At 38.0% G+C, this 51,169-nt stretch overlaps 1 protein-coding gene and 1 pseudogene across 1 annotated transcript; one reads left to right on the top strand and one right to left on the bottom strand.

Annotated features, from left to right (window-relative positions):
• Positions 1–34,693: 34,693 nt before the first annotated feature.
• On the top strand, positions 34,694–40,326 carry LOC116137312 (annotated as a pseudogene).
• An 837-nt stretch (positions 40,327–41,163) lies between these two features.
• Positions 41,164–43,208, bottom strand: LOC116137238 (S-adenosylmethionine synthase). Its single transcript, XM_031422922.1, has 2 exons — positions 43,158–43,208; positions 41,164–42,717 (listed from the first exon to the last, which is right to left on the bottom strand). The coding sequence occupies exon 2, from the start codon at positions 42,702–42,704 to the stop codon at positions 41,523–41,525; it is 1,182 nt and encodes a 393-aa protein (XP_031278782.1). The 5' UTR covers positions 42,705–42,717; positions 43,158–43,208; the 3' UTR covers positions 41,164–41,522.
• Positions 43,209–51,169: the final 7,961 nt, after the last annotated feature.

The following is a 51,169-nucleotide window of genomic DNA, read 5'->3' as shown; positions in this document are numbered from 1 at the left end:
CTTTGAGGTACGTTGTTATTGTTTCCTCTTTGCCCCTAATCTAGTTGGCTTTTGTTGTTTGTCGAATGTTTGCCCTGAAAATTGGATGAAAACAGAAGAAGTTCAGTTCTGCCGTGCTTCGCCGGGGCGAAGAAGAAGCTTCGCCGCGGCGAAGATGTGTTAAATCAAGGGAACTCCCTGGACAGTTTCGCCGCGGCGACAGATGTTTCTTCGCCGCGGCGACGGGCCGATAAAAGTTAATTGAATTTTAGATATTTTCTTCCTTAAGGACATTTTGACTTTTCTACCCCTAATTAGCAGGAAAGTGGGGAGTTAATTGTAAGGATATTTCATGGAGAATAGGTGAGATAGGGGTGAGTTTGTAAAGAATCAAAGGATATGGATGGAATTCCCAAATTAGAACAAGGCAAATGGGAATGAGGGTTTAATATTCATTAAAAGAATTAGAATCAAAGAACACTTCATTTTCTTCTTCTCAAAAACGTGACTCTTCATTCTTCTCCTCTCAACTTCTCCTTTCTTTTGAACAAGGTTTCCAAGGGATTTTTGAAGAGTTTTTGGGTAGAAAGCACCTAAGGCTTCCTAAGATTTGAGGAGATATCAAGCTAAACAAGTGAAAGGAAGAGTTTGTGAAGTCTCTCCTTAACAAGTAAGTAAAACCCAACCCAATTGATTTATGAATTTTCTTGATTAGGGTTTTGATAGAAAGATGTATGTATGTGATGTGCATGTAGTATAGCATTTATGAAGGATTAAATAGAGATTTCTATGCTTTGTGATTGTTTATCATTGCAAATTGAGAATTTGTTGTTGGTTTGCAAGGTATTGAGATGGAATTTAAGGGGTATTATGTCTCCCTTTTTAGAAGTGTTTTCTATGGCAGGTTTTGTGACCTTGTGAAGGGTTTTTCCCCATTTTGGATGGTTAAGAAAAAGTTTAGAATCAGGCTATGATAGATTTTGTAGTGCACATGAGTTGTTTGATGAAATGCCTAATAGAGGTTTGAGTGTGAGAAATGAACCTTAATTCTTGCACATGGCATGTTGGCATCTCATAAGTGCATTGGTGAAGATGAACCATCCATAGGCACTAGTTGTACATGGAAAAGTGATCTAAGAAAGTGTAAGGAAATGGGTTATGCAATTACCCTATGAGTAAGAGCTTAGTGGGTAAAATTACTCTAAGAGTAGAGAGCATTGAAAATGCTACAATAGAATGAATTAGAAGAGGTATAGTGGTTGGATGATGCTTTTGATCATCCCCGACCGTTATGGGAATCGGATTGATGCTTGGTGATCATCCTCCGAATAGCCCTTAGAGTATGGGTCATGCTTGTGATCGTCACCCGATGAGTAGTAAGATGGGTAGATGCTTTGTGACCGCTACCCGTTAGTGATAGATAAGTAGGTTGATGCTTTGTGATCATCATCCAATATTTAGTAGAAACGGTTGATGCTTTGTGACCATCACCCGATAGTGACTGAGACGGGTAATGCTTGGTGATCGTTACCCAAAATTCATGAGGACACGGTAGGCGCTAGGTGATCTCCCCCGATAGTTGTAAGACCCGAGTGGTGCTTTGTGATCCTCACTCGTTAGTCACTAAAACGGGTTTGGTACTGTGTGAATTCCACCCGATACCATAGAGAGTGAGATGGTGCTGTGGACCGCCATCCGCCGTACCTCCGGTAGATGAGGCCACGATGTTATTAAAAAGAAATAGAATCAGAGATAGCATAAGGAAAGAATTAAGAGTTATCATACGGGGACGACAGATAGAGAGTTTTACTTACTGAGCATTATTTTGTGCTCACCCCGTATTTTCCTTTGTGGATCAGGTTCTAGATGATGTTGCGGTCGGAGGGGCGTCGGCAAGCAATGAGGAATAGCTACACTGTTCCCTGTTTTGTCTTTTAAAATACATTTTTTGCAAACAGTACTCTTTTATGTATAAAAGACACATGTTTGTAATGAAAAGAAAACTTTGGGCCCAACTTTTCTATTGTTATTATGCTGCTTGTACAGTTTTCAGTAGGTGTTACATGATGCACTCACCATGCTTCCCAAATGACTTTAGCCCCTTGGTCTTGGGTTCGAGTGGTGAGGAGGCGAAATAATCCTAGGGGGGGGACAGTACTTTGTGATAGCGGGCCGGCTGTGTGTCTGGTCTGGGTCAGCTGTAGGCTGTCCTAAGCCCAAGCTGTGTGTGCAGGGGTTGCTACATAAAAAGCGCCTTTTATGTAACGGCCCCAGCCGCTACTTGCTTTGGTCCGCCACGGGTTCCACAGCTCCCTACACGTGGCAGATATCTCTCCCCCCCCTTAAGGAATTTCTTTCGGCCTTCCCCATGGCTTGAACCCATTCCCCAAGGGGCTATAGCAAATGAGCATCACCATGAGTACCATCAGGCAGCTGGCCTATGGTACTCGTGGATTGCTCATTTGCCTATAGCCCTTGGGAATGGGATCGAACCACGGGGGAGGCGAAAGAAATCCTTAGGGGGGGACAGTTTCAGATGAGTGGGCGAGGGCCGCCGGGGCTGTGTGCCGAATCCGGTCCCCACAATAAAAGGCGCCTTTTTATTTGGGACCCGGATTCAGCACACAGCCCCGGCGACCCCACTCATCTGAAACTGTCCCCCCCTTAAGGGATTTCTTTCGCCTCCCCCGTGGTTCGATCCCATTCCCCAAGGGGCTATAGGCAAATGAGCAATACCACGAGTACCATCAGGCTAGCTGGCCTGATGGTACTCGTGGTATTGCTCATTTGCCTATAGCCCCTTGGGGAATGGGATCGAACCACGGGGGAGGAGAAAGAAATCCCTTAAGGGGGGGGACAGTTTCAGATGAGTGGGGCCGCCGGGGCTGTGTGCCGAATCCGGGTCCCCACAAAAACACCTTGATGGGATCTAAGAATTATGTTACTTGGGCAAGGGATTTCTGTCATGCTCTCATCACAAAGGATAAGGAGAGTTTTATTGACGATACCACCACCCAACCACCCATTGATGACCACCTCCACCACCATTGGAATAGATGTAATATGCTCGTTGTGCTTGGATCGGCAATTGCATCTCATCAAAGGTGGCAGCAGGCTTGCCACCCACTGATCTAGCAAGTGAAGTTTGGGCATACATCAAATAGATGTATGGAAAAATAGATCTCGCCCAAACCTTCACTCTCCAGCGAAGTCTCTCGAAAATGACACAAAATAAGATGTTGATTACGACCTATTTCAACGAATTGAGTTCAATTTGGAACACATTGGATGCTACTGAAGAAACCTTCCTTGGGCCGCTTGAAACTCTCCAGCAATATCGCTAGATCTGAGACCAAGAATGTGTGAGCAAATTCTTACTCGACCTCAATGATGGCTACTTGTCGTTTCATACCCAAATGCTTACCTCCAACCGACCACCATCTCTTCACCAGACTTTCCAGTTAGCCGTCCAAGAGGAAAAGCCAACGGTAGGTTACTGATGTTTCCTGGCGTAAAGACACCTTAGCACTCACCGGTGCTGGCACTCAAGCATCACAGCCGTCGCAGAACATCTCCACCGAGGTGGCTCTCCAACGGCTAGGGTTACAAATGGTGGAAGGAAATCTTTTATATGCGAAGATGGGCGGCCGAGATTCAATCACATTATCCAATGGTCCACATTCAGTCCAAGAGTCAACCAATCAACCAATGCCAATAGGCTAAGTTTGATTTCTTCTTTAAATACTTATGTTTGATTTCTTCTTTAAATACTTATGCAAGCCCAAATTCATCATATGGCTTAAATGGGCTTGGGTCTTCCTCCAATGGATCAAATGGTTACCATGGGCCTGGATCTTCCAGACAAGACAAGCCCAAATTTTATTGTGACTATTGCAAACACCGAAATCACAATCGGGATCACTGTTGGAAGCTTCATGGGCACCCCCACGAAGGACAAAAACGGTAATCCCTCAATACATCAAGTGTCTAACAATTCTTCAAGAGATACTGTCTTAGCACCTTTGATCAGCCAAGAGCAATACACTCAACTTCTACAAATGCTAAACAACACCCCTCAAACATCAAAATCCTCCTACGTAGGTACATCTTATTGTCTTAATCTTATCACAAATGATGCTTGGATAATTGATTCAGGAGCTAGTGACCACATAATTTGAAATCCAAAATTTTTTCGTACACATACCATAAATACCACTAGCATGCCAAATGGCAACATTGCCCCTGCCATGCACATATGCACTATTTATTTTACCGACTTTTTGTTACTTAAAAATGTACTATGTGTCCCAACAATTCATTATAATCTTATTTCTGTGTCTAAACTCTGTTAGGGTAATAACTATCGTTTACATTTTCTACCTACAAAATGTGAATTTCAGGACCCTTCGACTTGGAAACTGATGGGCTTGGGTAGGATCAATAACGGTCTTTATATTAGACTCCTGATATCTCTTCTATTGTTTTTTCTGATTGTATTACACCCAATAAAATTTTTTGTAATAAAAATATTAATAAAAGTTCTCTTGTTTTACATCAAAGACTAGGTCGCAGTGCTTCCATTCCACAGCCAAAATGTCCAATTTTCCCTCTAGCCAAACAATCCCAAAACACATTTCCCATTATCACCACTACAACTGTAACACCCACATCAAGATATGTAGCTTTATTTATGCCCTAATACCCTTAGTTGAATTTTGTTAAAGTTATCTTTTACAAGTGTTATGTAAATTCCTTAAATTTTTATTAGGGGTAAAATGGTCTTTTCACTCATAATTAGTTGAAAAAGTGGGGAGTGAAAAGAAGTAGAATAACATGGAGAAGTTAATAAAAATGAAGGCAATTTTGTAATTGACTAAGGGACATAGATGGAATTTTTAGAANTTTTTTTTTTTTTTTTTATTTTTTTTTTTTTTTTTTTTTTTTTTTTTTTTTCTTTTTTTTTTGGGTTTGGCATTACAGTAATTGTGGCAATTGGTTATTTACATTCAAGTTAGTTTCTATGTTGTCTTAGAATGTTCTTTTGGATTTGGTCTTTGGGAATAATTACTTTTCAAAACATTTTAAGTGGATAATATCAACAGAAGAATAGAATCACATGAATAGCAAGACAATCAGATAGAGTGGCAAAATGTAACTGTGTAAGCCCTAGCTTTGGCTCAACTTTTTCTATGCAAAGATAGAGCTTGTTGATTATATTGGGAGTCTTGTGGTTGTGGGTGTGAAGATATGAATATTGCTAATTAGGAAAACTAATATTTGTCATTATGCCAAATATTATGTTATTATTACATAGCAAATTTCATGCTAATCAGATCCCTAATTCTGTAAGATTACAGCATTAAGGCATGACATATGTTTGCCTTTTACAGATTCTTATACTTGTATAAATAGACCCTTTGTATAGAACATTATACATAATACAAAATACAAAAAATTATACTGCTTCTTTTACCTCTCTGTTCTTCTCCTTCTTCTTTACTGCTTCTTCTTCTTTAGCTTTTGACACGGTATTAGAGCAGTCCTTTTAAGCTTCCGCAACTTCCAAAACCTCTCTTTACTATCCCTGAAAAATCAAACAGAAACCCTAGTTATTTTCTTTGCAAAATAGATGGCAAACAATCAAACACAACCTCCACCAAACTAGACAGGCCCAACACCAACAAACTCCATCGTGGGCCAAACAAGCTCTATCCCACCAAACCACACAGGCTCAAACCCAACATAAACTCACCACTTTCAACACCAAACCACACAGGCCTAACCCCAATGGGCCCTAACCCAATCCAAAATCAAATAGCACCAAACCCACTTGGCCCAAACCCACTGCCCAACTCCTTCCCATACCCGTTTGGTTATATAGGTCCCCAACCAAGTCAAGATTCCCAATTGGGTTCAAATCCCTACCTGAATCAAATTCCCTACAACTTTCACATGTATCCAGCCGCCGCCTTCAACCAGGCGGTATCCTGTACGCGTCGACATCCTGTATGCGCTGGCATCCGATGGTCCTGATGTCATTCTCATCAAAAACTGTAACGCCCCGCTTGAGGTACGTTGTTATTGTTTCCTCTTTTGCCCTTAATCTAGTTGGCTTTTGTTGTTTGTCGAATGTTTGCCCTGAAAATTGGAGTGAGCGAGACAGAAAGTTCAGTCTGCCGTGCTTCGCCGGGGCGAAGAAGAGCTTCGCCGGGGGCTGGCGGACGAAATGTGAAATCAAGGGGGAACTCCTGACAGTTTCGCCCGGCTGACAGATGTTTCTTCGCCGCGGCGCGCGGCCGAATAAAAGGTTAATTGAATTTTAGATATTTTCTTCCTTAAGGACATTTTGACTTTTCTACCCCTAATTAGCAGGAAAAGTGGGAGTTTTTGTAGGATATTTCATGGAGAATAGTTGAGATAGGGGTGAGTTTGTAAAAGAATCAAAGGATATGGATGGAATTCCCAATTAGAACAAGGGCAAAATGGAATGAGGGTTTAATATTTCATTAAAAGGAATTAGAATCAAAGAACCCTTCATTTTCTTCTTCTCAAAACGTGACTCTTCATTCTTCTCCTCTCAACTTCTCCTTTCTTTTGAACAGGTTTTCCAAGGGATTTTTGAAGGATTTTGGGGTAGAAAAGCAACCTAAGCTTCCTAAGATTTGAGGAGATATCAAGCTAAACAAGTGAAAGGAAGAGTTTGTGAAGTCTCTCCTTAACAAGTAAGTAAAACCCAACCCAAGTTGAGATTTATGATTTTCTTGATTAGGGTTTTGATAGAAATGATGTATGTATGTGATGTGCAGGTAGTATAGCATGTATGAAGGATTAATAGAATTTCTATGCTTTGTGATTGTTTATACCTTGCCAATTTGAGAAATGGGTTGTTGGTTTGGCAAGGTATTTGAGATGGAATTTTAAGGGGTATTATGTCTCCCCTTTTTAGAAGTGTTTTCTATGGCAGGTTTTGTGACCTTGTGAAGGGGTTTTTCCCCCATTTTGGATGGTTAAGAAAGTTTTAGAATCATGGCTATGATAGAGTTTTGTAGTGCACATGATTTTTTGATGAAATGCCTAATAGAGGTTTGAGTGTGAAAATGAACCTTAATTCTTGCAACATTGCATGTTGGCATCTCATAATGCATTGGTGAAGATGAACCATCCATAGCACTAGTTGTACATGGAAAAGTGATCTAGAAAGTGTAAGGAAATGGGTTATGCAATTACCCTATGAGTAGAAGCTTAGTGGGTAAAATTACCTAAGAGTAGAGAGCATTGAAAATGCTACAATAGAATGATTAGAAGAGTAGTATATTGGGATGATGCTTTGTGCATCAACCCGACCGTTATGGGAATCGGATTGATGCTTGGTGATCATCCTCCGAATAGCCCTTAGAGTGATGGTCTCTGCTTTGTGATCGTCACCCGATGAGTAGTAGAGATGGGTAGATGCTTTGTGACCGCTACCCGGTTAGTGATAGATAAGTAGGTTGATGCTTTGTGATCATCATCCAAATTTTAGTAGAAACGGGTTGATGCTTTGTGACCATCACCCGATAGTGACTAGAGACGGGTAAATGCTTGTGATCGTTACCAAAATTCATGAGGAACGTGTAGGCCTAGGTGATCTCCACCCGATAGTTAGTAAGAACCGAGTGGTGCTTTGTGATCCTCACTGTTAGTCACTAGTAAAAAACGGGTTGGTACTGTGTGATCCACCCCCGATAGCCATAGAGAGTGAGATGGTGCTGTGTGAACGCCATCCGGCCGTACCTCCGTAAGATGAGGCCACGATGTTATTAGAAACAGAAATAGAATCAGAGATAGCATAGGAAAGAATTAAGAGTTTTCATACGGACAGACAGATGAGAGTTTTACTTACTGAGCATTATTTGTGCTCACCCCGTTATTTTCCTTTGTGGATGCAGGTTCTAATGATGTTGCGTTCGGAGGGGCGTCGGCAAGCAATGAGGAATAGCTACACTGTTTCCCCCCTGTTTTGTCTTTTAAAATACATTTTTTGCAAACAGTACTCTTTATGTATAAAAGACACATGTTTTGTAATGAAAAGAAAACTTTGGCCCGACTTTTCTATTGTTATTATGCATGCATTGTACAGTTTTCAGTAGTGTGTTACATTTTTGGTATCAGAGCAAGTTTTGGGATGGACAGTGTGCTATTCTCATCGCCACGACGTCCTATAACCGCCCGTGTGAGTAATTCTTTCCCTTATAGTAATTGTCTCTTGAGTTCATTAGTTTGATCATTTTGTAGATAGGCGTAGTTATCGAAATCGCGGTAAAGGTGTGGTGAATGAAGGAGAACCTTCTAACCCTCCAGAGTCTACGCCCCCTCCCTTGGATGAAGCTAGAATCCGGGGAATTATACACAAGTTATGGCAAACCTCAGGGGAGAGTTGTACCTCCCGTCAGACACCCGCCAGTTACGCCTGTCTGAAAGAGGGCAAACAGTACCTCCCCCAGTACCGAACAGAGTGGAACCGATCTACGGTCTTTCTACTCAGCATCAACCCTCAGAGTTTAGGGGTACTACAACCCCAGTAATAGCAGAAGAGTGGCTTGGGTCAGTAGAGCGAGCCACAGGTTTTATTCCTATGACAGACCGGAGAAGATCCGGTATGCGAGTTTCTTGTTTCGGGGTGATGCCCGAATTTGGTGGGAATTAATGGAAGAAACTCATGACAAGACAGTGATGACGTGGGGAGAGTTTAGTGCAAGAGTTTGAGCTGAGTATAGAAAAGAGGGACCAAGTTCATGAGAAGGTCCAAGAATTTATCAGTCTACAGCAAGGGTCAAGCGCTGTGAAAGAGTACTCAGTAAAGTTCAACGCTCTTGCAAGGTTTGCACCGGGAAGTCAGTACTCCGGCCTTGAGAAGGGATAGTTTGTGCATGGATTGAAGCCGAGATAGCCCGGATATTATGACAACTCCAACCCTCCTCGGATTACAGTGGGGCCTTGAGGCGGGCAATGAAGGCGGAGATTTTTGAGAATAAAATCTTCCCCGTAGGATCCTCGACAGGGGACCAAAGGAGCTACCCTCTACTCCCCAGAGAGAGAAGCATGAGGGTGTAAGAGGCAAAGAAATGAGAACCAGAAGAAGAAGTTTCCGTATAAACAGAATAAAAAGTGGAAGAATAAACGACCTCGGACAGAGGGTTTCCTCCTTGCCCTAAATGTGGGAAGAATCACCCGGGAGAGTGTCTGAGGGCAGAGAGTGTGCATAGTTCCGACAACAGGGCACATATGAGAGATTGTAAGCTCCTCTTCCACCAACCACCCAGGGTTCAGGAGGTACTACTTGCGAATGCCAGAGTTTTACTGTGGCACAGGTGAAGCAGAGGCCAGTCCATCGCCGTTACTGGTCATTATTATTTCATGCATTCCCTTATATGCTTTAATTGATTCAGGTGCTACCCATGTCGTTTATATCTTATGGGATGCTTGAGAGATTAGGTTTGAAACCTACTAGAACGACACAACCCATAAGATAGAATTACCCGATGGGGTTAGTGTTGTGACTCAAGAGATTTTGTTAAGAGATCCTTAGTGATCCAGGGTAGAGAGTTAATCGTTGACTTAATAGTCTTCGATATGCCCGATTTTGATTGTATTTTGGGTATGGACTTCCTAGGAAGATATGGAGTAGAGATTGACTGTCGAAAAGAAAGCGAGGTTTAACCTCGATTGTGAGATAGTTTAGTTTTGAGAAGGCCAACAGTTAAGCATGCTGATTAGTAGTGTGAAAGCCAGGAGATGTTGAGAAGGGTGTGTTCGGATATATTGCCCATGTACTGCAGAGTGTGATGTTCCACATTAGAGATTCAGAGGGTGCCAGTAGTTCGAGACTTTCTAGATGTTTTTCAGATGAGTTACCCGGTTTTGCCTCCATAGAGGGAGGTAGAATTTAGTATCGAACTAGCACCAGAACAGCACCCTATCCAAAGCCCCTTATCGAATGCCCCAGCTGGCTCCAAGAACTAAAGAAGCAACTCCAAGAGCTTTTAGATAAAGGCTTCATCCGACCGAGTCATTCTCCTTGGGAGCTCCAATCCTTTGTGAAAAAAGGATGGATCACTAAGGATGTGTATTGATTATAGGAGCTGAATAAGTTCAGTGAGAATAAGTATCCGCTAACCCGGATAGATGACCTTTTTGATCAGTTGAAAGGAGCCAGCAGTGTTCTCCAAATTGATTTGAGTCCGGGTATCATCAGGTACGAGTGGTTGAGCAAGATGTGGCTAAGACTGCCTTTCGTACAGATATGGGCATTATGAATTTGTATGAGGCCTTTTGGTTTGACTAATGCCCCACAGTTTTTATGGACCTGATGAAAGGTATTTCATGAGTATTTGGATCATTCATTGTTGTCTTCATCGACACATTCTGATTTACTCAAAGTCTAGAGAAGAACATGAGAAACACTTGAGATTAGTATTACAACGGCTGAGAGAAAAGAAGTTGTGTGCTAAATTTTCCAAGTGTGAGTTTTGGCTGAACCAAGTGATATTCCTGGGTCACCGTATCAAAGGAAGGGATTTCGGTAGATCCGAGTAAAGTGCAGGCAATCCTGGAATGGCAGAAGCCGAGAACAGTGAAAGAAATCAGGAGTTTCCTAGGCTTAGCAGGCTACTATCGCGATTTGTAGCGGGGATTCGCCCAGTTGGCTAAACCGTTGACACTCTTACTAAACAAAGACTCCTTTTGTTTGGTCAACAGCATGTGAAGAAAGCTTTTCAAGAGTTGAAAAAGAGGTTAACATCAGCTCCTGTACTAGTGTTACCACGGAGGGTGTAGTTATGACATTTATACAGACGCCTCTTTGCAGGGACTTGGTGCTGTGTTATGCAGTTGGGTAGGGTTATAGCTTATGCTTCTCGACAATTGAAAGAGTACGAGACCAGATACCCTACGCATGACTTAGAATTGGCAGCCGTGGTCTTTGCCTTAAAGATTTGGAGGCATTACCTTTAGGTGTGAAGAGTAATATCTACACCGATCATAAAGTTCAAAGTACTTCTTCACCCAAAAGGAGTTGAATATGAGCAGAAGGTGGTTAGAGCTGGTCAAGGATTATGATTGTGAGATCAATAATCAACAGGGAAAGCCAATTAGTAGCCGATGCCTTGAGTATAAAAGCCCATGTTTTCCGGCTTACTAGACAGAAAGAGTTGATAGAAGAATTGTCTAAGGACAGATTGAGGGGGTTCCGGGAAGAATTGCCAGCCTGTGGTACATCCTCTTTACTAGAGATTAGAGAAAACAAATGGCTGATGAGGTGTCAAAAATAGTTCAGCAAGTGCATGAGGGCAAGACATCAGATTCTTTGTGAGAGATGGGTACCTCTATTTTAGAAATCGGTTGTGTATACCTACAATTGAGGAGTTAAAACAGGAAATTCTTATGGAGGCTCATGACACACCGTACAACCGCTCATCCGGGAGCAACCAGATGTATCAGGATATTAAGAAAGGCTTTTGGTGGTCGGGTATAGAAGCCATTGCAGAGTTTTGGGCTAAATGTCTAACTTGCCAGCAGGTGAAAGCAAACACCACGCCGTCAGGGTTGCTTCAACCATTGAGTATTCCGGAGTGGAAATGGAGAGCTTTCAATGGATTTTATCACGGGTCTTCCCAGTGCAAAGGGTGTAATGCATATGGGTGATTGGGATAGATTAACCAAGTCATCCCATTTTCCCAGTAAAGGAAAGTACCACTACAGATCAATTGGCTCAGATTTACCTCAAGGAGATAGTCAGATTGCATGGTGTGCCCAAGACTATATGTCAGATAGATTCCAGATTTGTTTCAGCCTTCTGGACAAGTTTACAGAGGATTTGGGTACCCTTTTAGCATTCAGTACTGCCTATCATCCTCAGACAGATGGCCAAACTGAGAGAACAAATCAGGTGCTTGAGATATGTTGAAGCCTGTTGCATGGATTATAGAGTATCCTGGCATGAATGTTACCCTTAGTGGAGTTGCCTACAATAACAGTTATCAGTCTACATTAGAATGGCCCTTACGAGGCTTTGTATGGTAGACGTGAGGTCTCCGCTTCATTGGGATGAAGTAGGCAAAGAAATGAGTTGAGTATTGCTCTTGGGCCAGAGATGACTCAGAAACTAGTTGAAGATGTGAATTAATCAGAAATAGAATGAAGCACGCCAAGATCGACAGAAGAGTTATGCCGACTTGAAAGGAAGAGGTAGAATTCCAAGTGGGCGACAAAGTATTTCTGAAAGTTCCCCCTACAAGCGAGTAATGCGCTCCGGAAGCAAGGGAAGTTACGACACGAGTATGTAGGTCCCTTTGAGATCTTACAACGAGTAGGAAAGGTGGCTTATAGATTAGCACTACCACCTAGTATGGACAGGGTGCATGATGTCTTCCATGTTCGATGCTAACGGAAGTATGTAAGGATCCCCTCCACATCCTGAGCATAGAACGTTGAAGTAACAGAGAACTAGTATATGAAGAACGTCCAGTACAGATTTTAGATCGAGGGTTAAAAGAACTTCGGAACAAGAGTGTTCCGCTAGTGAAGGTTCTTTGGAGGAATCACAAAGTGGAAAGGCCACTTGGGAAGTAAACGAGACATGCAAATCCGCTTCCCAGAGTTATTTGCAATGAATTTCGGGACGAAATTCTTTTAAGGGGGGAGAATTGTAACGCCCCGCTTTGAGGTACGTTGTTTATTGTTTCCTCTTTTGCCCCTAATCTAGTTGGCTTTTGTTGTTTTGTCGAATGTTTGCCCTGAAAATTGGATGAAAACAGAAGAAGTTCTTCTGCCGTGCTTCGCCGGGGCGAAGAAGAAGCTTCGCCGCGGCGAAGATGTGTTAAATCAAGGGAACTCCCTGGACGTTTCGCCGCGGCGACAGATGTTTTCTTCGCCCGCGGCGACGGGCCGATAAAAGGTTAATTGAATTTTAGATATTTCTTCCTTAAGGACATTTTGACTTTTCTACCCCTAATTAGCAGAAAAGTGGGGAGTTAATTGTAAGGATATTTCATGGAGAATAGTTGAGATAGGGGTGAGTTTGTAAGAATCAAGGATATGGATGGAATTCCCAAATTAGAACAGGCAAATGGGAATGAGGGTGTTAATATTTCATTAAAAGAATTAGAATCAAAGAACCCTTCATTTTCTTCTTCTCAAAAACGTGACTCTTCATTCTTCTCCTCTCAACTTCTCCTTTCTTTTGAACAAGGTTTTCCAAGATTTTTGAAGAGTTTTTGGGGTAGAAAGCACCTAAGGCTTCCTAAGATTTGAGGAGATATCAAGCTAAACAAGTGAAAAGGAAGAGTTTGTGAAGTCTCTCCTTACAGTAGTAAAACCCAACCCAATTGAGTTTATGAATTTTCTTGATTAGGGTTTTGATAGAAATGATGTATGTATGTGATGTGCATGTAGTATGCATTTATGAGGATTAAATAGAGATTTCTATGCTTTGTGATTGTTTATCATTGCAAATTTGAGAATTGTGTTTTGGTTTGGCAAGGTATTGAGATGAATTTAAGGGGTATTATGTCTCCCCTTTTTAGAAGTGTTTTTCTATGGCAGTTTTGTGACCTTGTGAAGGGTTTTTCTCCCATTTTGGATGGTTAAGAAAAGTTTAGAATCAGGCTATGATAGAGTTTTGTAGTGCACATGAGTTGTTTGATGAAATGCCTAATAGAGGGTTTGAGTGTGAGAAATGAACCTTATTCTTGCACATGCGATGTGGCATCTCATAAGTGCATTGGTGAAGATGAACCATCCATAGGCACTAGTTGTACATGGAAAAGTGATCTAAGAAAGTGTAAGGAAATGGGTTTTGCAATTACCCTATAGTAGAGAGCTTAGTGGGTAAAATTACTCTAAGAGTAGAGAGCATTGAAATGCTACAATAGAATGAATTAGAAGAGTAGTATAGTTGGTGATGATGCTTTTGGATCATCCCCGACCGTTATGGGAATCGGATTGATGCTTGGTGATCATCCTCCGAATAGCCCTTAGAGTATGGGTCTATGCTTGTGATCGTCACCCGATGAGTAGTATAGATGGGTAGATGCTTTGTGACCGCTACCCGTGTTAGTGATAGATAAGTAGGTTGATGCTTTGTGATCATCATCCAATATTTAGTAGAAACGGGTTGATGCTTTGTGACCATCACCCGATAGTGACTGAGACGGGTAATGCTTGGTGATCGTTACCCAAATTCATGAGGACCGGTAGGCGCTAGGTGATCTCCCCCGATAGTTGTAAGAACCCGAGTGGTGCTTTGTGACCTCACTCGTTAGTCCTAAAACGGGTTGGTACTGTGTGAATTCCACCCGATATCCTATAGAGGTGAGATGGTGCTGGTGGACGCCATCCGCCGTACCTCCGGTAGATGAGGCCCGATGTTATTAAAACAGAAATAGAATCAGAGATAGCATAAGGAAAGAATTAAGAGTTATCATACGGGGACGACAGATAGAGAGTTTTACTTACTGAGCATTATTTTGTGCTCACCCCGTTATTTTCCTTTGTGGATGCAGGTTCTAGATGATGTTGCGGTCGGAAGGGGCGTCGGCAAGCAATGAGGAATAGCTACACTGTTCCCCTGTTTTGTCTTTTAAAATACATTTTTTGCAAACAGTACTCTTTATGTATAAAAGACACATGTTTTGTAATGAAAAAAACTTTGGGCCCACTTTTCTATTGTTATTATGCTCATGCATTGTACAGTTTTCAGTAGGTGTTACATGATGGCACTCACCATGCTTCCCAATGACTTTAGCCCCTTGGTCTTGGGTTCGAGTGGTGAGGAGGCGAAATAATCCTTAAGGGGGGGGCAGTACTTTGTGATAGCGGGCCGGCTGTGTGTCTGGTCTGGGTCAGCTGTATGGCTGCCTAAGCCCAAGCTGTGTGCAGGGGTTGCTACAATAAAAAGGCGCCTTTTATGTAACGGCCCAGCCGCTACTCTGTTGGGTCCGGCCACGGGTTCACACAGCTCCCTACACGTGGCAGATATCTCTCCCCCCCTTAGGAGATTTCTTTCGCCTTCCCCATGGCTTGAACCCATTCCCCAAGGGGCTATAGCAAATGAGCATCACCATGAGTACCATCAGGCCAGCTGGCCTATGTACTCGTGGTATTGCTCATTGCCTATAGCCCTTGGGGAATGGGATCGAACCACGGGGGAGGCGAAAGAAATCCTTAGGGGGGGGACAGTTTCAGATGAGTGCTGGGGCCGCCGGGGCGTGTGCCGAATCCGGGTCCCCACAATAAAAGGCGCCTTTTTATTGTGGGGACCCGGATTCGGCACACAGCCCCGGCGCCCACTCATCTGAAACTGTCCCCCCCCCCCCTTAAGGATTTCTTTCGCCCCCGTGGTTCGATCCCTTCCCCAGGGGCTATAGGCAAATGAGCATACCACGAGTACCATCAGCTAGCTGGCCTGATGGTACTCGTGGTATTGCTCATTGCCTATAGCCCCTTGGGGAATGGATCGAACCACGGGGAGGAGAAAGAAATCCCTAAGGGGGGGACAGTTTCAGATGAGTGGGGCCGCCGGGCTGTTGTCCGAATCCGGTCCCCACAAAAACACCTTGATGGGATCTAAGAATTATGTTACTTGGGCAAGGATTTCTGTCATGCTCCTCACACAAGGATAAGAGAGTTTTATTGAGGATACCACACCACCCACCACCCATTGATGACACCTCCACCACCATTGGAATAGATGTAATATGCTCGTTGTGCTTGATCGGCAATTGCATCTCATCAAAGGTCAGCAGCTTGCCACCCACTGATCTAGCAATGAAGTTTGGGCATACATCAAATAGATGTATGGAAAAATGATCTCGCCAAACCTTCACTCTCCACGAAGTCTCTCGAAAATGACACAAAATAAGATGTTGATTACGACCTATTTCAACGAATTGAGTTCAATTTGAACACATTGGATGCTACTGAAGAAACCTTCCTTGGGCCGCTTGAAACTCTCAACAATATCGCTAGATCTGAGACCAAGAATGTGTGAGCAAATCTTACTCGACCTCAATGATGGCTACTTGTCGTTTCATACCCAAATGCTTACCTCCAACCGACCACCTCTCTTCACCAACTTTCAGTTAGCCGTCCAAGAGGAAAAGCCAACGGTAGGTTTACTGATGTTTCCTGGCGTAGACACCTTAGCACTCACCCGGTGCTGGCACTCAAGCATCACCCGCCTTCGCAGAACATCTCCCACCGAGGTGGCTCTCCAACGGCTAGGGTTACAAATGTGGAGAGAAATCTTTTATATGCGAAGATGGGCGGCCGAGATCAATCACATTATCCAATGGTCCAATTCAGTCCAAGAGTCAACTAGTCCAATAGGCTAAGTTTGATTTCTTCTTTAAATACTTATGTTGATTTCTTTCTTTAAATACTTATGCAAGCCCAAATTCATCATATGGCTTAAATGGGTGGGCTTGGTCTTCCTCCAATATCAATGGTTACCATGGGCCGGGATCTTCCACAAGACAACCCAAATTTTATTGTGACTATTGCAACACCGAAATCACAATCGGGATCACTGTTGGAAGCTCAGGGCACCCCCACGAAGGACAAAAACGGTATCCCTCAAACATCAAGTGTCTAAACAATTCTTCAAGAGATACTGTTATGCAGCACTTTGATCAGCCAAGAGCAATACACTCAACTTCTACAAATGCTAACAACACCCCTCAAACATCAAAACCTCCTACGTAGGTACATCTTATTGTCTTAATCTTATCACAAATGATGCTTGGATAATTGATTCAGGAGCTAGTGACCACATATTTGAAATCCAAATTTTTTTCTCACTAACAATAAATACCACTAGCATGCAATGGCACACATTGCCCCTGCCAGCACATATGCACTATTTATTTACCGACTTTTTGTTACTTAAAAATGTACTATGTGTCCCAACAATTCATTATAATCTTTTTCTGTGTCTAAACTCTGTTAGGGTAATAACTTCGTTTACATTTTCTACCTACAAAATGTGAATTTCGGACCCTTCGACTTGGAAACTGATGGGCTTGGGTAGGATCAATAACGTCTTTATATTAGACCCTATATCTCTTCTATTGTTTTTTCTGATTGTATTACACCCAATAAATTTTTGTAATAAAAATTAATAAAGTTCTCTTGTTTTACATCAAAGACTAGGTCGCAGTGCTTCCATTCCACAGCCAAATGTCAATTTTCCCTCTAGCCAAACAATCCCAAAACACATTTCCCATTATCACCACTACAACTGTACCACCCACATCAGATATGTAGCTTTATTATGCCCTAATACCTTAGTTGAATTTTGTTAAAGTTATCTTGAACAAGTTGTGAAGAAAATTCCTTAACCTTCATTAGGGTAAAATGGTCTTTTCACTCATATTAGTTGAAAAGTGGGGAGTGAAAGAAGTAGAATACATGGAGAGTTAATAAAAATGAAGGCAATTTGTAATTGACTAAGGACATAATGGAATTTTAGAAAGTGCAAGGGTAAAATGGGAGATATTAATATATATATATATATATATATATATATAATAATTATATATATTATATATTAGTAATAAGAGTTCAAGAAGAGAAAACCTAGACCTCTACCCATAGTTCACGCCAACCTTCACCGTAAATTCTCTCAACTTCTCACTCAATTTTCAAGGAAATTCATAGGATTTTAGTTCAATTTTGATAGATTTTCAATCCTAAGCACCAAGGTAAGATTCTTGCACCAAGATGTGGCGATTAAATTTTAAAGTTTTGAATTCCTTATGGTTTTATATGCTTAGGGTTTAAAAGGAAAGGAATTCTACCAAAGAGAGATTATAGTGTTGGAGTGCTCAAATTCAAGGTAAGTAAATCCACTTTAGCTTTGATGGATAAATACTTTGTAGAGAACTTTTTATATGTTGTATGTGTGTTTGGATATGAGAAATTATGGATTGAAAATTGAGGTTGTTTGATATGTGAATTTCTGCTATGAGAAAAGTAATTTTTATGTGATGAGAAGTAATTTATTAGTATGTGTGAGATTGATTTATTAGTATGTGATGAGAATTGATTTATTTTGTATGTGTTGAATTGATGGGATTTTGTGAAAATGAAAAATGTGGATGTAGAAAGGTGGAGGGATAAATTCGGCTAGGTTGATTGTTGGCTTTAGGGATTTTGTTTGCTCCAATTTTGGTGACTTGAGAGATATGTGAGTGTAACCAATTTAGGTTGTAGGTATGTAAGGGTTTGATGAAATGTCAAAGAAAGTGCCATATACTGAGTATGTTGGATTATTATCTTGTTATGGAAATGTTTGTTGTAGAGAATATTAGTTTCATAAGATATCTTAAATATGCCATATGCCTCATACATTTGAGCATTTGTATTTAGAAAGAATAGCAAAGAATGAACATATTTACATGCACATATACATGTATGAGAACATTAAAGAATAAAGAGAAAGAAAGAAAAGCAATTAAATGCAGAATTATTGTTTTAAGAAATATAATTAAAGAGCAATTCAAATCTGAAATTTTACTTAAAGAAATATAAAAAGATAAGAGAACAGAAGAGAAGGTTGTTGCGATGGGGAGCCCGTGAGTGACATAGAAGAATAACCCCGCATGCACGCCGCCTTTAGTGAGCGGCCTCAAAATAAGAAAGAAGAATTTGTATAGTCCGTAAGAAGTGCATATGGATGAGGACCATACCCAAGAAAGAATTTGAGAATACACTCACACGGCCAGGGTTCCGAAATCATGCTTCAACCAAGTCTAATCGGCAAAGAAAGAATAGAAAAGAAGAGAAACAAAAAAAGAGTAAATTGAAACAGAAAAAGAAAGAAAAACAAAAAAGAAAATGCATTGCATAGAAAAAGTTTATGCATATGTGCATATGCATCATGCTATTTCTACTATCCCGAGTTAGTTTCCCTATTTGTGCTTACATATCGGTAAGTGAGAAACTAGAATCTTAGAAAGAGAAGAGAAGAATTGAGAAGTTTGGGTGTAAGGAAAGAAAATTCAGAATCTGAGTAACAGAGAAAGAATATAAGTGTTGTGGGTTTACTTACTGAGCAATTAGTGCTCACCCCGTTGATTTCACTGTTTTTGCAGGTATTAGATGAGATACGGTCGAACAGAACGTCAAGTAGCGAAGGAGAATGGCACCACTATCCGAGATTACTTTGTACTTATTTTTGTGACTTTATTACTTGATGTAGAGATTTGTATATAAAGTCAAATTTATTTTGGGCCCACTATTACATTCTTATATACATATATATTTTCTATAACATGTTAGTGAGTTTTACTTATATTTTTCCAAAGAACTACTAGCTAGAAAGAATATTACAACAACCAAACGTTCTTTTGCGCTCATCCACTTAGACATTTGAGGCCCATATCACACACCAAACCATGATGGGGCTAGGTACTTCCTTACTATTGTCGATGATTTTTCCCACGTTACATGGGTCTTTCTCATGCAAAACAAGGCCCAATCCACCACTCACATTAGGGACTTTCTAGCCATGGTTAAAACTCAATTTTGTACTTCTGTTCAAAGGATTCGATCTAACAATGGGAAAGAATTCTTTAGTCATTTTTGTTCCTCTCTCTTTTTATCCCTTAGCATTTTACATAAGAGTTCATGTACCTGTACCCCTCAACAAAACGGAGTAGTTGAACGCAAACATTGACACTTATTAGAAGTAGCTTGTGCCCTTAAACACCAAGCCAACTTACCATTTTCCTTTTGGGACGAATGTGTGGTCACAGCTACTTACCTGATTAATTGTATGCCATCCAAGGTGTTTCAAGGTAAGACACCCTTTGATTTGGCAAAACACTGGACCTTAACCATCTCCGTGTGTTTGGCTGCTTGTGTTTCTCCAAAATTGTTGGAACTTCTAACAAATTTGGGGCTAGAGCTACTCCTTGCATCTTCATGGAATATCCTATGCTCCAAAAAGGGTATCGTCTCTATTATCCTACCACCCAGACATTCCTAGTCTCTCGAGATTTTATTTTTCATGAAGATATTTTTTCGCACAAAGATGCCATTCCCAACCCTACCCAGACACATATACATAGATTCCTTGAAGATGATCTCCCTCCCACGGATCCAAACTTTGTCCTCATGCCTACACATACTACAATCCCAATAGTTCTAGATTACCCTTTACTGACAAAATCTCCACAAATTGATACTCCTCCATCAGAACACCCTCTTGATAATACCACCACAGAGCCCCCACAGACATCACCTCACCCCAACCCAGATCCCCCTGCACGACAATCTTCCCATCGTACAAGGCTACCAATTTGGACAGTAGATTATGAATGTCCTACCATAAAGAGAACAGGTACTCTTTATCCTACATCAAATTATGTTAGTTACAATAGACTGTCTCCTATACATAGAATTTGTGTTAATCACATTTCTACAGACTAAGAACCATCCTGTTACTCTAAAGTTGTCTCTCATACTAAGTGGTGCCAAGCTATGGTTGAGGAACTTGATGCCCTAGCTCACAATAATACTTGGGATTTGGTACCCAAGACTTCACACAGAAAACCAACCAGGTGCAAGTGGGTATACAAGATCAAACATTGTTCTGATGGATCTATTGAATGGTACAAGACTCAATTAGTTGCTCACTCAGTGTGAAGGCTTTGACTATCAAGAGACATTTTCTCCTATTTCCAAACATGTCACTGTTTGGGCTTTTCTTTCAGTCACCTCTACTCGTTCCAAGTCCTTACATCAGATGGATGTCCATAACACCTTTCTTCATGGCGACCTTAATGAAGAAATTTATATGGATCTTCTTCCGAGACTTCAACGATAGGGGGAGAATATTGTATGTTGTCTATGGAAGTCCCTCTATAGATTAAAATAGGCATCCAGACTGTGGAATGAAAATTCACAAAGGCACTTACAAGCATCGGTTTCCTCCAATCAAAACATGATTATGCCTTCTTCTCAAGACGTAGAGGTAATTCCTTCATTGCCCTCATTATATATGTTGATGACATCCTGATCATGGGAAATGTGAAGCTGCCATTAGAAACCTCAAAGACCATCTTAGTAAACATTTCTACATAAAAGATTTGGGGGAACTAAAATATTTCCTAGGGATTGAAATTGCAAGATCTCCCACAGGAATATCCCTCAGCCAAAGGAAATATGTTCTTGAACTTGTATCAGATTCTGGATTGTCAGGATGCAAGCCAATTGTCATTCTCATCGAAAAAAAATTCAAAACTCACCACTCAAGAGTATGATAAAGTGGCCTCATCAACAGAAATAGACCCACTGTTAGAAGATGCTTCCCATTATCATAGACTTCTGGGATGTCTCATTTATCTCACTATGACGTGACCAGATATCAGCTACACTATACATATCCTCAGCCAATTCATGCATGGACCAAAACAGTCTCACATGGATGCAGCAATAAAGGTAATAAATTATTTAAAAGGTTGTCCGAGCCTTGGACTTCTTTTACCACGAAATGCTAATTTAGATATCACAACTTATTGTGACTCTGATTGGGCCACATGTCCAATGACAAGAAATTCCCTTACTGGCTTTCGCATAAAACTTGGGGGAGCTCTCATCTCCTCGAAGACAAAGAGACGGTCTACAGTATCCCTTTTGTTAGTAGAAGCCGAATACATATCTATAGCTAAAACTACATGTGAGATCACTTGGATTATTAGGAGATTTAGAGGTACAAGTCAAAAGACCTATTTAGTTGTATTGTGACAATAAGGCAGCAAATGATATTGCAGCAAATCCAATTTTCCATGAGAGTACAAAACATATAGAGATTGACTGCCACTTCATCAGAGGGAAAATACAAGAAGGAATGATCAACAATGCACATTCAAACTTTGGAACAGCCAGCCGACATTTTTACTAAATTATTGTGCAGCAAACAACATTCACATCTCTTATGCAAGCTTAGCGTTTATGACATATACAAACCACAAGTTTGAGGGGGAGTGTGAAGATATGAATATTGTTAATTAGGAAAACTAATATTTGTCATTATGGCAAATATTATGTTATTATTACATAGCAGATTTCATGCTAGTCACATCCCTAATTATGTAAGATTACAACATTAAGGCATGATATATGTTTACCTTTTACAGATTCTTATACTTGTATAAATAAACCCTTTGTACAAAATATTATACTTAATACAAAATACACATAATTGATATTTTGTTTCTCTTCTTTTCTCTAAGGCAATCTCTCACAAATTATACTGCTTCTTTTGCCTCTCGCTTTTTCTCCTTCTTCTTTACTGCTTCTTCTTCTTTAGCTTCTAACAGCGGGAGACATAATCATTTATTTCACAAACATTGAATAATGCTAGTTTCATTTGTTTAATTGTTTGGCTACAAGAGAAGTAGAGCTTATAATTTGTTTGATTTGTACTCGAGAACAATGAGACCTAAAGTATTGTTTTTTTTTTTTTTTTTTTTTTTTTTTTTNGTGTTGATTTGATAATAGTTGGGTTGAAATCTAGAGAAATTGAGTTGAAAATTCAAAAAAGAATTAGGAATAACCTGTTTGTGAACTACAGACCTGATGCTGGATATTTAGGAAAAAAGAGTGGAGAAAATACCAAACAACATTTAGGTTTAAGGAATAAGAAGAAAAGGAAGGCAACTAATAATAAACCTAAATCAGAGACAAGAAAATGCTTTTATTGTAATAAGTCTGGACACATTAAAAAGAACTATGATGATTGGATTAAGAAGCAAAAACAGCCTAGTACTAAGAGTAACATAGCATCTTCTAGCAATAGCATTGAAATTACAGAAGCACTCATTGTATCAAGTTTTGAAATTGCTAATGGATGGGTGTTAGACTCAAGGTGTTCTTTCCATATGAGTCCAAATAAAAGCTAGTTTCAAAATTTGATAAATGGTGAACCTGAAACTGTTTTTATGGGCAATAAACACTCCTATAGGGTCCAAGGTGTAGGAAATATCACCATTAGACTAAGTAGTGGTAAATTCATAATGTTAACAAGAGTAAGATATATACCTGAGCTTAAGCGTTACCTGATTTATTGGGCACCCTAGATGAAGCTGGTTATAGCTATAGGGCTAAAAATGGCTACATTTTTGTTTACAAGAATGATCAAATATTGCTTGAAGGAGTTTAGAGGCATGGCTTGTATATTCTGTGTGGTTAGTATTATCTAACAACTACTAATTCTGCTTTTATATCAACTAACATCTCTCCTGTAGAGAAGTGGTACCTAAGGATGGGCCATATAGGCCAAACAGGTATGAATTCCCTTAAATAGTAGGGGTACTTCAAAAATGATAATGTGGTAGACCTTAGTTTCTGTGAAACATGTGTCATAGGTAAACAACACAGGTTGAGTTCCCCAAAAGGAACTCACCTGGCTGTAAACTGTCTAGAATATTTACATGCTGATTTATGGGGTCCAGGGAGAGTTAAATCACATGGAAGGAATAGTTATTTCCTAGCCATAGTGGATGATTATAGTAGAAACGTGTGGGTATACCTTCTTAGATCTAACATGCGGCGGCATTGCTTTCCCTGGAATCTGGTCACCATTCTGCTGCCAATCTGTACTGCCAATCTCGCAGCCAATCTTGCTGCCACAAAAGATTCAACTTTCAACAGGCCTGCCATGACGCGGAGTTTTATTGCAGGTGCCGGTTCTCGTAGGAGAGGCCTTAATTCCAGCGGTGTATCACTGTAAGCCTTACTCTAATTATTTGGTCCTTGTCCTGCAGGAATTTGCAAAGCTGTGGGTTCAAGCTCACGCCAAGCCAAAATAAGTATAATTGATGATGTTAGTGGCGTCATAAAGCCTGGAAGGTAGAATGTAAATCTCAATTTGTTTGAGTTGACCAGACCAAATATGTAATAGGCTTAAGTGGGGTTGTTATATTTTTTGCAGGATGACATTGTTGCTGGGGCTCCAGGATGTGGAAAGACTTCCTTACTAAAGGTTTTCTCAGGGAATCAGAGCAATTCTCTCACGGTAACATGCTTCCTTGTACTCATCATTTTCACAATTACGCATTGAATATAATGTTAAGCTCTAATCTGTTATTTAGATAATCTGAGTCAAGTGTTATCTAACATGGTATCAAACTGTAATAAGGTGTTTGCTGTTAGTTATTTCGGTTGATTTCATACAGTGAATCATTCAGTCTTGATTTGTTAATTCTCCTTCAACGACTGTCAAGAGTATATTCCGAATAAGATTCTTAACTTTCGAGAGAAGAATAAGTCACTTCACCTATTAGATTAGCCTTTTGAGTGCTCAGATACTCTTAAATTAATGATCCATTGAAACCAAAGTTGTGAAAACAGCAAAGGAACTTTGATATCTTGCTAAATGACTGGATTTTTTTTCGTTGCCCAACTACATAATATTGACTAATCACCCCATTACATCCCAGAGAAAGAAATTGATGATAAAAGATGTTAAATGGTGAAGTCTGCGACACCGTTTAAAGCCAAGTGAAATGCTGCCGTTTTGTTCAGTAAACTCAAATTAATCTCAGCCCTTCGTTAATGCAAGATCTGACGGCTCTAGTTCACTCAGCAGTCAATGGTATAAAAAACCCTCTATTTTGTCATTTTAACGCAACAGTCTCAATTTTTCTCTCTCTGTAAAACGCGATTGTAACCTGATTGTTAGGGTTTGTCACTCGATTGTTCTTCTTGTGTGAATCTGCCTAGAGTCTTATTGAGGGTTGTGAGTTCCTTCAAGGGTAGTGAGTTCTCTAGTGATTGTTCAGGTTTGCGATGTAAAAAGGGAAAGGTGAGTGAATGTTTGTGTTGACTACAGTGAGTGTGGTTTGATTGTAATCTAACATTTAGGCTTTAATCATAGTGCAGCGAGTCTCCATATTCTAGAGCTCAACGTGGACGTAGCTTGTTTGATATTGAACAAGTGAACCACGGTATATTGTGGTGTTGATTCTTGATTCTTTACTGTTGGTTTGTTTCAGTAATTGGTGTTTAGGTTTGAGCAATTAGGCTTTTTACATAGTGGTATCAGAGCCAGTTCTCTAGGGTTTAGATATTCTTGAAATCAATCTAAAATTGGCAGAGTCACAAATTAAATATTTTTTGTCAAATTTGGGAGTTTTCGATTTAGGGAAGTTCTTTACCTGTAGGGTCCTGATCTTGAGTCTTCGATTCAATTCTTGAACACCAGAGGTCGATTTCAGTCTCAATGGTCAAATCAAAGAAAGTCAGTCAAGATCAAGGTAGTGAATCTTTAGGGTTTGTTGCTGAACAAAACGATGAGCACTACCACACGTGTAGAGATATCCCAGTACAATAGGAAGGTTGATTTCAATACCTGGAAGAAAGAAGATGAAGGCTCTTCTATCTCACAATAGGTGGGAATAGCATTGGGAAGGATGCAACCAAGTGGTCTGAAGAACAGGTGAAAAAGAAAGCAAAGATAGACGAAGAAGCATACACCTGATCATCATGAACTTATCTAACAACATTCTATGAAAGGTAAATGGTTGGAACACACCGATCGAACTTTGGGGTAAACTCGAAACTTTATATGCATTACGATCTGCTCCTAATTTAGCTTTTTGAAAGCTGCCCTGTTTTCTTACAAAATGGATGTTTCTAAGTCATTAGAAGAAAATCTAGATGAATTCCTAAAAATGACATTGGTACTAAAAGGAACTGTCAGGAATTAGGGGATTCGAGTCGCAATGATTTTATTAAATTCGTTACTTGATGAATACTTAGTGGTAAAGAATGCATTGCAGTACACTGGAACTGTTCCCAGTGTGATTTTGATAATAGCAAGGTTGAAATCTAGAGAACTTAAGTTGAAAATTCTAAAAAGAAATAGGAATAATCTCTTTATGAAGGCAGACCAGATGTTGGACACTTAGGAAAAGAGAGTGGAAAGAATATCCGACAAGATGTAGGTTTAAGGAATAAGAAGAAAGGGAAAGCCTATAACAATAAACCTAAATCAGAGACAAGAAATGTTTTTACTGTAATAAGCCTGGACACTGTCACGCCGAGGATCCACACAGGAATGTCTCTCGGTGCCCACACAGGTACGTGATACCACAAAGTACTGTCCCCCCCCCCCCCCCCCCCCTCCCAGGGATTTCTTTCGCCTCCCCCATGGCTCGAACCCAAGACCAAGGGGCTATAGTCATTTGGGAAGCATGGTGAGTACCATCAGGCCAGCTGGCCTGATGGTACTCACCATGCTTCCCAAATGACTATAGCCCCTTGGTCTTGGGTTCGAGCCATGGGGGAGGCGAAAGAAATCCCTTGGGAGGTGGGGGGGGGGGACAGTACTTTGTGAGTCACGTACCTGTGTGGGCACCCGAGAGACATTCGTGTAGATCCTCGGGCGTGACAAGCTGGCCTGATGGTACTCACCATGCTTCCAATTGACTATAGCACCTTGGTCTTGGGTTCGAGTGGTGGGGGGAGGCGAAAGAAATCCCTTAAGGGGGGGGACAGTACTTTGTGAGTCACGTACCTGGGTGGGCACTGAGAGACATTCCTGTGTGGATCCTCGGGCATGACAGACACTGAAAAAAAAAAAAAAAAAACCTCTTCCTATCTCAGAACATGCCCTAGATTAAGATCAAAACCAAAAAGAGCCAGAACACAATGCCTAAATAGGTGACAAAAACCCAACAACCACCTTTGCTCGAACGGAAAAGGCAAAGACTCCACACCTAACGCCAAAAGCCCAAGGCACCGAACAAATTTTTTTTTTATTTTTCCTTTATGCCTTGGGTTGTCGAAACATTCAAAAAAATCAGAAATGGCCGAAAAAACAGCCAATGAACTGGAAAAAACCATCTGATCCGCCCCTGTTGAGGACCCGCGCAGACTAACACGTCCAGCAGTGCACGCTGGCGCGCGAGCGCTGACTTCACACAACTTGTATACAAATAGCTAAATAAATAAGCCATAAAGTGAAGCAATTATATAATGCATAAACAATTATTACGGATCTAAAAATCCTCCCACCAACTTTTATACATGGAAAAATTAAAATAATTAAAGAGTAAAATTGCCCTAGTAAGTAGTAATGACCCTCGAATCTCAGTTCAAGAACAGTTTATCACTGGAGGGTTAACAGTAGCTCGATACTATATACCTGTTGTATAATCTTCCTTCGTTCATGAGTTGTTTATTGGAGCAACGTTACCTCAATATTGTAAAAATTTTATATAATCTCATCTCTCGATTTAAGAATTGTTTATCATTAAAAGCAACGTTACCTTGATCCTGTAACCCTGTCATATAAGCTTTCTGGCTTTGGAACTTTCCAAAATAAAATTAACTCTACTACAACCACATGCTTAAAATAGTATATTTATACGCATGCAACATGATTTTTTTCCAAAACCTGAAGCTCTGTCTTTCTCTCTCACCGAGTAAAATATGCAATGGCTCCTGTAGTGGAAACTGCTTCAGAAATGTCTCTAGGAACCGATGAATACGGCCTTCAACTGCAATGAGCTGAAATCCAGCGGTTGCCTACGGTCGATCGGCTCAGAACTTCTTTGTTTGATAAAAACAATGCCAATGAGCATAAATCCGGAAAGAAAGTCATTGATGTTACCAAGCTTGAAGCTCCAGAAAGCCATGTCTTCATCGAAAAACTCCTAAAACAAATTGAGAATGATAACCTCCGGTTGTTGAGGAAGATCAGAGAGAGGATAGATCAGAAAGTGTTATATAATTAGTTGTTTCTTTATTGCATTTATGTTGTGGTTGGTTTGGTTTAGAATTAAGTACAATTTTTTTAGTTTAGACTTAATGAAATGACTTTTTGTAATATCCCTTATCCACCTCGTTCAGTGGGGTTGGAAGGTTTCGATTCGTTTCTTACCCACCTCAAATAATAGGCTCACGCACAACCCCTAAGCTTAATTAGCACCACACCCACCCGACGGTAGCCCTTTCCCCATTTGTGCGGCTTCACTCATCTATCAGTTATTCGATGCAACAACCCCTCCCAATAAGAGCACACTGCATCTTAATCTAGTCTATAGGTAGTCTTTTCTGCAGCTCAACTCTCAATGAAAATATCAATGTTAGAACTCAAACCCAAGGGAGAGCCCAGTTCAAAAGACTAGTCTAATAGGTGGGAGAACTCTTAGGTTTAAATATCACACTTGGTAAGTGTGAAATCCTAACGTGGGATCATAACATTTACTCTTATCTTGTATGAAAAAATGATATCTAAATTCAAGTCAAAGTAGACACATTATGTCACCAATTGTCAATTCTTGGACCCAAAGCAAACAAAAAAATCATTATGAGATACACTAGGACTTAGTAAAATGCACATGAAGGAGAAGTGTTAATAGATATTCTCCTTATTGGGCCTAAATGCATATCACATTTTAACACTTCTCCTTCATGTGCATTTTACTAAGTCCTAGCGTATCTTGTACTGATTCAAACTTGGCTCTTGATAATGCTTGTTGAAATGTTTAGGGCCTTTGCATCCTTCTGCTTCTTCTCTTTGAAATCTTCTCACTGCTGAGCAGACAAATTTCTAACAATAAAGTGTTTCAGATGAAGAACGTTTACTTATTGTAAAACTTAAAATCCGAAGCAAACCAATGTTTGCTTAGTTGGACTCAGGCTAGCTATTACATTATGTGTTCCTGGCAAATTTGGCGTCGGGGAAGGTCTTGTTGAAAATTAGAAGCCTTGAAATCAATTCTAAGGCTTCTAAAACTTTACAAGAGAGATGTAAACTGGTGCAAAAGAAGAGAAGACGTTCATTCAACATAAACTCTTACATTCTCTTCAATGACAGAGAGAAACAATCTCTTTTCTCTTCAATAATTCATACATTCTTCATTCCCTTCTTTATATGTTTGTATAAGATTACATAACTTAATCATAACTGATCTAAGCAATTCGGAAGTTTCAAATTCAAATACAGAAACCAGATTCATAAAACTGAAAATAACAGATTTTTAAAAACTTGAAACTGCTGGAAACTGGAAATTGCTGTCATGCGGCGGCATTGCTTTCCCTGGAATCTGGTCACCATTCTGCTGCCAATCTGTACTGCCAATCTCGCAGCCAATCTTGCTGCCACAAAAGATTCAACTTTCAACAGGCCTGCCATGACGCGGCAGTTTTATGTGCAGGTGCCGGTTCTGCGTAGGAGCAGGCCTTAATTCCAGCGGTGTATCACTGTAAGCCTTACTCTAATTATTTGGTCCTTGTCCTGCAGGAATTTGCAAAGCTGTGGGTTCAAGCTCACGCCAAGCCAAAATAAGTATAATTGATGATGTTAGTGGCGTCATAAAGCCTGGAAGGTAGAATGTAAAATCTCAATTTGTTTGAGTTGACCAGACCAAATATGTAATAGGCTTAAGTGGGGTTGCTTTATTTTTTTGCAGGATGACATTGTTGCTGGGGCCTCCAGGATGTGGAAAGACTTCCTTACTAAAGGTTTTCTCAGGGAATCAGAGCAATTCTCTCACGGTAACATGCTTTCCTTGTACTCATCATTTTCACAATTACGCATTGAATACTAATGTTAAGCTCTAATCTGTTATTTAGATAATCTGAGTCAAGTGTTATCTTAACATGGTATCAAACTGTAATAAGTTGTGTTTGCTGTTAGTTATTTCGGTTGATTTCATACAGTGAATCATTCAGTCTTGATTTGTTAATTCTCCTTCAACGACTGTCAAGAGTATATTCCGAATAAGATTCTTAACTTTCGAGAGAAGAATAAGTCACTTCACCTATTAGATTAGCCTTTTGAGTGCTCAGATACTCTTAAATTAATGATCCATTGAAACCAAAGTTGTGAAAACAGCAAAGGAAACCATTTGATATCTTGCTAAATGACTGGATTTTTTTTCGTTGCCCAACTACATAATATTGACTAATCACCCCATTACATCCCAGAGAAAGAAATTGATGATAAAAGATGTTAAATGGTGAAGTCTGCGACACCGTTTAAAGCCAAGTGAAATGCTGCCGTTTTGTTCAGTAAACTCAAATTAATCTCAGCCCTTCGTTAATGCAAGATCTGACGGCTCTAGTTCACTCAGCAGTCAATGGTATAAAAAACCCTCTATTTTGTCATTTTACGCAACAGTCTCAATTTTTCTCTCTCTGTAAAACGCGATTGTAACCTGATTGTTAGGGTTTGTCACTCGATTGTTCTTCTTGTGTGAATCTGCCTAGAGTCTTATTGAGGGTTGTGAGTTCCTTCAAGGGTAGTGAGTTCTCTAGTGATTGTTCAGGTTTGCGATGTAAAAAGGGAAAGGTGAGTGAATGTTTGTGTTGACTACAGTGAGTGTGGTTTGATTGTAATCTATAACATTTAGGCTTTAATCATAGTGCAGCGAGTCTCCATATTCTAGAGCTCAACGTGGACGTAGCTTGTTTGATATTGAACAAGTGAACCACGGTATATTGTGGTGTTGATTCTTGATTCTTTACTGTTGGTTTGTGTTTCAGTAATTGGTGTTTAGGTTTGAGCAATTAGGCTTAGTTTACAATAGTGGTATCAGAGCCAGTTCTCTAGGGTTTAGATATTCTTGAAATCAATCTAAAATTGGCAGAGTCACAAATTAAGATTTTTTTGTCAAATTTGGGAGTTTTCGATTTAGGGAAGTTCTTTACCTGTAGGGTCCTGAATCTTGAGTCTTCGATTCAATTCTTGAACACCAGAGGTCGATTTCAGTCTCAAATGGTCAAATCAAAGAAAGTCAGTCAAGATCAAGGTAGTGAATCTTTAGGGTTTGTTGCTGAACAAAACGATGAGCACTACCACACGTGTAGAGATATCCCAGTACAATAGGAAGGTTGATTTCAATACCTGGAAGAAGAAGATGAAGGCTCTTCTATCTCACAATAAGGTGGGAATAGCATTGGAGAAGGATGCAACCAAGTGGTCTGAAGAACAGGTGAAAAAGAAAGCAAAGATAGACGAAGAAGCATACAACCTGATCATCATGAACTTATCTAACAACATTCTATGAAAGGTAAATGGTTTGGACACACCGATCGAACTTTGGGGTAAACTCGAAACTTTATATGCATTACGATCTGCTCCTAATTTAGCTTTTTGAAAGCTGCCCTGTTTTCTTACAAAATGGATGTTTCTAAGTCATTAGAAGAAAATCTAGATGAATTCCTAAAAATGACATTGGTACTAAAAGGAACTGATCAGGAATTAGGGGATTCGAGTCGCAATGATTTTATTAAATTCGTTACTTGATGAATACTTAGTGGTAAAGAATGCATTGCAGTACACTGGAACTGTTCCCAGTGTTGATTTGATAATAGCAAGGTTGAAATCTAGAGAACTTAAGTTGAAAATTCTAAAAAGAAATAGGAATAATCTCTTTATGAAGGGCAGACCAGATGTTGGACACTTAGGAAAAGAGAGTGGAAAGAATATCCGACAAGATGTAGGTTTAAGGAATAAGAAGAAAGGGAAAGCCTATAACAATAAACCTAAATCAGAGACAAGAAAATGTTTTTACTGTAATAAGCCTGGACACTGTCACGCCCGAGGATCCACACAGGAATGTCTCTCGGTGCCCACACAGGTACGTGACTCACAAAGTACTGTCCCCCCCCCCCCCCCCCCCCCCCCCAAGGGATTTCTTTCGCCTCCCCCATGGCTCGAACCCAAGACCAAGGGGCTATAGTCATTTGGGAAGCATGGTGAGTACCATCAGGCCAGCTGGCCTGATGGTACTCACCATGCTTCCCAATTGACTATAGCACCTTGGTCTTGGGTTCGAGTGGTGGGGGGAGGCGAAAGAAATCCCTTAAGGGGGGGGACAGTACTTTGTGAGTCACGTACCTGTGTGGGCACCGAGAGACATTCCTGTGTAGATCCTCGGGCGTGACAAGCTGGCCTGATGGTACTCACCATGCTTCCCAATTGACTATAGCACCTTGGTCTTGGGTTCGAGTGGTGGGGGGAGGCGAAAGAAATCCCTTAAGGGGGGGGACAGTACTTTGTGAGTCACGTACCTGGGTGGGCACTGAGAGACATTCCTGTGTGGATCCTCGGGCATGACAGACACGTTAAAAAGAACTATTATGATTGGATTAAGAAGTAAAAACAGCCTAGTACTGAGAGTAACATAGCATCCTCTAGTAATAGCATTGAGATTACTGAAGCACTCATTGTATCTAGTTCTGAAATTGCAAATGAATGGATGTTAGACTCAGGGTGTTCATTCCATATGAGTCCTAATAAAAGCTGGTTTCAAAATTTGATAAATGGTGAACCTAAAACTATTTTTATGGGTAATAACCACTCCTGTAGGGTCCAAGGTGTAGGAAATATCACCATTAGACTTAGTAGTGGTAAACTCATAATGTTAACAAGAGTAAGATATATACCTAAGCTTAAGCGTAACCTGATTTCATTGAGCACACTAGATGAAGCTGGTTGTAGCTATAGGGCTAAAAATGGTTGCATTTCTGTTTACAAGAATGATCAAATTTTGCTTGAAGGAGTTAAGAGGCATGGCTTATATATTCTGTGTGGTCAGTATTATCCAATGGCTGTTAATTCTGCTTTTATATCTACTAACATCTCTACTGCAGAGAAGTGGCACCTAAGGATGGTCCACATAGGCCAAACAGGTATGAATTCCCTTAAACAGCAGGGGTATTTCAGAAATGATAATGTTTCAGACCTTAGTTTCTATGAAACATGTGTCATGGGTAAACAGCACAGGTTGAGTTTCCCAAAAGGAACTCACCTGATTGTAAACTGTCTAGAATATTTACATGCTGATCTATGGGGTCCAGAGAGAGTCAAATCACATGGGGGAAATTGTTACTTCCTAGCAATAGTGGATGATTACAGTAGAAAGGTGTGGGTATACCTTCTTAGATCTACAGATGAGGCCCTAAGTAAGTTCAAGGGCTGGAAAACTTTGGTAGAAAACCAAGTGGAGAAAAAAGTAAAAGCCCTTAGAATAGATAATGGCTTGGAGTTCTGTAACATTAAGTTTGATATATATTGTAGAGACCAGGGAATTTTAAGACATATGAGAGTTAGAAGAACTCCCCAGCAAAATGGAGTTGCTGAGAGGATGAATAGGACCCTGTTAGAGAAGGTCAGGTGTCTTTTATTCACAGCTGGTCTGCCTAAGTCATTTTGGGGGGAGGCTTTAACCACTGCTGCCTATTTAGTGAATAGGTCACCCTCTAGTGCAACAGGTTTTAAATGCCCTAAAGAAAGATGGTCAGGAAGAAAACCATCCCTTAACCACGTAAAAGTTTTCGGATGTGCAGCTTATGCACACATCACAAATGGGAAATTGGAACCAAGGTCCCTCAGATGTGTGTTTTTAAGGTATCAAGATGGGAGCAAGGGATATAGGTTGTGGGAGAGAGATGCTCCAGGGATTAAGGTCATCATTAGTAGGGATATGGTCTTTAACAAGTGTGTGTTTCCTTGCAGGGTTACTAACACTAATATAGGTACCTCAAGCCATCAAGTGGAAAACTCACATCAAACCGAGAGTACTCAGTTTGAGGTAGAGTCAACCAACCAACAGGAACTTGAAACCACTACTGATGGACCAGAACCTGAACCTGAGCACCCACCTATTGATTTGACCATGATGGTGAAGGTGAGAATGAGGATAACATTGAGGATGCCCAACAAGAGGACTTGGCTCAATACCCACAAGCTATAAGACCCCTTGCAAGGTTCAGCTATGCTGATCTCATCTACACAGCACTGCTTGCTGGTGTAGAGATTTAGAGGACTGAACCTGATTCTTATGAGGATGTCATAAACTCAAAGGACAGCAAGAAATGGCTCACTGCCATGAATAAGGAGATTGATTCCCTAAGGCAGAACAAAACCTAGACTTTGGTTTCAAAACCCAAAGACAAAAAGCTAGTGGAATGCAAATGGTTGTATAAGCAAAAGAAGGGCATCAACAAGTCTGACCCACCAAGATACAAGGCCAAGTTGGTGGCCAAAGGCTACACACAAAAGGCACGTATCGACTTTACCAAAATTTTCTCACCTGTTGTTAAATTTAAAACTATAAGGTTGATGTTATCTATAGTGGCACATTATGATCTAGAGTTAGAGCAGTTAGATGAAAAAACCACATTTTTGCATGGGGAATTAGAAGAGTAGATTTATATGAGTCAACCTGTAGGGTTTAGGGATAAATACCTTCCTAACCATGTATGTTTGTTGCATAAATCTTTGTATAGACTGAAACGATCCCCTAGGTAGTGATACAAGAGATTTGACTCTTTCATAGTGGGTATAGGTTTCACTAGGAGTGATTATGATAATTGTTTCTATTTTGCATGTGTTGATAACAATCCTATATATCTGCTCATGTATGTTGATGACATGCTATTAATTAGTAAATCCAATGCCCATATTGATGAATTGAAGGGAAAATTGAATGTTGAATTTGACATGAAGGATTTAGGCTGTACAAAGTAGATATTAGGAATGCTAATAGAAAGAAATAGGAAAAATTATAGCTTAAAACTCCATCAATTGCCTTACCTACAGAAACTAATGCTAAAGTTTGGAATGAATGACTAAATGTGCCACCATGCCCCTAGCTAGCCATTTCATCCTTAGTAAGGCTTAAAGCCCAAAAAAACTGAAGTCGAAATGTTAAAGATGGAATCTATACCGTATGCAAATGCAATAGGCTCTGTCATGTATGCTATGATTAGTACAAGGCCTGACTTATCCTATTCAATATCCCTGTTAAGTAGGTTCATGTCAAACCCTGGATGTGAACACTAAAGTGCTTTAAAATGGCTTCTTAGATACATTAGAAGCATTATGCATGTTGGTTTGAATTTTTGTAAAAGAAACTCTTCACTTGATCTGGTTGGGTATGTAGACTCTGATTTTGCAGGTGATATGGATTCAAAGAAGTCCACAACAGCCTACCATTTTACCTTGGGAGGAAACTGTATTAGTTGGAAGTCTCAGTTACAGCCACTGGTAGCACTGTCCACAACTGAAGCAGAATATGTGGTTGTAACTGATGCATTCAAAGAAGCCATATCGCTTCAAGGATTCTTGAGAGAGGCCAAGCTACTGAATGGAATAGTGATTGTCTATTCAGATAGTCAGAGTGTCATTCACTTGGGAAAGAATCTCGTATACCATGAGAGGACCAAACACGTAGATGTAAGGTACCATATTGTAAGGGATATGATCTCAAAAAAAGAGGTGAACCTTATGAAGATCCCCACTGAATAAAAATAACCCTGCAGACATGGGAACCAAGGTGTAACACTTGCAAAGTTCAAGCATTGCTTGAACTTATTGCATGTGGAATAACCAATTAGAGCTAAGAAGGAATATGGAAAATACTTGCTGCACTGAAGAAGAGTCTACTAGAGAACCAGCCATAGACTTCAAGGTGGAGATTGTTAAATGGTGATGAAGTCTGCGACACCGTTTAAAGCCAAGTGAAACGCTTCCATTTTGTTTAGTAAACTCAAATTAATGTCAGCCCTTCGATGAATGCAAGATCTGATGGCTCCAGTTCACTCAGCAGTCAACGGTATAAAAGACCCTTTGTTTTGTCATTTTACGCGACAGTCTCAATTTTTCTCCCTTTGTAAAATGCGATTGTAACCTGGTTATTAGGGTTTGTCACTCGATTGTTCTTCTTGTGTGAATCTGCCTAGACTCTTGTTGAGGGTTGTGAGTTCCTTCAAGGGTAGTGAGTTCTCTAGTGATTGTTCAGGTTTGCAGTGTAAAAGGGGAAAGGTGAGTGAATGTTTGTGTTGATTGCAGTGAGTGTGGTTTGATTGTAATCTGTAACATTGAGGCTTTAATCATAGTGCAACGAGTCTCCGGATTCTGGAGCTCAACGTGGACGTAGCTTGTTCGATATTGAACAAGTGAACCACAGTATATTGTGGTGTTGATTCTTGATTCTTTACTATTGGTTTGTGTTGGAGTAATTGGTGTTTAGGTTTGAGCAATTAGGCTTAGTTTACAACAAAAGATTTTAAGTTAATTCAATGCACGAATCAGGAAAATAAGGTCACATAACCCAGAATTAATGTTATCTTGGTGCATAAGTTTTTAATTAGCTCAATGGTTTCACAGTTGGATGAGAGGGACTATAGGAAGTTCTGAATCACTTTTTGCTTTTGTCTGTCAAATTTTTGACAATAGGTCACAAGGGAAACACTTGATTTTTTCTGCTCGTTGTCAGGGCATTGGAACCCGAGCAGGTAAATCTCCTTGACTGACAGCTTTATGTTAAACTTGAATGTAACATTCAATTTATGATAATAGTAATAAAAAGTGAAAGTTTTTTTTTAATCTGTGAAGAGCTTATGTCTCAGTTTGAGGGAGAAGCAGGCAGGAATTGTCCCAGATCCAGATATAGATACTTATAGGAAGATAAGCAAGAGCTTCCCTGTAATTTTCTTTTTCCTCCCGATAATGAGTTGAGTTATTTGTGCATCGTGATAGGCCTATCGCAATTGTGAAGTTATGCATAGCAATGTTGATGATTATATTTTGTTGTTACAGGCAATTCCTGTCAGAGGACTAGAAGAAAATCTTCAAACAGATTACATTTTAAAAGTATTTTAATTAATAGAGCTGAAATCATATTTCTTTGTCAAATTCATATAATGCTTTCTCATTTAGTAGGCCTGCTGCTTTCTTTGCTTCTCAGATTCTTGGCCTTGATATCTGCGCCGACACAATGGTAGGAGATGCTATGAGAAGTGGTGTTTCTGGAGGTCAGAGAACAAGGTTGACAACAGGTACTGATGCCAAGATCAGATTTGGGACAATGGAGGGTGTTCTTTTGTTTTTCAATAAATCTAATCTTCAGATGAAATTTTAACAAAGAAATTACTCAAATTCTGCAGAGGAGATTATAGTAGGTCCGATGAACACATTGTTTATGGATGAAATAACAAATGGTTTAGACATTTCTACCACATTTCAGATTGTTGCTTGTCTTCAACAGCTGGTGCATATCACTGATGCAACCATAGTGGTAACTTCTTCAACCATCACCAGAAACCTTTGACCTCTTTGATGACCTTATATTATTGGCAGAGGGGAAAATTGTGTATCATGGTCCGCGTGAAAGTGTTCTAGAATTTTTTGAGGGATGTGGTTTCAGGTGTCCCGAAAGGAAAGCAATTGCAGACTTCCTCCAGGAGTTAAGTGCATATCTAGAAGAAAAGCCAAGGACTACTAATAAAGGATCCCCCAAAGGTTCTGCTCCTAGTGCTATCATTTCAGTTCATAGTGCTTCAAGATTCAGCTCCTTGGATCTAATTAACAATTTGATTGGTTTCTTGTATATTTTCAATCAACAGGCAGGATGGTCTTGCCTTTTGAACCGTTAGCAATTACATTTCAGGATGTGAATTACTACGTTGACACCCCTGTGGTAACTAATCCTGCAGATACATTATTTCCTGTAACATCCAGATCGTTGAAGGATATTCTGAGCCATAATGTTTTTGTTTTCTTTTGTAATGTTGTTCACAGGCGATGAAAAAACGTGGATTTGCTCAGAAACGATTGCAACTTCTCCGTAATATCACAGGCACATTTAGACCTGGTGTTCTTGCAGCATTGATGCGGGTTAGTGGAGCCGGAAAAACTACTCTTCTTGATGTTCTTGCTGGGAGAAAAACAAATGGCTACATTGAGGGTGAAATAAAAATCAATGGTTATCCAAAAGTTCAAGAAACATTTGCTAGGATTTCAGGTTATTGTGAACAAACTGGTATACATTCTCCACAAATCACTGTAGAAGAATCTCTGCTTGGCTGCGTCTGGATCCGCAGATTGACTCAAAAACCAAGACTTTCAGACTATATTTGTGACATCTGGTGTTTGTCTTGTATACATTCTTGAGATGACTTGTACTGAGGCTGCGGTAAAACATTGTCTACAGGAATTTGTGAATGTAGTCCTTGAAATAATTAGAGCTCGATGGAATCAGGGATTCCTTGGTTGGCATACCTGGTCTTAGTGGTCTATCAATTGAGTGATCGACTAACAATAGCTGTAGAGCTTGTTGCTAATCCCTCTGCAATTTTCATGGATGAACCTACAACCGGTCTAGAAGCAAGATCAGGAGCTATTGTCATGCGGGCTGTGGAGAATGTCGCTAATACTGGAAGAACAATTAACTGCACCATCCACCAGCCAAGCACACACATATTTGAAGCATTTGATGCTGTAAAACTTTATTTTTCTTTGAAAGGCTACCACTCTGATCATGATAAATAGCATAAAATGGTTAATACAGACAATGTCATAAATATATTGATTGCGTTCTAAATCAATAGAATGAAGATGCATCATTTTCAAAATATAAGTTGCTTCGACCAAGTTTAGTTGATTCTATGATCCTATAATTGTGACTGCAGTTGGTTCTTTTGAAATCCGGTGGGCATGTAATCTACTGTGGAGAATTAGGACAACACTCATATAAAGTAATTGAATATTTTGAGGTTACTTCTTCAAAATGCTGGCACCTGTTTAAAGCCCTCCCATTCTCTCCATTTTTTTATATAAATACTAATAGAATCCTTCTAATGATATTGAACTATACAACTCTTGTCATATTTAACAGAGTATAGCTGGAGTGCCAAAAATTAGAGATAACTATAATCCGGCAACATGGATTTTAGAAGTCACATCTGCATCTGCTGAAGCTGAACTTGGTGTAAAATTTTAATTACACGAATTGTAGGAATAACAAAGAGCATGCAAAGCAGTTGAGTACTCCACCACCTGGTTCAAGAGATCTGCACTTTCCAACTTCCTTTGCACAGAGTGGTTGGAGACAATTCAAATCTTCCCTATGGAAGCAAAACTTGTCTTACTGGAGAAGTCCTTAATATAATTTGATGCATCTGTTGCAAACATTTTTTGCGTCTTTGCTTTTTGGTGCAATGTATTGGAACCAAGGACAAGAATTGTAAGTTTATCTTCCTTTATTTTTCTTCAAAATACAAGTACATCCTAGGAGTTCAGCAACACTGAAGTTAGGTTGCATTATAGAATAGTCAATGCGGTTTAGATACTAAATAAGCCGTTGACATCAGATAAAAAAAAAAATTTCTAAAGATTCATATTTTTATCTTCATTGGCCCAGAGTTTACGGATTGTATGACTTGTTTAAGTTTTCCAGAAATAACCAGCCCAATTTATTCAATCTGCTTGGTGGGGCGTGTAGTTCTGTGATCTTCTTTGGTGTAACTACATATTAGTATTACCGTATGTTTCAATGGAGTGATCTGTCATGTATCGAGAAAGATTTGCAGGGATGTACTCTCCGTGGGCATATGCAATATCACAGATACAGTTTTCTTGGGAACTATTAAGTTCATTGAGTGTCAATGTATCATGCATCAGCTATATTTTCTGCTAACATATGCTTAGTCAAGTTTACTGCACTTTTTTTCATGCCTGAACCTCCTCCAGAATATCGCCGCCTTAGCTGTACTGTAACTCGTAACAGTTCAGCAGATATGCTCTATCAAGTTTACTGCACTTTTTTTCATGCCTGAACCTTCTCCAGAACATCGCCGCCTTAGCTGTACTGTAACTTGTAACAGTTCCTTTTCGTCATAATCAAAATTGAGCTGCTTATTTGTTTGTGATAACCTTCTTATGATTTTGCAGGTGATAATTGAGATTCCTTATGTACTTACCCAGACAATTATATTTGCGGTCATCACATATCCGATGATAGGATATCACACATCAGCATACAAAATCTTTTGGTACTTCTATAGTTCTATGCAATGTTTTGCACACTGCTGTACTATACTTATTTTGGAATGATGCTTATAGCTGTAACACCGAACTTCATGGTAGCTGCAATTGTAACCACAGCCTCCTCCTGCATGTTCAATCTGTTCTCGGGGTTCTTCGTCCTTAAACCGGTACAAGCACAAAACCCTTTAACCCTTCTTAAAGTCTTTACAGGTCAAAACGGAGAGAGTAAACGGGTAATGTTAATTTTGCTGCATGTGCCAAAGTGGTGGCTGTGGTTCTACTACTTAATGCCAACATCTTGGACAATAAATGGTATGCTCCCTTCCCAGCATGGAGATGTACAAAAAGAAGTTCTGGTATTCGGCAAAAACAAAAGAGTATCTGCCTTCTTAGAAGATTATTTCGGGTTTCATCATGATCGCTTAGCTGTTACCGTGATTGTTCTTGCCGTCTTCCCCATAGCTTTTGCTTCTCTGTTTGCATATATTACAGAGAAGTTGAATTTCCAGAAGAGGTGAATAACTCAGAAACTTTTCATTAAGCAGGTAAATTTTACAGACACAATAAGCCTCTTATAATTGTATCTTGTGTCCTGATCCTACAAGTATTGGGTCATGAAATTGAAAATTTTAAATCTTAAAATAACAGAGATGTCCTGGAGAGTCTTCTTTAGCCGGCATACTTAAAATATTAAGCAATCCAATCCCTTTTTCAACTTTCCCTTCCCATAATTTTTTTTGCTATATTTCATTCTTTTTCATAGTTCTTTTTTTAATGGACACAATGAACAAGAATGAGGTATCTCATACAATTTTGCAATAAACGCCCAAAGAACAAAAAAAAAAAAAAAACTAATTTTCTCCCACAAAATACAAATGTTTCCTCCTTTATCTCTTCAAAGATTTGACTATTTCTTTGATGTCAACCGTAAATCACCCAGGAAAAAGACTACCACCCAGAAAAAGATTGGACTATTTCTTTCAGGCCAACTCCAAATCACCCAGAAAAAAGTTAAAAGGCACATTCTGTAGAATCTTTTTCTTGTTTACTTTACTAGAAGTTTGTAACGTTCTCCATAAAAAAAGGCAATCAATACAATTTTTGCTTCAGTGCGAAGTTATTCCAAGTATATAACCCATAAATGTAATCCATTCTATTAAACTAATTTCGCTCTCTTTACTCAGGTTATTACGAGTAATTGATGTTACAAAAGTTACAACCACTAATTGAGAGGAAGAGCTGACCGAAAAAGCTGGATAACCACACTTGTAATCTATGTCATTTAATACTGATAACCATTTAGCTCCAAAATGGTAATGCGTGAATATTATAAAATAAGCTAAAATGGAAGCAAATGTATATCAATAATCATATTATTATTACATTGTCAACAAAGAAATGCATTAATAATAATAACATCAATACTGCTGCAGAACTGAACCTTTCTAGCTCCCTATTACATTTCCTATCAATCTCATATGGGTATCAATCAAGGCAGCTCTCTCTAAATTTTTCATTGACCACATATATCTTTTTTGTATACATATGGCACAGGCATATAAAAGAAAAAACAATTTTAAAATAAAAAAATTACAAACAAAAAATAACACAATGACACCAAAACAATATAGCAAACTCTTCAGTTAAGCTGCAAGTGCAGTGAATAAGCATGGCATATTATTGACCACCTCAAAGTATTGAAATGCACACTTTTTTACTCTTGGGGTTTCTCCCACTTGAGGGGCTTCACAACCTCCCATGTGAAGTCAGGGTCCTCCCTTCCAAAATGCCCGTATGCGGCAGTCTTCAAAAACCTGCTGTTGCCACCCCTCTTCAGATCCAGGTTAATGGCAATCATACCAGGCCTGAAATCAAAGTTCTCCTTGACAATCTTGAGAATCTCCTTGTCTGGAATCTTTCCAGTTCCATATGTGTCGACAAAGACGGAAAGGGGTTCAGGTACACCGATGGCATATGAGACCTGGACAATGCACCGGCGAGCAAGTCCACTGGCAACAATACTCTTAGCTGCCTGCCTGACAATGTAAGCTCCACTTCTGTCCACCTTGGTTGGATCCTTCCCAGAGAATGCACCACCACCATGAGCTCCCCAACCACCATAGGTATCAATAATGATCTTACGGCCAGTTAGACCAGCATCACCATGAGGCCCACCAATAACAAAACGACCTGAAGGATTAAGATGGAAGATGGTCTTCTCATCGAGGTACTTCTCCGGGATAACAGGCTTAATAACATGCTCTTTCAAATCAGCAGCAATTTCGTCATTAGTAACAGTTTCATCATGCTGTGTAGAGATCAAAACTGTGTGCACACGAACTGGAACCATTGCACCCTTGTCATTGTAATACTCAACAGTGACTTGGGTCTTCCCATCAGGTCTCAACCATGGGCAAGTTCCATTCTTGCGAACCTCAGTAAGACGAGCACCAAGCTTGGTAGCAAGAACATGACTGAGAGGCATAAGCTCAGGTGTCTCGTCAGTTGCATAACCAAACATATGACCTTGGTCACCAGCACCGATTTCCTCAGGACGTTTGGTGAGATGACCGTGGACACCCTGAGCGATATCAGGGCTCTGTTGTTCAATGCAAACTAAAACTTTACAATTATCAGCATCCAAACCAACATCATCAGAAACAAAACCGATGTTACGACAAGTGTTACGAACAATCTTTTCATAGTCTACATTAGCCTTGGTTGTGATTTCACCAAAAACCATAACCATGTTAGTCTTGCTGCAAGTTTCACAAGCAACTTTGCTATCAGGATCTTGTTCAAGACAAGCATCAAGAACTGCATCAGAAATCTGATCACACAGCTTGTCTGGGTGACCCTCGTTCACAGATTCAGATGTGAATAGAAAAGTCTCCATTTTTCTCCAAAATCTGCAAATCACACACCAAAATTTCAACAAAATTTCAACAAACTCAATAACCCACCAAAATAAACACCAGATCTCTCAAAACCAACACAACCCCACTTCACAAATCAACCCCATTCACTCAGATCTAAACAAAAGCCAACCAAAATTCGACACAAAATCCTAAATTTTCCCTTTTTAAACACACAAAACCGCCGTATTTATAAATTAAACATTAAATTAATATCGAAACAAGAGCAGCAAACTATGATTCCTTAATTTTATTAACACTCAACATGTAACTAATGCATTTAAAGAATCATACTCGCATTATCATCATATTAAAGTCATATTAAAAGTACCAAATTCAGATTATATTTACAATAAAGTTTAAAATTTTATTATAATAACGAAATCAAATCCGCATTGTGATAATAACAGGAGCTAAATAGAGGCAACGGGTACCTGTGAAAGAAAGCAGGGTAGAGAGAGATGAGAAGAGAAGGCGACACAAAAACTGCGTCGAAGGCGGAGGATTTATAGAGGAAGATGGGGTTTTTGGCCCAAAAAAAAAAAAAAAAAGAGTTCTAAACGTGTTGGATCTTGGTGGTTTCGGATTTGAGAGGGAGGAGTGAGAGCCGTTGGATCAGTGTGGATGGAGGGTTCAGATTTGATGGAGTCGGTGGGGGAAAACGACAGAATACACCGAATTCTGTGGGATTTCCATCGAATTAAATATCATTTGAATCCCTAATGTTTTGATTTGTAAATTAAAGTACTTAGAACCCAAAAGTTTACACCAAAAGGCCTAATGAAGCACACTAAGACCTATTAGGGATGGTCACTGAAGATTTACCCGATTATTAATTTCAAGGCTCCAAAAGATTAGTTAGAGTATACATAAACTGACTCGAACACCTCAATTATAAAAGTAAAAAAATAAAAGTATTACTTTTAAGTACAAGTAAAAGCTTATATTGGATTACAATTTCTTAGTATTGTTTTTTTTATATTTTTTAAAATATATAAACGACATGTAGTATTGTTTTAGATTTTTTGTTTGAAAATACATATGAAAAACAAAATAAAAGATTTGATTTATTTCTATTTTCTAAAAATATAATATTTGAGAATAAATACAGGGATATATTTGTAATCAATTATTATACTAAAATGAAATGCTATAACGAAGCAGTGAACAAAAATATAGAAAATGTTTTTATTATTTATGTGTTGTGTATTTTTCAATCATAAATATGAATTTTTATTATTATTATTAGCAAATCCATATATTACCTAACACGAGAGAATTTCTTTCAATTTATTATTTTACTCATACAAAATTTTAAGCGTGATTGTGCCTTTAATTTATATCAAAGTCAATATTATGTCATTAAATACAAAAAATAAGCAGCAAAATTGAAAACCCACTACATTGTAAACTAAACATTTCATATCATAAATTAATTTATAGTCACCCTAAAGTAAAGGACATTTATGGTAACTTTTGATACCCTAGGGGTTTTTAGTTAAAAATACAAATGTTTTGGACCTAAAGAAATCAAAGTTTATTGTTTACATATACGCGGTTTGACTGGTTAAGGGCACAGCCGGTTGATTGCTTCGGTTCACCAACCCCCGGTTTGTGATTTTTATTTATAAAAAAATTTAAAAAGTTGATTTGATGTTCAACAACTATTTTTTTTTTTTTTTTTTGATTCTTAGTTGATCTCTGTGACGTAATTAATTAATATAATCAATCTTGTAATAAATATTTTTCAGATAATAATTATTAAAATTCCATTAAAAATTTACTATTAGTTTGAAATCATCCCTATAAAATTATTTTTTTTTCTCTTTCAAATTTCGATTTATATTTTATTTTTAAAAAATACATTCACCCGTTACAAAATTTTCTAAAACATAATTAACTTCATTTCTAAAATTACCCTTTAAAATAAAAAAAAAAAAGAGTAAATTTTCACTATAGATTTATAGTATTAACTTTTTCGAACACTAAAAATGCACTTGCAACATTCAATAATAAACTGAAAAAAAAAAAAAAAAATAGACATCTCTTAAAGCTCCACAAAATTACTAGAAAAATAGATCTTTTTATACTCAAACCAGAAGTTAAAATCCAAATATATTCCGTTGGTTTATCAAGCAATTATCACTAAAATTTATGAGATCCAACGATAAACTTAAAGTAATTTTTCACTATCGACTAATGATAGATTTGTAATATTCAAAAAAAAAATATATATATATATATATATATCGACGTTTTTGAAAATTTTGTAAAATTTACTAGAAATGGCAGATAGATCTATATATATATAATGAAACTAGATCTTAAAAGCCAAAACATGTAATTTTAAATGCTCTGCCGACACTCTTGCAAGCTTTGCCAACGATGTTACTTCACATGGATGTGCTGACATGGAATCCAAGGGCTTTAAATTCCAACTTGAAAAAGGCCATTAAAGAATAAATTAAAGAAAAACGATCTCACTGAAGCAACCAAGCAAAAGATGGCCCATGCATATGCAAGCATGTTTCATATAATTAAATGAAATATCATTTTTTGCTTGGTTGATTTTTCACTCCCCATTGTTGTCTAATTTGGGGACCATTCATGTTGTTTTTTTTAATAATGTGTTAAAGACAATAGTTAGTGCGATTAGTGAGATTGGTCAATGAAAAAATATATTTAGTGGTCGTACTAATTGGGATGTTAACGGACACAAACTATCTAAACATTTTATTTCAATCGTCAATATATATTTTGATCGATTTTTCATAAAAGGGATAGTTATTCAAGGAATATTTAATTTGTAATTAAAAGTAAATATTATTATTTATATATTATAAAATTCATTAATGAAATGGTCCTATTCTCAATTGAGTAAATTGAGTGTATGCATGAAACTTGACTACCCACTAATTAAATAATTAAACTTATATTAATTTATATAAGAAGCCGCCAAATTAGTCTCCCATAAGCGGTGACATGGAATCCACTTATTTTCTTAATCCTGCCATTAACAATTAATTAAATTAAATTAATCATTCATTCATTGAAATTCATTTTTTTCTATCACTATCGTAATAAATTTATTTGTTTAAATTCAATATATTGATGACTTTAATATTGAAAAAATACTCGAAAATTTTAAAATACATTTAAAAAAGTCCCCGAAAAAATTGTTAATTACCGTTAAATTTAACAAAAGATAAAAAAAACCTCTTAATCAATAATTAAAATAAATAAATAAATAAAGTCCATAATCTTTAGTCCAGAATTCATGAGTCAATATGGTCATTAAAACAAAATATATAACTTAAATTTATAGTATAATATTAATTTAAATTCCTAACATTAATATTTAACTTAATTACAAAAGATTGGAGAAATGGAATCAATGAATTGGAGTCCAAATTAGAGTCACACTTAATAAAACAAAAGAATGGTTAATTATTTATGCTTGTTTAATTAATTAAGAATTGATTAAGTCAAAAGACGGTTCAACCCACGTTGAAATTTCGATAGGTTTGATGAAGAAATAAAATAAAAATGGAATTGAGTTATAATTTCAATGTTTGTAATTGATGGGGATCTTACACATTTCAATTATATGACAAATGTTGGAGGAAATATGAAGCAAATGAAAAACGTGTCAAATCTGGAAAAGGAGAAATTTCAATTTTCAACTACCAAATTACATAAGATGACCAAATTGATGGAGAAATGTTTCAGGCCACGTTTGTTTTTATATTATGAAAATTCTCTCACCTAACCTCCTCTTTTCCATTTCGACAAAGTAAAAATAAAAAAATAAAAATAAAGATATTAGGTAATACGGTCGTATTAATTACATAAGATGATTAAATTGATGGAGAAATAATGGTGCTAGACTTGATGGTTTTGTGTATTTTGACTATTTTTATCTTTGTTAATTTTTATTGAAATCAATTTTGATAAGGCATATGATTTCATGTTGTTGACGCTTGATTTTGGACGCCAACAACTCGCATGTAAAAAGCGCTAAGCAGACTTAGGAATCATACGTGATGGATCCATGAGATTTGAATATGGAGCTGAAATTATATATTTTGCAGAAAATATAAATAAAAGATTGGCAAGAGGGGTTTTTATAGTGGTTTGGATGCAACAAACGACTCCTACATCTACTGTTATTTTATTGATCTCTAACTATTTCTATGATATTACCTAGAATGCATACAAATATGAAGAAATACAGTATTTATAGAGAGAGAAAATTGAGCTCAAACTATGATTAGCTCTCATATGCCCAGCCCCCCTCTTCGGAAAGAGGAGTGCCAATTTATACACCCTTGCACTCAAATGTAATGAGTATTTTGCAAGTTCCCTTGACACATGGAAAGCTCTCATCCATTCATTTCTTTGAAATGAGATAAAGTTTATGTGAATATCTTTGAAGAGATATTGCCTTGGCAACATTTATTAGGCTGACATAAGCGCGATTTTTTAGGCATAACACATGTTAAATATGTCTTTTAAACAAACCTCTTATATTTTAGGAATTAAAATTAATAAAGTTAATTATATACGAGAATATTTCATTATCATTTGGGAAATTTGTTGAAAAAGGGCATAATAACATTTTTTTTCTTTAATATTTTTTTAAAAGAGAAAAAGCAATAGGAATGCTTTTTTCTAAAGCACTTTATTAGTATTTTTGTGGAGGTGAAGGTTTTACTTAAAGTACTCCAACGAAAAAAATTCTTTAAACATACCCTAAAATATTTTTTGTACATACACTTATAAATAAAATTTTTAAAAATTATTTTTTTGTAATTAATATATATATGTTGAGCCTTAATGTGTTTTGATATATCAAAACTAATCAAAAGATTGGTTTGAATCTAACAAAAATGCAAATGTATGACTAATGTCATAACCTAGGCAAATTGCATATTTTTCCTTAATGGAATGCCCGTTACCATCAGTTGAACGCCTCGTTCTTTCCTTTATAAATTTTCCAGGAAGCCATTAATTCTAAATGGAACAACATCGTTCCTATGCCCGTTCACGGCTATGCTATGTTTTCTGCTTCAAGTGATCAAGTTGTTCCAAATCAAACGACCAATATGAACGCTTTTTCACAACAAAACGACAAAGATGAACGTCCATTCAATATAGAACGACTAGGATGAGTGATCAAGCCGTTCCAAGCAAAACAACTAGAATGAATGTCCGTTCAATGAAGAACGACTAGGATGAACGTTCGTCTGTCGTGCTTGTTCCATAGTGAACGACATCATTCTACTCATCGTTCATGGCTCTAGAATCTTGACATAAGTTTGCTACGCCTATTCCAATCAAAGTCAAGATGTAGAATTAGAAGACTTAAGCTCAAATCAAATCTTGGGATTCAAGTACTAGACTTGAACGACCTCGATGAACGCTCGTTCCAAAATTCTTGAAGATCGTTTCATGAGGGAATGACATCGTTCCAACAAGCCATTCAAGGCTTTGGAAATTCTGGACTAAGATGTGCTAAAGATGGATGACCGTTCCAAGTGGCGGAACACTCATTCGCACTAGGGGAATGTCCCGTTCAAGATCTCGAAGTTAGCAAAAAAATGTCTATTAGTGTAAAAAACGACCGTTTGCAATGATGGAACACCTGTTCCTCCAGATTTTATAGCTCTGCAAAATTGCATTTAATGTAGCAGTGACTCTTTTCTCTATCTGAGTTAGTGAGATATGAATTCAATGTTTACTCCATCTAATAAACCTTCATCATATATTTATTGATAAATGAGGTGTCTCTTTTTAATTGTCTTTGTAAATATATATCCTCATTATATATATATAAAAGAGAGAGAGAGAGAGCATGGTGAAATTTGCTCTACACTTTCTTCCCAAAACCGTTTGATATGTTATAAGCTTAATTTTGAGGCGGGAAGAGGAAGCTTTTCCCTTGCCCCCGAACAAAAAATGGTTTGACATAGATCAAACATTAGCTTTTAGTGAAAATTAATATTTTTTTTCTAAACAAGAATTTATGTGTTTATTACATTTACGATTGAGCCCAGATAAATCACAACATGATTGATTATATAATTAGTTTTGTTGGCGACCTAAAAAATTTTCCTTTTAATACTTAATTTGACATTTAATTAAAATAATGTTATAATATATAAATCACTTTATTGTCATTGGATTGTTGTGTGCAAATCATATAGTGAATCTCCAACTTAAGTAAAGTGATCAAATTAGGAATTGCAATAGAATTAGATACTGCTTATTAAAAAACATTATATTAAATCATTAATCTATGATAAAAATATGAGAAATTAGGATTTTTATATGTATATGGGGTGTAAAAAGTATTGATAGTGAAAAATAAATTAAATTAAATATTAAACTTTTGATTGTAAAACAATCTTAATCCAAATGTAACCTTTTCCAACAGCTGGTTTCATTTCATGTAACCTTTTTGCTGTTTGTATAGACTTGTTGGTTTGGACTTACATTATGCTTAGCATCTTACAGGTCTTGTGGGTTTTGCTGGTCCAGGTAGTCTTTTGCTGGGTGCCCTAGGTTAATTCCTTGTGTGTAGCTGCTTAAGGGTTCTCTCCCTTTCTTTGTAATTCTTCATAATTTTTATAATTACCTTTTACCCAAAAGACAGTCGACGTTGAAACTACATCGAGCCGACGGTAGGTGGTGGTTACAGGGTTATGGAAGGGGATAGTGGCCGATGGAAGTCTAACAAAAATTTTAAAAGAAAATAAAAATAAACTGTATTTACCATTCCGTCCTTCTGCAAACGGAAAAGTTGGATGCATGGGTGAGAAATGTCGTTTTGAAACTTTTAAGATGGGAACTTGTTCACCCACAAAATTAAGTATTTCAAATTATATATTGCAAAATTATAGTGCAGTTTTGAAATAATACTCATAGTTTAAACTGAGGATCCCTAATTTGTTAAATTAATTGTCTCCTTAATTTAAAAAAAAAAAATTATTCCTACTAACTCTACCAGCTCTACTCAAAACACGGAAACAGACTATGATCTTTCCATTTTTGTCAATCCAACATTCATTTGTCAATATTAAACAAGAGAATAATACTTATCATGGTCTCCTAGCTATCATGTTTCACATGTTGTTTATCAATAAGACAATATTAACTCGTTACTGTAAACCCGATCTGGAACTTTCCAACATTAACTCTTAATTAATATATTAATTAACTCTAATACAACCACCACATGCTTAAAATAGTTACAGACATATAGTTGCATTTTGGGGATTTACTTTTGATTGGCTTTGGATAAATGTAGCCCACTTCCCAACCATTTTTTTCATTATTACACATATTTTAGCTTTTCCTGGTTTTCGATTTCTAATTAACAGTAAGTAGTAAATTAGTCATAACTTACTCAATAAAAATCTAATTGATGAGTAGTTTGAATCTTTGAAAACTAAAAAGAGAGAACTTTAATTTGATATATTATACGATGGATTTGGATAACTATAAACCTGATGCCAAACCATTAATTTTATCATCACAGACATAAAATCAATTCAATTTTAGTGATGACAAAGGAAAACAAATATCGATACGTAGTTTTAATTATATTTATTCTATCTCTTTTTGTTGATATTTTTTTATGTTACATACATATATCGAAAATATGTTGTTACTGAATATAACCAATTTTATTTGTATCACAAATATCATCTGATATTTGTTACCGAACCATATAGTTTTAGTAAACCATTTATAATATGATAAACCATTATTATTATCCTTAAAGGAAAACAAATATTGATATGTAGTTTTAATTGTAATTGCTCTATCTTTTTTTGTTGATATCCTTTTATGTTACATACATATGTCTTGAAAAAAAGGTTCTTGCTGAATATAACTAATTTCATTTATTTAACAAATATTAACTGATGTTTGATGTCCAACCATATAGCTTTATTAAACTATTTATTTTATCAACTGGAGTTTTACTGAGCAAGTTATAGTCAATTTACTACTGACTGTTCAGTGGCAACCAAAATGTGTGTGATGATAAAATGAATAGTTCGAAAATAGGGCTACAGTTATCAAAATTAAGCTTATAACATATTAAATTAAAGTCATTTATGTCTAGTTTTCAAAGATTCAAACCGCTCATCAATTGGATTTTTATGAAGCAAGTTATGACTAATTTACTATTAACTGTTCAGTAGAAATCGAGAAACAAGGGAAACCAAAATGTATGTAATAATAAAAGGAATGGTTTGGCAATGGAGCTACATTTATCTAAATTAAGCATATAATATTTCAATTTAAAAGCCCTATCTGTCTAGTTTCTAAATATTCAAACATCTCATCAATTGAATTTTTATTGAGCAAGTTATGGTCAATTTACTACTGACTGTTCAATGAAAGTAGAAATGTGTGTGATGATAAAAGGAATAGTTCA

The sequence above is a fragment of the Pistacia vera genome, unplaced genomic scaffold, assembly GCF_008641045.1.
Source record: "Pistacia vera cultivar Batoury unplaced genomic scaffold, PisVer_v2 Contig1092, whole genome shotgun sequence".
Taxonomy (NCBI): domain Eukaryota; kingdom Viridiplantae; phylum Streptophyta; class Magnoliopsida; order Sapindales; family Anacardiaceae; genus Pistacia; species Pistacia vera.
This window is presented reverse-complemented; position numbering and strand designations above follow the sequence as displayed.

Bases quoted from the DNA above. Each gene is read 5' to 3' on its own strand.
- LOC116137238 (XM_031422922.1), bottom strand. From the start codon at position 42,704: ATGGAGACTTTTCTATTCACATCTGAATCTGTGAACGAGGGTCACCCA.